Below are 65,772 nucleotides of genomic sequence, written 5' to 3'. Positions count from 1 at the left end.
TAAAATAAAATATTATTGAGGCATGAAAAAAAGGTAAGGATAATTCTTCCCGTGTTGGAACTTGCAGAAGACGACGAAGCGCCAGCCCAAGCGCGAGCGCGTGTCATCGAAGTTGACTTTTCCGCCCACGGTCATCAAGAAAGGCTTGATGACCGCGGACAAGATTCGTGCACGGCGAGTTGAGGGGAGGATATCGTGTTCGAGATTTTGCGACTACGGAGATTACCTAAAGTCACTGGAATGCATTACGTAACAAAATCTGGAGGCTGAACTACTTTGTCGCTAAATTAATTTTTTTTAGCAAATTAAGCGTTATTTCTCAATTGGTTTGACCGTTTCTGTCGGTGGCGTCATATGAAGATTCTCCCATAAAAGACTTCTCTGAGATCAAATACTGGCAACGATAGGTTGTCTAGCTTGACAATATCGTCAATAAAGAGAAATTACACGAAGATAAATTTTGACGTTCTCACAAAAAAAATCAGGAATAAAAAGACGCCGAGAACAAACAGGTCCATTTTGGCTTTCATTCAACAAACCATGGTTTATTCAATTGCTTCATTTGAAACAGTAGCCTTTCGCTCTTTTGTTTCTTTCTTTTTTATTTTAGATGTCACGGCAAGTTTCTTGTCTATTACGTTTGCAGATTTGGCACGTCCAAAGTTAAAACTCTAATCATGCCACTTTTAATTGCTATCAAACAAACAATTACCGGTAGTAATCTAGTGGTACTGGCAGGCGATCTTTTTGTGGTCAATACCACCAAACAGCTATAAAACAGCTTTTAGATGCCTGTTGCCGTTATTCATTTATCCAGAGCATCAAACCTTTTCCCCAGAAAACCTGTTTTGTGCCGCCACTTTGTACGTTTTATTTTCAAGATGCTCACCTTGATAAAAAAAATTACGATTAATCACAAAAATCCGGTGTTCGTGATATGCAGTTGGCTTCTGGGGTGCTCTAAATCAGGCTTATTTAAGAACAGGGCTTGTTACCTTGTTCATTCCTTTTCCGGTATATTGTTAATTATTCATAAATAACACACGTCAGCTGTCATCTCGCAACTTCATTTCTCGTCGCACGTGGCATGTGTGCTTGTATTTTGTCGTACCTGTGAGGGTGGTGGGAAATTTTTCTGGGCTCCAGGTGCAAGTTTAGCCAGCAACGTACTACTCTTAATTTCAGTAAGAAAAGGCCACAGGTGAATCATTGCTGCCAGATTTATTGTTCCAAAGCGCACACAGTAGTAAGCAATACAGCAGTGGAGAAAAATTCCTACCCACGCTTTTATTCAGCTGACGTGCACAAATCAACACAAGCAATTCAACAGACGTCTTGGTCTCTGCCTCAGCGACGCCGCGTTGACGGATGTCAGCGTCAGATTTTTGGGATCTTGCGGTACATTATATCGTTCGCCTCGGTGCACGCCAAAGGAACGCCGTCGTCCAACGCCAGCAACATGCGGCACCTCGAGTGTGCTTCACCTAGGTTCATATCTTGCGGTCGCCTGGGTGCCCTCCGACGGATTTCGGAGCTCCTTGGAGAGCTAGAGAACGAAACAAGAATCACTGCGATCAACTTCACCCACAATCGCTGGCATGCTTTGCGGTCGCCTGGGGCCCGGGTGCCCTCCGACGAAAAGGAATTGCGCGCGGCACCTCGACAAGACCAAAAAACAAAAACTAGAAGTACCGTAACCACACAATCTATTTTATTTTCTGCAAGTTTACATACCTTGAAATTGCTGGGGCACATTTTTTGCAGGGTCATAATTTAGATTGCCACAATCGATTTCACGTTCCGATGCAGCTGAAAAAGAATAAACGCCGAAAATGAGCCTCGCAGATTATAAAAGATTTTCTCCGACAAGTATACACACCTTGAAATTGATGAGCATTTTCTGCAGGATCTTAATTTCAATCCGACGGGCTGGGCGACGACAATGCCACAATGGATTTCACGTTCCGATGCAGCTGAAAAAAAGGATTAAAAGGATTATGATTTCATTTCGACGGTGACGACAAAATTTTTCCGTGGACGCGCCAAAAAAAGGAGCCAGCGATGCGCCGCAACCGCGAATTTCATTCCGACGGCGACGAGCGACGACAAAATTTTTCCGTGGACGCATACCTTGAAATTGATGAGCATTTTCTGCAGGATCGTAATTTCATTCCGACGGCGACGACAAAATTTTTCCGTGGACGCGCCAAAATCCGTGAACAATGGATTTCACGTTCCGATGCAGCTGAAAAAGAAAAAAAATGTCGAAAATGAGCAAAAAAAGGTTTTCTCCGACAAGTATACATACCTTGAAATTGATGAGCATTTTCTGCAGGATCCGACGGCGACGACAAAATTTTTCCGTGGACGCGCCAAAATCCGTGAACAATGGATTTCACGTTCCGATGCAGCTGAAAAAGAAAAAAAATGTCGAAAATGAGCAAAAAAAGGTTTTCTCCGACAAGTATACATACCTTGAAATTGATGAGCATTTTCTGCAGGATCCGACGGCGACGACAAAATTTTTCCGTGGACGCGCCAAAATCCGTGAACAATGGATTTCACGTTCCGATGCAGCTGAAAAAAAAAAAATGTCGAAAATGAGCAAAAAAAGGTTTTCTCCGACAAGTATACATACCTTGAAATTGATGAGCATTTTCTGCAGGATCATAATTTCATTCCGACGGCGACGACAAAATTTTTCCGTGGACGCGCCAAAATCCCTGAACGCGCCAAAAAAAAAAGGAGCCAGCGATGCGCCGCAACCGCGCGCCACGAGGAGCTCGCCGCAACCGCGCGGCACGAGCATCCGTGCCGAAATGAGCCACCAACGCCGCCGACGCCGTCGTCCAGGCCGGCAGGTAACTAGGGGCCTTTTCAGATCCCCAGATATCCTAGGGAGACACAGCGCGCCAAAATCCGTGAACAATGGATTTCACGTTCCGATGCAGCTGAAAAAGAAAAAAAATGTCGAAAATGAGCAAAAAAAGGTTTTCTCCGACAAGTATACATACCTTGAAATTGATGAGCATTTTCTGCAGGATCCGACGGCGACGACAAAATTTTTCCGTGGACGCGCCAAAATCCGTGAACAATGGATTTCACGTTCCGATGCAGCTGAAAAAAAAAAAATGTCGAAAATGAGCAAAAAAAGGTTTTCTCCGACAAGTATACATACCTTGAAATTGATGAGCATTTTCTGCAGGATCATAATTTCATTCCGACGGCGACGACAAAATTTTTCCGTGGACGCGCCAAAATCCCTGAACGCGCCAAAAAAAAAGGAGCCAGCGATGCGCCGCAACCGCGCGCCACGAGGAGCTCGCCGCAACCGCGCGGCACGAGCATCCGTGCCGAAATGAGCCACCAACGCCGCCGACGCCGTCGTCCAGGCCGGCAGGTAACTAGGGGCCTTTTCAGATCCCCAGATATCCTAGGGAGACACATCGTGGCGTCATTTCCGGTTTTGGGGGGGAAAAAAAGTTTCGAGCGACGATTTCTGGCAACCAATCAGCGCTTCCAGCCGTTACTCCCCTTATACGTAGTACTTCGGTCAACGCTGCCTCTTTCATTGCGGTGTGCTGCCACCTAGCGTGCCTAGCGGAAGTTGAAGCCGTAGGGTTTGCCGGCGTTTCCTCCGGCTGCGTTCTCGTTGTATGCACGGCAATCCCACATTACGGCGAGGAGCAGAAGTTTTTCTTCTGTATTGGTGTTATAACGCCTTAAGATGACAGCCCCTGGTCATCACATAATACCAGGCGGCTTCTTATCACTGAATGAGGGCTGGCAGAGAAATCTCGGACAGATCCGTGTGCCGTCCGAGCAGCAGAGCGAGCAGTACTTGGAGTCGTCTGGCATGAAGTGCGATCGCCAGCTCAACAAAGGCCGGCAGTTCGCAAAATGCCTGATGCGCGCATGAGATGCGTCGTCGGCGTCGCTCCGCCCACTGTTTTTGCTCCATGGTCAACTACGATGATCGCTGAGCTGAATTTGTAGATTCTGTGCGTTTGTTCGCAAGAAATGGATAAAGCAAGCAATCGTGAAGCGTTTTCTGCCCTCGGAAACAGTCCGCGCACACGCCGGCCGCGCCTGCCAGCTCGGCACACTCAGCGGCTCGAGCCGACGCAGACCACGGTAGCAACCGCGCTTTTCGCTGCTCTTCTGAATCAATCTGATCGCTAAAAAGTTCCACATGCGAGAAAGTATGTGTTAGTGTGGTGAAAAATTGTGCTAGGGATTGTTGTCAGGGCTTATTTTAAAAGCGGCGATCAGATATATCTGCCGCGATGCAAGCCGCCTACGCTGACCGGTCGCCGCGGCGCGCGGTGCGCCGAGCGGTCGAGAGATGGCGATACCTGCGCGGAAGCATCGAAACAGGCTACGCAGATGTCTTGGTCACCGATCGCTCAAACGGCAGTTATAACCATGGTTATAACTTAATAGAGTTCCACATGCGAGAAAGGGGATGATAGTGTAGTGAAAAGTTGTGTTGCGGATTGTCATTCGCAGTTGCACAGATAGCAGCCATCAAATATCCGCCAGGATGCTAAGCCTATAGTTCCCATCACCCGAGCCGACGCGAGCGACGCAAACCGCCGTAGCCGATCGCGTGCGGCCGACGGGAAGCGATAGAAGCCGACACCGCTCCCTTTTCGGCACTCCGAGTTACAGCGGAACGCAGCACAAGTTGTGGGCATTGTTCCGCGCACAACGAGCACACACCAAAAATCGAACGATGTAAATACAACCACGACCCCTTCCCGCTTGTGCGGGAGCTGTGGGGAATGTCGTCTGCTGCCCCTACTGGACTGCTTAGGGACTTGGCCGCTAGGGGATTGCGCATGCGCAGTGGGGTTGTGAAAGAGGCGGGAGAGCGTTGACCCGGCTTTTAGGCTCCGTTGGCTCTTTCTCCATGGTTTGCAGTGCTGTGGCTCGCCCCGTTCGACACTGATCACTGAGGGGGCGAGAAGGGTCTCCCTCTCTCCAAAAGAACCGCCGCTCACTTTTCAAAAGTGAGCGGCGGTTCTTCAAAAAGAGCGGCTCAAAAGAACCGGATCTTGGAGCCGAGGCAGAGAGAGGGTGGCGGACGGACGCATGCAGGCTTGAAGCACTGAAGTCGCTGAAGTTCCGTCCGTTCTTTCTTCTGTGCGCCGACACCAGCAGAGCCAGGTTGCGCGCGAGTGAGCTGCTCCAAGCAAAGGCAAGTCTAGGTGTTGCGTTCACGCGTGCTAAATTCCAAAAATGGTCGTTGTTACCTTTGTGAAATCCTTAAAAGAAATGAAAAAAAAAAAAAAAAAAAACGTTGTTTCGAGAAATGCGGCGGCGAATGGTTTGGTTTTGTTTAATTATTCTGCGTTCTCATGTCCATTTCTATGGAAGATTCTCTTCGTTAGCTGAATATATCTCACCGTACGTTGAGAAAAGCAGCGTATAGTATAGTTGAAAGCTTTTTTTCTTCTTTCAACTGCCCCATTTGTTCGCCATGGCTCCTTTTCTGCACCTCTGAGTAACACGAGGCTTGTGTCGTGTGTTTGTGCGCCGACTCGTCCGCGGCCCCGGAGCCGCCTTCGGGCTCCGGCCGGGCCCCGGGACCACGGTGTAGTGCGAACGGCTTTTCTGTCTTTTCCACTGTTTACTCTAGTGTGTTTTGTCTGAACTACCTTCCTTTCGTCAATAATTCCGCAAGTGCGCGTTTTCGAGTTCAGACTGTGTGTGTGTGTGTGTGTGTGTGTGTAATTGGTCCTCTGTTCGGCGGGAACATGGCTGATCGGTGTTAAGATGCGTCTCCCGGATTGGCGGCAAAAAGTGGGGACAGAATGCGTTTTTTTTAACTGCAGAGCACTTTATAATAGGGGCTCGCCTTGTCGTGGCTCGTTCACTGGACCCAGTATACGTAATTAACCGGCGGCGCCTGCGTTCATTTAGTTAGGAACGGTCGTAAAAATCTGCAAGCGAAATAAGCATGATTTGCGGGATGGCGGCCGGCTTGTCGGTGTGCTTGGCGGCGAGGTCCTGCAAGCAGTGGCGTAGCCACCCTAGTAGCACAGAATGTTGCCCGAACATTTCCACAACGTTTCCCCTTAACGTTGCCAAAACGTGGCTAATGTCCGCTTTTTTTAACGTTAGTGCAATGTTTCCCAGAAACATTGCGTCAACATGATATTAGCATTGCTCCAACATGGGGGCAACGTTTTAAGGGTGTTGTTTTAATGTTTGGATAACGTTGTTTCTGACGTTCGTCAACGTTGCTACACTCTTGGAGCAACCTTCCAGCCACGTGCGGGACACATTTGAACAACGTTATGAGACGTTTTCTGATGACATTGCAGCAACTTTTCAGCTACATTTTCGCAACGTGCATACCACATTTAAGCATATCCCTGTACCATTCGGACGTTGTGATAACATTGCTACAATCTTGCAGCAACTTTAGATCCACACTTTTAACATGAAGTTAGCATACAAAGAACGTTGCTGCAACGTTCAAGCAATGTTTTTATGAAGTTGCAATAACATTCCTACAATTTTGCGGTAACTTTCCAGCTATATTTTTCCAACGTGCGGGTAACATTTAGAAAACGTCGCTATCATGTTCAAGCGATGCTTCCTACAACGTTACCGCGACTTTACAGATACGTTTTTTCCCCACGAGGGCCGCATCCGCGCACTGTTGATATGACGTTCAAGCAATGTTTCTCTTACGAAGCGATGATATTGCAGCAATGTACAGGTAACTTACAGTTACATGTATCTAATATACATGCAACAATAACTAGATGAAAATATTATAGGTTAACTTTTTCCTAGACAGACGATTGTTGACTGCATGATAAGCGAGCACTTCACACCTCGTCCTCATAAACTCCTAAAAGGTATAAACTGGCATTTTAGACTGCATGTTCATACATTTGATCCCTACACTGACCAACACACACAATTAAGGCAGTCCGGCAAAATAACAAACTAAGAAATGGCGGAATTTTAAAGCAAGGAACATGCCAGCTAGCGTAAATAACAACACTGACACTCTTTAAGATGAAAGAACATGTGTGTTTTATTTTACCATTAACAATCGATCCGAATACGTATTGTGTTAATGCAATTGAATTTCGCAAGTACGCTGTTTCAGCCGTTGTCTTCGTTTTTCTCCTCCTGGGCTTGCTTGTTCTTCTGCCTTGACAAGTCAGTTTGATGACATACTTGACGGCCAATGAACCCAGTAACATGGGGTTGTTACTGCCACGCTTCTGCGAAATGAAAAAAAGCTGTAGTTTAGGAGAAGTTGCAAAGTTGTTACAGCATAGACAATGTCTCACCTCTCAGAACACCAGGACTTTTGGCATACAATATGGCCTCATCAATTTTCTTGTACTGGCACTTCAAATGAGGTTTGACTGCCATTCCTGGAAAACAAACAAAATGGCATTGCTCTAACACACAGGGTGCTCAGAAGCTCACCTGCAGTTTGGATGACGCTTGCTGCCAGATGAGCTTATTCGTGTGTCAATGTTGTGGTGCTGGTAAATCATAAGGTATTTCTGAAACAAAACAGAGTGTATAGAAGTGGTTCAGAAAACTGAAGTGAAGCAAATTTTAGCTAATAGAGAAAACCTTACCTTTAGGAAGGAATATTATAGCAAAACAGGCCTCTTCACTTTTCACTTTGTCTTGCTTGTTTAACTTTTTCTAATGCCCGTGCCAACTTTATGACGCACATCGCTTGAGTTGGTTTCTCAAGCATCCCTGGAAAACAGAAAAGGACAAAATACTGAATTATATAAAATACCTTACAGCTTTCTTTCCAGGCCATTGAGTAATTAAGTGAAAAGTCTTCGATCAGACAGCTTGCCAGAGAATTTTCAATTAACAAGAGAAGCCGACCAACTGATGACGACGTGGTACGTCGGCAATCATTGAAAGAGGACGATAATTACCTCAATGGCCATAAACATAAAAACGCAACGAACAAAAATTAGTAAACAGGCAAATGTAAAGAAGGGAAACATTACATGTACAACTAGATGAAATTACAACCGTGTATTTTCTTGGTTGCCTAATTTTACCTTTTGCTCTCGAAAAATGTGCTAAAAACTGGCTTGAGCTGTTTTATTTTCTTATTTTTATTTATTTTTGATCATTTTATTTATTTATTTTTATTTGTCATTTATTTTCTTTATAGTTATAAGCATCCGACGTAGACCAGCCTTTCACATGGAAAATATGTGAATACTACAAAGACGTCAGGCGTTGTTTTACATCGTAAGATGGTTCGCATAAGCAGCTGATAACATATGGCTTAACTGCAACGCTAAATTGTGTTCCGTTACAGCATGCCGCCGAAACTCGCGTGAAATTAAACATAACAAAGTTATATTTATTAGTTGTATTTTTCGCGTTCGTGAGCAGCTGCGGCGAGAAGTAAATTAAAAGCCAATCGTACATACCAAGGTTCTTGCAGAACATATATACATTCGATTTCAGCATCATAACAAAAAATCTACTACTGAGCGCCCACCTGATTTCTCATTATACTCTTTCCATAAAATTTGAGTGAATACGTGTTCCCCTTTTACAACCGTACGCATTCACAAAAGCAAGGATATGCTTAGAAGTTAGAAACGGGAGGACAATCTTGTTCCCGCTCTTTTACGAAGTAAACTGCATTCGAAAGAACGAGGTGAGCTCAGAAAATCGAGCGCTTACCTTCACTGGTCGGTTGCTATGAACTTTCCGGCCCGCAAATATTTGCCGTAACATGCGGCCACACAACAATATTTCGTATGACATGGTTCCTTCTCCATTCCGTTTGATTGTCACTATGGCTGCTCCTTTCTGAAAAAAGCGCGCGCATTTCGTCTACTCTTCCCAACCCACCGCCGGCTGCCAGTCGCAAAGGAGCATGAGGGGAGGACCCCTCTGCGAGGGGCGCGCACGTGTGCGCGTATGAGAGGAGGGTAGGACGCTGGCCAAGGACGAAAGCCTTTTCTTTCGGTCTTTTTTTTTTTTTTTCGGCCATCCCCCACTTCGCGCTCGGCTGCTGAAACTTCCTTCGCGACACACAGAAGGGACGGGACGGGACGGAGCGTCGACGAAAACAAAAAATAAGGCATGCAGGAAGAAAGGAATGCGCGAGACAGCGTGCCTGATTCCCAGCTGAAGTCTCGGAAAAAGGCGGGGTTCCGAGAACGCCTGGCGCCCTGCTGTATTTCGTTTCGCGCCAAGCAGAACGCGACAAGTGTTCGATGCATTGGAACCTCTTACGAATAAAAATTACACCAGGAAAAATCTGAAGATAGTGTGTGCAATGCTATTGGAAGGGAACAAGAGCAAAATTTTCAGGTTACTTGGAAGGTTCGTTTGTATAATGAGAAAAGATCCTTGAAATAGGCCAATGAGCTTTCGTACAGGCAGTATCTCCTGGAAAATGGGTGTCACACCAGGGTTAGGTCTTTATTTTGTTTTATTGTTTCATATATGTTACAATATCATGGTGCTCTGACTTTGGCGCTCGAGGTAGGTGAAATGTCTATGGGGAAGTTGAAATATAAAACAGCCCACTTCATGTTGTCTATTTCAAACAAAGGTGCAAGGTGTGGACTAGTTGGAACGTTCGCTGATCAGAGGGGCTATAACAGTGACTAAATGTCACAAGAAGGGGGCAATTTAAAGTACATGAACTTTGGGCTTTAATCTATTTCATAAATCAACCGTAATTACTGCGGCAATGTATATATGAAGGGAAAACACACGATTGTAATTAGCTGGCGACATGTATACGGCTCGCACACCCATATGATGCACAGAAATTTATATAGCTTGCATATAAAATTTCTCTAGTAAATTAATTTTTTCGAGCAATTATGAGGATCCAGCAACAAGGCAATGTTTGAGCCTTCTATCTAGATTATTTTTGTTTAAGGATATACAGGCGGCAACATAAAACAACCCGGCCATGCATGCTTTAAAGGGGCCATAAATAGGCTTCCGAAGGTCGCCATTGTATACCGCGCAATCGCTAGAATACCCATTCACGGCAACATTTACCAAATGTTACACCTATTACACCTAACGAATAAAAACATGAAGGAAAAATTTGGTGTCAGTACTCCTTTAAGAGAGAAAGTTAACAGTGCGAGTCGCTTGTGAAAACTTAGCAAAATGGAACTGGAAGTTTTCCTTGTCGATGCACGATTACCTTTTTATAATGCAACCGTTTACTACCAAAGGAAGGCGCGCAATGTTTTAACAATAGGAAAGGAAAGTTGGGAAGTCATTTCTGGATGCTGTTTTCAGGCAGTTATGAAAGAAATGTGCGCGAACTTCTTAAAGATACGGCCAACACGTAAAACACGGCGTATGCCCGATCACTTTGTCTTTCCATATGGTGCACGTTTCCCAAAAGAACACATCTCCATTGTAAAGAGGCCGCGTTAAATTTCGGTATGATGTCATGGTGAAGTGAGCGGCTATGGAACGTAAAGGAAGCCAAGTCGGAGTAGATACCATTTGACGATGGCATAAAAAGCTATTTTCTTGTTGAAATTCCAGTTTGTTTATTTATTCAGCAAATAATGATTGCAAAATAACACACGGCAATGAAACCCAAGTTCTCATTCGTGCCTCACGACGTCGAAATGCTGCGCCGTCCGTTTCACGCGCGCGTTGGGTTAATTAGCAGGCGCTGTGCATTTGGTCAGTTTCCTGGATATATGCGGCATGCACATGGACAAAAACGCACCCGAGTGGCATTTGTAAAAGACTCACGAAAACAGCCCGATAGTTGGCCATACGTGACAACGCACAGTTGAGGGTGAAAGCTGCGCGGCTTTATCGGTGCTCAGCAGCTGTGTTTTGCTCTTTAAGTTTAATGATGTGTTAAAATCGCCCTAAAATATCTGATTTGACTGATTATGAGGTTTCATGCGCCGACGCTACACAGGCGATGAGGCGCCCCGTAGTAGAGGGCTCCGGATTAATTTTGACTACCTGGGGATCTAATTAACGTGCATCGAAATCCCGAACACACGGGCATTTCCGCTTCTCGCCTCCACACACACACACACACACACAAAAAGCGGCTGCCGCGGCCTGCAATCGAGCCCGCGTCCTCGGGCTCAATCCTTGGACTCAGCGCTAGCACAACAGCCACTGTGGTGGGTTTCTAGAATAACTAAATCACACTATAAGATGAGACAATCGGTATACCAATTGCATGAGCGACACGGCCTGCAGGGGCTGGTGCGAACCGTTGAGCGCACGGATGTTCCAATAAGAGCGCATTCGCAAAATGGAAAAGTTGGTTTCGTACATCAGTGAAATTCTGCTTAAAACACGTCATTATTTGGGTGTCATTTACACGGATCTAAGTTGATTTACGCTGCAGGTATTGATTTTTCAGAGCGTGACTGTCGTACCTATATAATTTGATTGGCTTTTTACTAGATGTGGCACAGCGACGTTTCATTGCACACGTTCACAAATTTCGCGGGGACTGGACTTCACGGAAACGCGTCCATAGCCAACAAAAGCGGCCGCTTAGAGTTATTGTAAGTCCAATCTGTCCTCAAGAAACTCATGTGTCAGATGCACGCCGCCAAGAAATTTTTGCGTGTATACGTCGTATGCGTATATACCTTTAGGAAAAGTGAATGAAAAAAAAAAAAACGGGTATAGAAATAAGGTGCTTCGTTGTTGAGTCATATCTTCAAATTATTGTGGGCACCTCACCGTAAAAAAGTAAAAATTTGTTCATCAACTCCATAAGAAAAGTGCGACTAGCACGACGAGTATAGAAAAGTCATGATTGCTTTTGAAAGTGACTGTTTTTGAGCGATATTACGAAGGCTGAAGTTCAAATGGGACATATAAATGGAGCAGGAATAAGCAACAAGTAGGGGGCGAGGGGGAACACAAACTTCTTGTTATTGCATGTTTACTGATGAAAACAAATAACGCGCTGCAAAGATTGGCTTAAACTGAGCTTGCTATTCCGTAAAACTAAGAGGAAACATGTAGAATACAGATACAGTAATCCCTCGTTATAGCGAAGTCAGCAAGACGGCGAAAAATTTCGTTATAAGCGGTATATTGATATAAGCAACCACTCGAGAAAAGCTAAACCAGTTTAGCTTATTATACGCAACAGCTGCGAGGAATGAAACCAGAATGTATTCACTGAAGCAAAACGTTATTCAGAGTAAGCTGTGGTGGCTGTTTCATGTTCTTGCCGGGCGAGAGCAACCCCTGCTACAATTTGACCATTTGACCAAGCAATGCAGGAGGCTATGGTCGCCGCCCACAAAAATTGGCAGCGGCAGTGCCCCTTTTATAGGGGGGCGTGCGGGCGTCACGAAACGCTATACGAGAGTTTTGCGCTGAAAAGCGCCGCAGATGCCGTGGCTCGAGACGGAGGTTGTTTGTTGAGCTCAAAAAATAAATAAATAGTAATAATAAAAAGATTAACCGCTCATTGGGCGTACAAAGCACAATCATGAAAACTGATCGTTTTCGCATTAGGGGCATTGCATGATCACTGGGAATTGTTTTCCCGAGTTGTGCAGCCGTGAAGTTTGCAACACAAGAGTTCTTCGGCGCCTCGTTGTCGGCGACACTGCCAATTCTACGGTTCGATTGCCAGTGTTCGCGCACCGTCGTGTCCACGCCCTTGACCAATGTGTTGCGACGAAGTTCAATGACCCTACCACGCATTTGGACCGTTTGCCCAAAATGGGGATCACCCGAATCGAGCATGAGTCATGACCGGCTCGAGAAAACCGCCGGCGAAGTACCAGCTTGTGTTGACCTGCCATGTTGACAGCCTGACTCGCCACTGGGTCGCCGCGGCACGGCGACGCCTCCGTTCGCCACTTAATTCGCTCTAAGCGGGTCAAGCTCTTCTGGCGCTTCGAGTAATGCGGCCTAAAATGCATCCGTTTGGGTTGGGACCAGAATAAATTTCGAATGAAGCGATATTTCGAATAAAGCGATTTCATTATAACGAGTGACTACTGTATTTATATTTATTGGACGTAGTTTTTCGATGATTATAATAATTACGCCTGCGTGACTAATAATAGAAGTTCGATTTCTTACACGTGGAGGAAATCGCCGCGGGCCCATGTGCAACACAAAGAAATGCCACTGCCAACACGATCATTGCGGGGTAATTTGCGGATGACGCGAGCTCACGCACGACACTGATAACTTAGTGAGGCTAGAAAGTATTGGCTATGATCGGGAATCTGCCTGCCTGACCTGTTAAAATTCTGTTCTCCAACGTAAACGAAGCCTGTTAGTGTATTTTTTTAGCTTTACAAAATGATACAGCAATAAATGAGTGTTTTTGTAAGTTTTTCCTGAACAAAAAAATATTTTGTTCGCGCTCAACCTTCAATCGAAGGTGCCATATTTGTGGTATATTTTCATTAACACCAAGAACGGCGATGAGATTTACCCGCTTACTAAAAAAATGAAATAAAAACGAATTTCATTCATGGAACAGCCGGCGGCCATCTTGAAAAAAATGACCGTCTTAGAACGGTGCAGCACCTGGCTTGTAACGCACGATGCGCGGAATGGCGGTATTATTTTATTCGAGGCTGCATCCACTCTAAGATAATATTGTGTGATCATCCAACAAATGAGGGACTAAAATAAACGGATCTGCCGCCGCCGAGTTTGGCTACGCCATCCGTCGGACCGGCACCACGCGTTTCTTTCGTTTTGAGAAACGTTCAAACAGTAGAACTCGCCAGCATTATAAGAAAGAGGGTAGTTGAGAATTGCGGAACAGCTTTATCCCGATAGGTTACACGAACGTAACGTTGAAAAAAACGTTCACGGTTCCTTTAAGATTTCATGGGGGAATCTACATGCTCAGCGTGACACTTCTCCACATGCATTTCTGCAGTTTTTCGAGAGCTGTGTTTCTAAATGATCACACATCGATGTAGGGTTTTTGCGGTCTGCCTCTGAACCCAGCAAACCACGAAAGTCCATAGGATATCCACAAATGGTCACAATATCCAATGTCATTTCAGGACATTCATGTGATGTCCATACAATATGTTTCACCCAAGATCATCTGCTTGTGGACATCCATGCGATATCACTGCAAGTGTGTTATAACATCATTACGCGATATCACTAGGACGTCCACAAATTTACATTTTTCCTTGCACTGAGAATTCGCATTCATAGCGTGGTGTACATAAAGGGGCCCCAGCCACACAAAGTGTGTCTTAGTTCAAATCTCCCCTCATCCCCGTCTTTCCAGCTCCAAAATATTTTCTGGCCTGTTTGTAACTCATATTTTAAATGAAGAGCGGGTAGTTATTTGATTTGGAATTTGAGCGAAATCTGGTTTGCCTTTATGTTTGATTCGCGAATTGGATTCTATATTTTAGGCTGCTTGATTTATGTGGATGAAGAACAAGTGGGACTGTTGATTTTCTCATTCAGTTGTAGGTGAGCACTGGTACGGAGGCTGCAGTACGGAGCCAGTTACGGAGCCTGCTGAGTAGGCAGGATTCTTGTCACCCAAATTTGATGCTTGGGATGCGAGCGGGTGCATTGCATGATGCAACCCACGCGTATGGGTATTGCTTGTTTGGTTCTTGCGCGATGGAGTGGCGGGCCTCGTCCAGTCTTGTAACGTCGGGGGAGATGAGGGTGACGGCCGAGTAATTTTGCAGCGTTTTACTGCATCGTGAATAGCCTCGTGGCGTAAGCGGTCGAAGGCTTTGCGAATGTTCAAAAGGACGACAAAGGCCACGGTTTTTGGTAGCCTTCGCGTTTTCTAGTGCAGAGACAAGGTCGGCAATTGAATCCAATGGCACTGCGCTGGCGAGGAAAACCCGTCTGCGGCCCAGGGTTCAAGTTGCAGATTCGTGCATACTTGTAATTCGAGGTGTGCGAGCGCCATGGATTCGAGAATTTTGGAGGCAACGCTCGTGAATGAAATAGGACGAAAAGAGGAGAAAAGTTTGGGAGATTTGTTCTTTTTTAGGATGGGAGGGACAAGTAGGAGGCCAAATTGAGCAGGGAGGGTGCCGGAAGACAAGTGGAAGTTGCAAAGTCAAGAAGGCGCGAGTGCTGCCTCTCGGCTACGGGCGCACTTTTCCTTTTTGCATTTTGAATGACCCGCACGAGCTCGGCCGCCATGAAAGGAGCTTCAAAAGCCGTGCTCAGGGCGAAGGAGGGAGCCGGCGTGGGGGCGTCAGATTCTTCGTTTTGGGCTGCGGCAGGGTTTGCGCGAGAAGAGAAAGCTCGTCCACGTTTTTTCCCCTTGCGATGGAGCGGGCGAGGAGGGAGGGAGGGGGGGGGGGGGGAGGTTGTATGTCGGGGCAGGTCGGGGTCGCGGAGATGGCGCGAAGCAAGTGCCGTGCAAGGAGGAAAGAATACTTTTCTTTCCTGCATGGGTGAGGCCCTCGTCCTGCAGTAGACAGGCTGACGATGGGGATTTCATTTATGTGCGTGCGTGTGCGTGTAAGTGCCGTATTATATGCAGCTAAAGTACAGTAATTAAAGTACACGAGGCGATGGTACAGTGAACCAACATTTTCTAAACCAACCTAATCTAAAAACGTTGCAGTGAACTGTGGCTAAGACGTCCATTGGGCATAACCATTTGAACTTTTATAGGCGACGTAATTTCTCCAAAACATGGGTTAGTGTGGTGTTTCACATAATAAATAAATGGAAAGCTGCTATACATTCAACATTCCTCAATATTGCGACAACCTAGATAAACATGTACACAGACAATGTTAATTTGAAGGTTTTTCGTGAGCATTGCTAAATATGTAGAAACTGTACGTACGCGTTGATCACTTTTAACCACACTCCCGAAATTAACGTATCCTGTAACTATATCGCAAACATTCAAGTGTGCTGTACGGGATCATTTGAATTTTTAGGCAGCTTATGTAACTCCACGTGAAATCGTTTATCATCATAAATATGACATTTGCCAACATTCGGCAACATTGCTGCAACGCGAAAAAAGCGTGTAAATGGCAGTTTCTCATGCGTTGTTTTTAAACGTTACATGAATGTATCCAACGTTGGCCCACATTTGGCAACATTGCTGCAACGCAAGAAAATGTGCATGTGGGCAACATTGCCTATGCGTTAAACGTTGCGTGAATGTTGTTGGATGCGTCCAACACTGATTTTACGTTGGCCCACATTTGGCAACATTGCTGGAACGTGAAAAAACGTGCATACGGGCAACGTTGCCCATCCGTTGTTTGTAAACGTTGCATGAATGTTTTTGAATGGGTCCAACGTTGGCCCACATTTGGCAACATTGCTGAAACATGAAAAAATGTGCATACGGGCAACGTTGCGCATCCGTTGTTTGTAAACGTTGCGTGCATGTTGTTGAATGTCTCCAACGTTGGCCCACATTTGGCAACATTGCTGCAACGTGAAAAATGTGCATACGGGCAACGTTGCCTATACGTTGTTTGTAAACGTTGCGGGAATGTTGCTGAATGTGTCCAATGTTGGCCCACATTCGGCAACATTGTCACCACGTTGTGTAACGTTGCCTAACATTACACAACATTGGCAACACGGCAGAAACGTTGCGGCAACAATTTGTGCTACTAGGGCAGGGGGGGGCTGACCGGGCTTCAGCCCCCCCCGAAATTTTTCCGGCCGTCGCCGGGCTGCCTGTATGCCTGGTACGCCGCCTGTGAACAAAGCTGCATATCCTTTGAAAGTGCCACTAATAGAAGCATTCACGACTCAGTGTCTGCCCTACGCAAGGGTGTTTACACAAAACCACGGCCGGACTCGACTCTTTTTCCGCGCTGCGGAAAGGGAGTCGAGTCCGGCCGTGACAAAATGAAGCGCCTGAAGGGTGCGAACCGCTGAGGGATGATTGCGGAGGGGGGCAGCCCCGAAAGCCACGGCGCCTTCAGGTAAGCTCAGCACACGGGACGACAAAGGCATGCCTTGTGTCCCTTTGTGCGAGACATGTGGCAACACAGAGAAGTTGCCGTTCTGAGTCGTTCTCAGCAGAGGAGATTGACTCGGCTGGGAAAGCAAGGAGTGGTCCGCACCACGGTGTAAGAGGTATTTTACACCGTGGTCCGCACTAACTCGCGGCGAAAAAAAAGAGGGACCGCCGGTCATTGATGGTTGAAGACTGGTACGATGCAGGCTCGAAAGGGAACAGACGATCTTTGTATGTTAAGCAGAACAACGTGCAAGCGGCGGTGGCTGACCACGGCCGCTCCATCTCCTAGAAAAGGGGAGATCAAGCGGCCGTGGGCACACACTCAAGACTCGTGCAAGGTAACTGAAGAATGCGATGGGGCTACGTAATGGATGAAACATGCAGTTTAGCTGGATGAATGTCGCGCGCGCGCAGAGGGGCTTTGCGAATGAGACACACAGCAAGGTATGCCCCTCTTCCTCGCGTCAGCCCTTCATTCTTCCTTTTTCACGTTTCTGTCGAGCCCGGGAGGGTTTTGTTGGAGTGGGCTCAGATTGCGCGCACTGAGTGTCCCCTTCCGACGGCGATGTTGCGACAATCAATTTCACCCCTGCGATTAGGCAGCTTTGTTCGACGGTATTCTCCCCTAACCTAGGAAACTGGAAAACAGCGGGTCGACAAAAAAGGCGCGCTGCAGCTCCCCGAGCCAGTCCCAGACTTTATCCTAAATGTGAAGGCACAGCGGTCACCATGCCCTGCCACAGGCAGACGACGTCGCGACAGTAACAACGATCAGATGGCCATATTCTACCTCGATCACAACTAAAGCCCCTCCATTTCGTCCACGGCCGCTTTTTCTCTGGACGGCGGCTGCCCATAGCAGTGTATATTAAGGGCCTGAAACACAACGGCAATATGCCGCGAGAATAGAAGCGCCCCTGGTTTTGAGAAGCTCATGTTCCAAGTGCCAACACTCAAAAGAGGCCTCGAATTGTAAGTCATTTTCTTCCAGTGATTAATCCTTCCATGATCACTGATGTCTTTTGGTGATGGAGGTTGCATTGTACGTTAAGTTGTGCAGTGCAGATCAGTTATGCATTCTTTGATATTTAAATAATCATTTCTTTATATTTACACGATGCCCCAGTACCTTGCGTGTGCGAGCTAAAATTGGGTATTTCGTTTTATTTCGAATACCGTATTTGCGTTTGAATTGGTCGTTAAAAGCGCCCACGGTGGAGCGGATAGGTGATTTTTAATGAGGGAAAATGTAAATTCAACTCCTGTAAATGCCTAAATATTTTATTATGCACGAAGTTGGAGAGGGTTACTCAGAGTGTATCGGGACAGCGTTAGTATCAGTACATGAAGAGTGAAAAACATATTTGTTCTGGCTGCAGTTTTAATAGTTTGCTTTTACTGGGACGAAACTCCATGTGAGGTAGCCGCTGTCGCATTGTGTGCGCGTTATCGGGACTTTTGTTAGCGCGTTTCATATTTACGCGCGCATCGACTGCTACACCCAATTTTAAACCCATAGCAGCGTGCACAGCACAAGTGAAGGACCTTCGTATACTGGTGGCGAAGAAACGAACGTGCCTTTCTGGTAGAAGTTTCCTTTAACTCTTCCTGGCCTTCTTTGAAGTTCTGTAGACGCAGGAGTATCGTTCTTTCAAGGCTCAATCGGTCGTGCAAGACAACAGAATTTCCTAATTAAATAAGCGGGCTACAGACAGCAGGCCCTCTCAAGAGCACCAGCACACCTCCGCCCTCCTCCTCCCCTCACCTCCCCCCCCCCCCCCGCATACACACATACGGGTGCGCGCTGTTGTATTTCTTCCTGAATCCACAACTGCTACGTATACATTCTAAAATGTTGCATGAAGGACATTTTGAGCAATCGTCAGCATTTATTAAGTAACCGAAATGACCGAGGAATTATCACGGTAAACAACTTTGCAACTTTTAGCCAATCTATCCTGTCGTAGCCTGAAACCATGCTTCAGTTTCAACATCATGGTCGCTGTCAACCAAGGAAATATTTTAACTGTGTCATTACTGTCCGCTTCATGCTGAAGCATGGTAGTTTAGTCTTTCTGTATGCGGGGCCATGCCAATACGCATGGTTTCTTGGCGCACTCCGGAAAACGAAATGCTGACTTGTTTCGGGCATCGCACCACGCCCGAAGGTCATGCTGGCTCTGCACAGCTGCCCACTCCTCCGTTCTCTGGTGGACCAAGGAGATTCCGAACATAATTTCCATTTCCCGCGTCTCTAACAAAAACTACAAAACTCCTGTGCGCCCTATACATTCCAGAGCCGCCCATGCTTATGCACTGATATTTTTTTATCGTTTAGCTTTAAAACCGGCAGCGTGTACTCGACTGAAAAATGACAGTGCACGCGTCAGCTAAAAAAGTATGTCCTTTCATTAAAGTTTGAAATCAAAATGGTAGGACCGCATTATAACTCTTTCCTCAGATCTCACGACAAAATTCAAAACAGCAATATTTTGCTCAGATTGCACAGAACATGCCTAACCGCAAGAGTATGGTCAGACATCGCCGTCTGTGCGTTACTATTTTTTCTTGCTAAATATAAAGTTCGATACAGCATCGAATGGTGAACTTTGTAGTGACTTGCTCTACCTCATCTGGGAGTGGTAACTGAATGGGGTGGCTGCTTCAGGCAGACTATAGGGCATTTATGCCCGAAGCATTGAAAACTTGACAGGTAATAATGCAACTATTTGAGAACACCAAGCTCATTACAGCAGACTCTACATTTGGGCTGTGCCGAAATGTAAACCAGATCCATTATGTTACAAAGCACAAGCTTCTCATGTCCGCCCGGAGACCTGATAGAAGCTACGAAATGGACTGCGTTGAGACTCAAAACAGAAGCGCAAATTTAAACTGGCATGACTTAACAAATACCACTGGCTGAATTATTCCGCTTTGGTGTGGACTAATCCTGCCATGTTCATGTAATTTTCGCCCTTAACAGCGCTGTTATTGCGCATGATGTCTGTGTGTTTAGGGTTGATATTTGTTGAAATTATTGCTAGAAATATAACGCTTTTTGTATGTATAATTCATAGCCTCTCATTTTTTAAAGATCAGACCTGCGCTACACATAACGCAAGTGCATAGATTCGATGTATACTGCACAGAATGAGCTCCATTGGCCTGACACTGGCCGCTACTGTGCGGGCGTTGAATGCAAAACATTTTATTTTGCATTTTGGACAAGGACAACTAAATAAAAAAATCTAATTCTTAAGCACTAACCACATGGAGCGATTTTTCCAGCGACGCGACGAGCGACGCGACTAGGATCTGCAGTTGCCGAACCGAAGTCGCTCGCCGAGGCAACCACATGACAGCGACTGCTCGAGCGACTGAGGATGGCGATTTCAATGTTGCCGCACACACGCACTTGGTAAGCTGGTTGTTTGCAAACATTTTTTTGTTCATTTGTCATAAAAAGCATGACTAAAAAGTATTACGCATTTCTACCTTGCTTTTTGCACTTCATTGCATCTCTAAAACTGGTTCGGGTTAGCGATAGCGCACACTCTTCCTTATGCGCCGTGAAGAATTCGCTTTCTTGACGTCGTTTTTCCCACACGGGTCTCATCCAGTGTGTGCGGGAGCCTTCTTGCTCCTGCTTCAGCGTGTACACAAGCTTTGCCACGCGAAGCTTTCTTTGCTGCTGCACCGCAAACGCCGTCTGCGTGGATTTGCGAAGTCTTCCCCCCGTTCTCTTCCAAAACCGGAGGTTGCGTGCTTACGTAGGGGCTCTCGTATTGGCTAGTCGCTGAGGCCACTTCCGGGAGACGAGCGACTGTTTCTGGCGACTCAGAACCCAGCGATTCGATGAGCGACTTGGTCCGCGGCGAAAAGTAGTTCGTCGCTAGTCGCGTCGCTCCCCAAGTCGCTTGCAAAATCGCTCCATGTGGTTGGGGCTTTACGGCCTACGTCATTTTATCGCGGATGTCACACTCATCATTCTCCACACGTTGAAATAAAGCAAGTAATTGCATGAAACTATGGCCGTTTAATGCAATGCCTGCACAAGGTTCCCGTGCGTGCAATGTACGTCCCGTATCACGGGCAGAGATTTGTACCACGTGGTCTGCGGATTTCCGCCAAGTTTACAACTTCAGCTGGCACAAATACAATCATAATCAACACCAATATCATGAGAGAACGTTAAAGGGCCTTTTAAAGACAAATACAACCTTGTTCAATTGAATAGCAAATAGCCTTTGGTAACTCGCACAGCTCCATTCCAATCACAGGCGTTGTTTCAACTGAAGCAACGCAACAAATGTCAAAAAATTTTCTAATTTAGCACTGCAGTGAAGTGATATCGGCAGGAGTGGTATATATATAGGCTAGCACTAAAACGTATTTATGAGTGTGTTAACTGCACGTTAGAATTCAAATGATAAGATCAATGGAGGCCCCTCTACAATCGCGCAATCATGTTCCTTGGCGGTGACTTAAGTCGTTGGGCGCCAATCGTACCAACGAGATCCTGAACTGTCATAGTGAAATCGCCGCCGGAAAGTGGGCGGGGATTCGCCATTGCTTTAGACGTTTAATTTAACGTTTTGATTATTCCTTTGAAGTTTGCGATAAAACTGGTACCTATCATTGTTATCGGGACAAGGCAGACTGTTTAATGAACCAAACACGTATTTTATCCTCATAGCCTTTAAGGGCGCTTGCAAACTACCGCACTTTTTTTTTCTTCAGGGGGGGGGGGGGGTGGAGAACAACCTTAGCCCCCCCCGAACAAAAATCCTGGCTACGCGCCTGCCTGCAAGCGAGTCGTTTCGGGAAAAGTGCGACCACTTTGGTCCTGCTCCGTGGAGTGTACGGCAGACGGTTGCGTTGCGATGAGCTCTGCTTTTGGAACGCGAGAGGTAGAATTTGCAGCTTGAACCGTGCACGCGTTCCGCTTCCCGCTGACGCTTCTCTTCGCATCAAATCAGTGGGCCTTCGCGACATTCGCTCGTCGGCGTCGCTATGCGCCAACCGTCAGCGCTGGTTAGCGTCAGGATGCACTACTTCGCTTCACCTCTCCTAAATTGCAGCACTATCCGCGTTTCTCGCAGAGCTCTTCGATTAAGTAACTCTGGTTTCTCCTGTAGCTCCATTTCGAGTCAGTCGCTATTCCCTGCAACGTCTGCACCGGTGCATGGTGCACCGCTGCACCAAAGCGCTCGATTCGCCGCTGCAGGAATGGTGCCGTGCACCGCGTCGCTCGATTGCTCATGGTGCAGCAGCGTTGCCGCCGCGGTGCAGAGAACCGCTGCACCTGCTACGGAGGAGGTGCAGCGATTCGGTGCCGTGAGCGTTGGGGCGTTGCGGGTTGGCTGGCGGCTACCGGCAGTTGCGGCGACCGCGTGAAAATGTCCGTCGAGCTCGAAGATACGCGGGACGAACTTAGCGTCGCCGCTGATGCGTACGACGCAACCCAGATGGCCGTAAACATCCAGTTGTAGAGGACGACAGGCGAGGATGATTAGCAGACGACTATGCCTGCACCTCGCTCGATTGTAAACACGCAGGGGCGCTGCTGACGGTGCAGCCGTGATGCACGGCACCGCGGAACCACGCTGCTGCACTGCACCGGCACCACAGAAATTTCTCTGCAACGTTGCCGTGCACCCCTTCTGAATCGAATGGAGCTCATGTTGCAGCCGCGGTGCAGAGAACTGCACCTGCTACGGGGGGGGGCGGGGGTGCGCCATGAACAGCCATGAGCGCGCCGTAGTTGCGTTGCGAGTTTGCAACCGGCTACCGGCAGTTGCGGCGACCGCGTGAAAATGTATGCACGTCGAGGTTGAAGATACGCGGGACGAATTTCGCGTTGGCGCTGATGCGTACGGCGCGACATCCAGTTGTAAAGGACGTCAGGAGAGGATGATTAGCAGACGATATGCGTGCACCTCGCTCGATTGTAAACAATCAGGGGCGCTGCTGATGTTACAGCCGTGGTGCACGGCACCGCGGACCCACGCCGCTGCACTGCACCGGCCCCACAGAAATTTCTCTGCACCGTTGCCGTGCACCGCTTGTGAATCGAATGGAGCTTGTGTTCGTTGTCTTGGTGTCATTTTTGTGACGGATATGACGTCATCGAAATCTTATTCGCGTTAAAAAAGTGGCAGTGCAACGCTGATACGTGCGGGATGAAAAACAAGCGTAAAAAGAACAGAACTCCCGCTGGCGCAGTTTCAGGCAGGGGACGCACGAGCACTGTGAAGGCGGGAAATTTGAAATGCGTTGGACACACCTCCGTTGAATTCATCAGGAGAGGAATGAGACAGTGCGGCGAAGAGCGTAATGGGCAATAAGAGTGAGTGGATAACGGAGTGGATATGCTATTCAGCATAAGGGGAAATTAAATGCACAGATACACTCCCGATTCACGAAGGAAAAAGAGCAGGGGGCCATGATTTGGACCTTTGTATCCACGCCATGAAATCTGGCGGACGTCCAGGGCGCGGGCCGCAGGTGGCGATGTGCACAGCGCGTGGGCTTCGCAGAGCAGGCAACTCCACACCAGGTGCTCTGCGGTAGCCTGTTCAACTGGAGCAGGGCAAAAGGGGCACGTGGAGTTGAACGGGGCATGGTATTAGGGTGGTCAGGACCTCGTCACAGCTGGCGTGAGGGCGACGCCCGGGCGAAGACGTTTGAGCAGGACCTCATCTTGGCGAGGAGATCCGTACCGCGGAGGGGGGGGGGGTATGAGAGCGCGGGAGTTGCGCCGTAGATGTTCTTTTTCACTGGCAAGGCGAACACCGCTTGACGAAGGTGCAAGAGGAGCTGGATATTGCACACGCACGGGGTGTGTTCCGGCATCTGCAGCCTGCATTGCGGGGTGGCTGTTCTGTTGGTGCCATGACACGCATGTCGAGCGAAAACATGCAGAGGCAATTCTTTCCCGGAACATCCACGGGGTGATCCCCACCGAAAGGTGGAGCCTAAAACCGGTCACGGGCCCCTCGGGTCGAAAAGACAGGAATTCTCCATTGTGTGAATCCCGCTGTACGGTCGTAAGAGGTAGAGGGTGGGACGGAAGGAGGCAGAATTTTTTTTGGCCGGCGGAAAATCACGCCAGCACATTGCGGCACCAGCGATGAGGCGCAAGCTCCCGGACGAGGCGACACTTGCAGCAGCCTCCACAGGCGCTATCACCTTCTCCCTCTATACCTGTAAGAGCGTGAGGAGAAGGGAGGTGGATGTTGGTCTTGCACCTGCAGATCCCGCGAAAAACGCTGCTTGTGTAGGACCGGTGGTGTCAGTCTGTGCTCAGGCGTCTTGTTCAGGTGCTAGCCTTGTGAATCCCTGTCAGGCGTCTATGAGCTACAAACGTGGGACGACCTAAGAGCGTACAGGGAAGGGAGGGGGGGGGGGGGGGTTGCAGAACTTCCTTTGCAGCTCTTTCAAACGATCGTGTGATGATAACTGATGCTGTTTTTCTCGAGAGTGATAGAAGAGAAAGTAAGATTGGCAGAGTTGTTCTGACGCGCACTAAGGTTCATATAAGTTTGTGCTCTTCTTGAATCAACATAGCATTGTTCTGAAGCGCACTATGGTTCTCATAACTTTCTGCTCTTGAACGGACATATCATTCAATGCCAGGAGACCCATATAATCCAAGAAAGCACGCAGTTTGTCTTCGCTTTGTTAATGAATTGAAACTAAACGACAACTTTGCGAGAACTTTAAGGTATGTGCTAAAGTACCCTGCTCTTATTTAAAAGTTTGGCGACCTTTTCCTTGTCCAGTTCACATGGTTTGCTAGGACGCGAAGTACTCAAACGAATTTTTGGTCCACACATGCAGGTCAGCTGTTTCCGGCTAGAAAATACAATCCTTGCTCCACTGAAGGCCATGGCGACGGCTCGCTACTTATGCGGTTTCGGGACCATCGTGGACTGGAGGCTTCTGGAGTTCGTCGAACACCTTCCGGGCATCCGGATCTGCAATCTTTGCGGCGTGGTGTCGCGCATCAGCAAGCTGCTGCCCTGCTCACACGTCGTGTGCAAGAGCTGCTTTGGCCAGGTGACGCTGAAGGACAGCACCTGCCCTGTGGACAAGAAAGCCTTCGATGAGAAGCAAGTGCTGGAGTTGGAGCTCACCGAAGGCCAGCTGAATGACCGCATTGTCCTGTGCGTGAACTCCAGCCGCGGTTGCACCTTTATGGGAAAGCTGGCCGACTTCATGGTACGTTCAGCGCAGTGTTCGCCCTCTAAGCAATGAATCTAGTGCGCGGATTTGCCGGCAGGTACTGCGCCGGCCACGTAGTTAGGCGAGATGGCAGCCGGTGGACTTCCGGGGTGACAGAGTGGATACCGAGAGGTGGTTCTAGAAGAAGGGGAGGGCCGATTATTCGATGGAGGGAGGAAATAAGCAATGTATGAGGCAAAGAATGGACTACAGAGGCGCGGGACAAGAGCGGTTGGAGGTCGATGGGAGACACCTTCGTCCTGCGGTGGACATAGCAGGCTGTTGATGATGGTGGTGATTTGTGATACGCTATTGCAAAAATCAAGCAGCTGTGTGTTTTTAATCAAAATAACTATGTAAATGTTATTTATATATTGATGTCCTGCCTCAGATATGTTAAAAGGGACCCTGCAACACTCTTCGTGCAGTGCAAGTAAACCTGCGCGACGTTTAGATTAGACTTCCAGGAACACCCGAGCCAAATATTACACGTGCACGTGAAGCGGTAAGCGCGCAAATCGCCGTGAAAGACGCGGAAAAACCAACCGTTCTCTCTTCAATTCTCCTCATTATGCACCCCTGGCATGGCCTCTGCGACGTCAATCGGGCCATGGCTGTCCTGGCTGTCCTATTGGCTGTCGGTGGTAAACTTTGCGGCTAAATTGTGGCATTTCCTGTGACGATCAGCCGTCGTCGGCGCTGTGTATGAACCTCTTCTATGTCTGAACCTGTCCGCATGCTTTTGGTGTTTCTTTTGTTTTGAGTGCGCGCGGAGTTTGAGTGACGAACTAAATATTCCACTTTCAACGAACCCACTCGATAGCAAACGTTTATTGCTCCAAAAACGCCCTACCAGCCTGAGCGCTTGCATGGCTGCCTGCTCTTTTGTGGCACCAGACCGGAGATAGACCCGTCCACGTTGCGGGGAAAAGGACGAAACTCCCCGGCCTGTGACATATCGAAGGCCGCCGAACAGAACGCCGCGCGCCACCCCCCTCTCCGGGAGAGAGCGCACAGCTTTCGTCGCGTTGTCCGCGGTTGAGTTGAGAGGGAACATTTATGAGCGATTTTTCATCGCGCGTAGTTTCGGTGATAGTGAACGGATTTTCATAATTCTTGCGGGAGGAGATTGCTGGGACAGTAGACTTTCCCCCCAAAATACATTCCGAGTAGTCGATGGTAAGTGTTGCAGGGTCCCTTTAATGTTTTCTTTTTGCACAACAGTGTTGACAAGTATAAACATTGCCGCCAGATTTGGTAATTTATAAATTTGCCTATATAATTGTCTTGTTCAGGCGTTCTTTTAACTAGCTGCATGAGTGGTTGACATAGAGAGAGAGAGAGAGAGAGAGAAAGACTTTATTCAATGCCAGCAGAGGGGAGGTCCGGGCTACACAGAGCCGCTCCCTCCCCCCGACGCGTTTACGTCGCCCTCGGGACTAGGCCCCGCCGGCGTCGGCGAGAGCGGCGCGCGAACGGTACTCGGGAACTCGTCCCTTTCCCCCCCGTCGGCGCCTCTCTCCGCCTCTGCCTGGCGAGAGCAGCCTCGAGCTGCTGGACGACGAAGGTTTGTGATGTCAGGTCCGGTGAGTTCGCGGCACTGACGATGGTGTCCGGCAACCGGCCGTAGAGGTCCGCTGCTTCTACAGGATGCACTGCACAGTCCCACAGGATGTGGGCCAAAGTTGCGCCTGGCTCTCCTCGCTAGGCTATGGCCTCGCCATAAAGCTGCTACCACGTTACCACATTTCATCCCACAAAAGCCTCTACCAAGAACAGCGTCGCTGTTAACTATGTTAGTTTTAGTTTTAAGTAGAAAAAGAGAAGTGTAGTTGCGATTATTACTACATTTACTGGTATTTGAGTACTCCGTGTAGCCCAGTGTTAAATATAGAGGAGGAGGAGTTGTGTTCGGAAAAGTTTTTTAGGCTGCCAGGTCAATGTTGGATGGGAGCCGGTAACAGCTCCTCTCGGCGTTCTATGCAGGAGCATATCAAGCACGACTGCGACTACTTCGAAGTGACGTGCCCCAAGTGCGGTAGGGGTGTGCCTCAGATGAGCATCCTGGAGCACAGCCTGAGCTCGTGCATCGACGGGACGCTCATGGAGCGGCCCACGGAAACCGGCTCCGTGTTGGACGACCTGAAAAAGATCAAGGTGGTCGTCGAAGGAGCGATGACTGAGATGTCGGTCAAGAAAACGGCCATACAGGACAAAGTCAACGACCTCGTCGAGTCTTTCGATGGGTACGCAAAGGAAATGAAAGCACTGCAGGTACGGACATACTTGCATGAAAGAAAATGGTATGCTTGCCCGTCTGACTCGCGCGAACGAGGGAACTGCCGGACCTTGCATGTAGTAGCGTACCGTATTTGCACGATTGTGACGCGCCCGCGGTTTTAATGGCAGGTAAGTTTACTTAGAAAAATTCAAGAAAATAATTTGACGCCGATCCTATCACGCAGATGTAACGGACATGACACCACGTACCTGGAAGAAGACATTTTATTTGATGCACACAACTGTGGCAGCGAAATTTCTTGTTCTTATTAATCTTGTTCATCCAGCTCCTGCTGGCATTATAAGTAAAGCCGGCATTTTGAAAGCTTATTTCGGTTTTGAGCTCCATTGTAACATTCACGCAAATTTTAAGGCTGCTTTTAGTGAAAAAAAAGGCGCGCGTTACAACCGTACAAATACGTACGTTACAACCTATCAGTACGTGCCAGCCTGCGAGCTCAGAGGTTGGATGTCTTGTGACTAGACTGGGACGCGCGCGAGACTATTGGTAACTTTTGGTAGACAAGAGGTAGGCGAGGAAGGATGCAAAATGAGTGTATGCATATTTTTGAGCTTTAATCAGATTCAGCGGTGGATGTAGTGCCATCCTGCCTTGCATGTCTTTGTTTTCCCGTCTCTCTTAGCACCACTGGTAAACCACCGGCGCGGTTCGCTTAGTTTTCATAAAAGGCCTCATGTGCGCGGGTTTTTGCATCTAAACGCCATGATGTATACTCACTAAGAAACTCTATGCTAACCGTATACTCACTAAGAAACTCTATGCTAACCGCCATCAGAATTCCGATTACCGTGGCGCTAAATTTGAATTAAATACCTCTCGCCCATAGCAGAAGGCTGTAGCCAGCGGCCACTGAGCTTTTGGTTGTGGTGCGCGGGGCAGCCATTCGAGGTCAAATGCTGCCAAGCACACCCCTCAACCAGCGGCAATTATGCCAGCGGCTAGTATAGAAGATAGCGAAGAGCTTATCCTACATATATTTAATGAGCCCAGAATGAGGATAAATGAATTAGGAACTCTTAAGCAGGACAAAAAGGACGTGTTTGGGCGACCGGAGAATGCGCCTAACACTAACATGACTTCAGATTCCCGGCTTTAGGCATAAAAACAGACAGGCAAAATAGTGTGCGCTTTTGATGCAGTCCTTTCCTTGAGTTTACACCCGAATTTACCTTGAGTTTAATTTAGGCGTCATCTGAGATGCTCATTAGGGGCCATGCAAACAAAATACAAGTTTGCTTTATTCGCAAATTTAGTGTTTTATAGGGCCGAAGCTCTTGTTTGGCAGTAAACGATGCTTTATTCACTTACAAATTGAATATTTTAAGTCAAAATTTCAATTCTCCAGCCAAATCATGTGTTTTCATGATGTCGACAGTGAAATATCAACAGCAGGGCCTTAAAACTAAACGAAGCCTGCTGACCAGGGCTGCTCCGGTCTCACATGTGCCCGTTTTATTATCTTGTATCGCCCACTTTTACAGATGGCGCTGCAATACTGCAGAAGTGCCAGTGTTCACACTTTGCTTGTGGCCGGTCTTCTACACCTGCCGTATTATTATTACGGTTCAACGGTTCATAGTAATTGTTTCCTAAAACTTAAGCTATGACTCGGCAAACATGGTGACGCAAGCGAGCGTGCCCCTGGTGTCAGTTGGTCAGTATTGTTTCAGACAAGTCCAGCGCATCCGACGGCTGTGTTAGCAGTGTCAGCCAGCAAAGTGCCCCACTGCTTCGGTGTTTACGTGTTCGTTCGTAATTTTAATTGTTCACCCCACAATTCTTACTGCTATAAAAAAGAATGTGCCCTACATATAAACGCAAATAGCTCGTTCGGCAAGGATATAAGCCCTGTCTAATTTGCGTTTGCTTTTGCCGGCCTCAGCCAATCGCAGAGCTGTCTCACATGACATCATAGGTTCTGCTGCGGGAAATGAGCTAGTGGGACGCATGGCCATTCCATTTTTTTCCTAATTACAGTTGAACCACTTTATAAGAGACACGTACCGGGGAGCAGTTTCTGTCTCTTATATGAGATGTTCCTTGAAAGCAGGGAACCATGTTTTCACTAACTAATCAGACCCTAGTTCAATGTGGGCACCGTATGACTAAAATAAGCTCAAAAGAATGCTACAGCATGTTTTAAAAGATTCATTCTAATTTATGTTTGGCCCCCAGAATTTATGAAACAGTTCTGAATCCTTGTTTGCTTCATGACTGTTTTACACTGTTTTTTACAACCGATTCTACAAGCTTTTTTTCTTTTTTTTTGTGGAAGATGAATCGTAGATGTTGAGTTCACAAGCCTGATGAAGAGCCAGAGCGCACAGCTTCTTCCGCTGTGTGCTCAGGCTGTTCATTACGCTTGCAGGATTCAACAACTGCGATGCTTCTTGATTGGGAGCTACGCGAGTGGGAGAGCCCGCATGTGCGATCGCGCTCCATTCAATGGATGGCAGTAAGCTTCAACCTCTTCTGTAAGCTGCATTTCCATTGGCAAGGCTTCTCATCGTCATGTCATAGCTGACTGAACCACTTTGTGTTTGCTGAAGTTATAATAAATAGCGACTGCAGGCGTCTGTCGTCCACCTGTGTTTCCAGAATGGAAGCAACTGCAATTAGTGACTGGTGGCACTGCATCTGAAGTTAAAACGTCTCTTACAAGCGAGATTATTGATTAAAGTTCAAGGATGACTTGTCCCTTATAACCAATCTTTTACATCCGATGTCTGTTATAAAAGAGGTCAATTTAATGGGAAAGATAGGGCAGCCAACCACTGTGCGTGAATAGTGTCTCTTATACCCATTTGTCTCTTACATCAACGAGGTTCAACGGTATATAGCTTACATGATCGAAGTTTACGTAAAGTTGTGTCAGTATGATTCTAATGAGGCAATCTTTCGAATGAACCAAACTTTTGTTTTGTCTGCATGGCCTCTTTAAATACAAATGAGGTGGAGTACTGCTGGCGGTACTAATGCTCGGCACTATCGGGCTGCAGCTTAGCGCCTCTAATCTGTGCTTCCTATAGTAGAAACTATGGCGGATCCAGCAAAAAAAAAAAATAGTGGGACTTGCTTGGAGTCTCGTACGCATGTGTGTGCGAAAGAGAGAGGCGTCCGAGTCAGTGTCCCAAGACCAAGCAATCATGTGACACTCTAATGCAGGAGGCACTGAAAAAAGGCATGTCTATTAGTCAGCTCGCCAAGGTTCACATTCCGTCGGCTGTGCCTGGGAGATCCGCTGGAGGGGACCGAAACGTCGTCCACCGGGTGTACGTGTGCCTGGGCGGCATGTACAAGCGCGAGGCACTGCTGCGAGGCAACGCGTCTGCCGGTGAGCTCTCTGCGGCGTCCATCCTGGCGGGCTACACCTTCAAGCTGGAGAGCAAGTTAGTCATGAAGGACGACCTCATCTACCTGGAGCTGGGAGTGGTCTTCTGCGCCGGAAGCTGGGACAGCTTCGTAGCCTGGCCCTTCGGACTGCAGGTGACTCTACATAGAAGTGGTGCTCCACAGCTTGTGTCTTCCCCGTGGTGCATTCGTTCATGAGAACCGACCCCGAGTCCTATTCCTGTTCACGACGGTCATGGAGTTTCATACTAATATACACTGGAGAAAAAACTGGCACCACCGTCCAGGGGAGCTGCACTTCAGCGAGGGTTCCGTCATGTACAGGGCGGGCATGTTTCCTTGTTTTTGACATGGCTCATGAACAGGATGAAATGTTGTCTCTGGTTGGAGAAAAGCAACAATATTACTTTAAAATATTTCTTAAATTTGTTTTGTTATTATAAAATTGAAGCCTGAAAATGATTTAGTTGTCAGGGATTATTTAGAAGCTTCATGCAATATGAACAAGAAAAAAAATGTTGCCCTTTTTTGTTGACATTTGCTTCGAGACAAACACGGACTCGTGGCTAGCTAATCCAAGTAGACGAGGAATGTCGCTAGCTTCAATGGCGACGTCCATGACGGCCCGTGATTGCAGCGCCAGATTTCCCTCTAGTATATATGAAAGGGGGACGCGGCTTTCAACTTCGGAAAAATGACCGAAACATCGTTTTTTTTTTTGAGAGCCACGTGTACGGCGTCTGTTTTCTAATCTGTACGTTTGCAAAGTTTTTCTATTGAAAACAGCCACAAAGTGGCACATAGAAGTACCTTTGCCAGCCACGGTGACAAAATATGTGCGCAAAAGGGTGAAAAAAGGGCAATTTTGGAACGCTGTATCCCCGCATTGGTGCCACTGGGCGCGGCCTTTTTGGTACCATTAGTTCAGCCGAGCGATTCTCTTTCCGGATCAGGTAGTCTCTATTATCTTCGTTCATTCACAAACGCATGAACGACAGAAAAAGGACGATACCCCAACGAAGCCAGAGAGAGAGAGAGAGAGAGAAACTTTTATTGAGCGACTGGGGTTAGGGAAACGTGGTGGCCGCCGGTTGGAGGTCGGCGGCGACGATGGCAGCTCGTTCCACCAAGGCGATCTGAACGCCCGGGTCGGAGCTACCCAGCGCACCCTCCCATTGCTCGTCACGGGTGATTATAGGAAGGGATTGGAAGGACATGCCCACATAGAGTGGGCAAGTGTGGCGCGCTGGCCACATGCGGGGAAATGGGGTGAGGGGTAGAGGGAAGGGTGGATGTGATGGAGCACCGCCCTGCAGGGAAAGGAATGAACCTGAAGAAGTCGCCAGGTGCGCGCTTGCTCATTGCTGAGCTGGGGATGCGCCGGGGGGTATTTTCGGCGGGCGAGACGGTAATGTGTGAGTATGTCATGATACGCAATTAGGCGGTCTCTGGCGGATCGGGCCCCGTGGTAAGGAACTAGGCTGCCTCCCTCTCGGATTGTGAATCCTCGAGCCGCGTCATGGGCCGCCTCCCCCCCGAGTCCCGAGTGCGCCGGGGTCCATAGCAATTCTACCGGGGAAGTTGGAGGATTTTGAGCGATAATTTTGAGTGCCAGTGGCGAAATGAGACAACGGGCGAAATTTTGAACGGCCGTCTTTGAATCAGAGATTACGATCGTGGGGGTCGGCCTTTGTGACAGGGCGAGCGCAATTGCCGCCTCCTTCGCCGTGGCAGGGCAAGGGGTGCGAACTGTAAGGGAGCATAACGGGGGGTCGTCCGGCCGATTCACGATGGCCAGAGCATAAGCATCGTGGTGGCGGTATTCTGCCGCATCCACGTATAAAATATCTGGTCTTACAGGTAGGCGTCACTGAAGAGCCTGCGCTCGTTGCATTCTGCGACCCGCATGATACAGAGGGTGCATGTTGCGTGGTACAGGACGGACGACAAGTCGAGCGTGAATAGCGCGAGGAATGGGGGATTTATGAGCGGGAAAAGTAGGGGCACGAATCCCGAGTCGGTCTAGGATGTGCAGACCGGTTGAGGTAGTGGATAGGCGGGCTATTTGTCCTGTCAGGTGCGCCTCCATAAGCTCCTCGGCATTATTATGGATACCCAGATGGTCTAATCTGGCAGTGGAAGAGTACACGGGTATCTGAGGTGCCGCTTTGTAGGCTTTTCTGATAAGGCAATTGATTTTTTGAAACTCAGCAGCACTGGCATGAAGGTAGGGGAGGGAGTATGTTATTCTGCTGATCACGAAGGCCTGAATGAGTCGTGATCTCTCTCTCTCTCTCACACAGCCCATGCCGGCGGTTGGCAATCCTTTTTATGAGACCAATTTTTTGGACAACATGCTTAGTTAACTGGGTGACGAATTGTGTATTGGTTCGATTCCGTTGTATGAGGAGCCCGAGAACTTTTAGTGTTTGAACTTCCGGGACTGAATAACCGCTAATAGAGATGTCTGACGTTGTACGGGCTGCTCTTTTGGGTGGCAAAACGAGCAGCTCGGGTTTTTTAGGAGAACCTGTAAGGCCACTCTCGCTCAGCGTATGAAGCCGCACCCCAAGCAGTCATACATCACCGACTGGGATGAATTCAGGCATATTCGCACTCAAGATACTGTACTTGAAGACGAAGCCAGAAATAGATTCTGAAGCGCGATTGGCCCTCCGATCGGCGCGCGCTGGAACGGCCCTCCTATCGCCAGAAAGTGGCTGGAGAGTCACCACTAAATATATGTAGGGGTTCCAGGCGCCAGCGACGCTGCAAAGTCGAACGCGTGGGAAGCGGCGGTTCCGAGAAGTGGGAATGAATGACTTCATGGCAGCCAGCTCGTTAAGAGCAAGCGGTCTCTGGGTCATGCCGTTCGCGGAAGGACACATTGTCTGGGGTCGCAGCTGCGCTGTCGCGTTGTTTTGGCCGAAGTGCGTGGTGTAGCCGTGGAAAAACATTGGTAGCCTGGCGACTCAAATGAAACCCCGGGGGCATGGCGGCCGCTGGCTCGGGGCCCACCGCAGTTTCCATTAGCGGGTTGTAAAACCATTTGGTCCGTCCAGCGGCGGCAGACGGGATGCGTGGAGCTGTCAACTGGGGTTAGACAGTGGCCGATTTACGGCGATAGCTTTCCTTTTGTTGGCCAGTGCGCGCTCGGAGCGAGGCGGGCGAGGGAGCGCACGTTGCGGCCCGGGATGGGCGCGGCAGAGGCGACGCCTGAGCCGGCCGCCGCGTCCTTTTGTCCCTACGCGCTGTTTCTGGCCCACGGTCCAATTAACGGGGCATCGCCTGTCAACGCCGGAGAATCTTGGGACGCGCCGGGTCGTCAAGGCGGATGTTTATGGGTTTCAGCTGGCTTGAGTAGCTGTCCTGTCTCGGACAAGATGCGTGGGAACAGGCATGCAGACCACGTTCGTGGAATCGTGTCCTTGGCGCTTGCACCTGTTTTCGCGGGTTTTTGAGTGTTTGCTGTGTTTGTTTGGTTTGCTTTTGATATTTTCCTTCTTCCTGTTGTGAGAGAGGGTGGCCGATGTCTCAGGGTTACGGGGGGCGTTGCCCACCGCGGTTTAAACCCGGATGTGGTAACCCGCCCAATCAGATCGCCAAGGGATGCTGATTGGCCTGTGCATCGGGGGTGGGGCCTAAGTAACCCATTAAAACCACGAGACACGAGGTCTCGGGGTCGAATCCTCAGGGTTTAATGTGCTATGCACGGCCGGCGTATTGCCGGGCTAGCCAGGTCAGGCTAGGGAGGACCGCACCACTTGGGTAGTCTTAAGGTCAGGGTCCGTCGCTGACGGGGGTGCCGCGTGCACAAAGTTGTCGCTGACCTAGGAACCCATTTTATTGCTTACTTTGTTAACTCTATCTTCAGTTTGTCAATATTCTGTATATATCTTCTATGTAAATATACAGTTTTGAAAACCCTCCATCAACCATCGTCGTCGTGCCATCAAGTGCCGCCACCATCAGGCACCAACACAGATCATCATCATCAACAACAACAAGGAAGAACAACGAACCTACAACCTTTACTATATATTTTCTGGAATATGTGTTATTCCTTGAAGTTTGCAATACAATTGGTATCTATGTTACCGTGACAAAGCAATCTTTTCACCGAACCAAGGTAGTATTTTGTCTTCATGGCCAATTTAAAGCTGTTTTAAAAATTACACCCTAAACTTTCTCGCACCTTTTTTGGCCGAAAAGGGTGCAAGAATCTTGTCCCATGGCGAACACCTTTAAAAGGTGTTTTGGAGAAAAAGTGGTGTATGGATTAAAAAGGGGTGTTCGTGTAAACACCCAAAGGAAAGGGTATAAGGTCGCTCAACACCCTAAAACAAGGGTGAAGCCACGGCAGCAGCTACGCGTGGCAGTGTGAATCGGCGGAGCGCGCAGGATTCGACACAAACAGTCAATACACACAAGTTACACTTGGAACACAAATGCGTTGAGCAAGGAAACCAATAGGATGCAAGCGGTACAGGGAGTGCGTACTTAGTAATACACGTGCTCTTCTTGCTTTTATATCCAACAGAGGAAAGCCCCCCGATCGAGTCGGCGGGGTTGTCGCAAAAAAAAAAAACATATTTTGGCACTAATTTTGGAACTGGATTTTACTATGAGAATATACAAATCAATACGCAGATTTACAAGAACTTTTTAATCACGAGGTAGTTTTTATGTTTCATAACTTATAGAATTTTATTAAATACCAAACAAATATTTATTCCCCGCCACCTCAACACCCTTCAAAAATGGTGTTCATTATTTCAACACCCTTTTTCTCAGGAGGGTGTAAATCTACAAATTAGGGTGTTTGAAACTAAGAAAAAGGGTGTAAGAAAAGACCGCCAACTAAGAAAAAAAGGTGAAGAGACCTCCAACTTTGGAGGCATTTTGTACCTGTTTACACGGGTGGACTAAACATTTTTTACAAGCGTGGGCTGTTTTGTACCTTACGATGTTTAAAGAAATGTGAATTGGCATAATTTATTACCTGTGAAGCTGTTTAAGCTTGAGCTAGTTTTGGTGGCGTTAGCAAAAAATACGAGGAACTGCGGCACCTGCAAAGGGTGCACCACCGAATATAGGGTATTATAACAGTGAAGTCGGCTTTCGAGCTTGTTAGAGTGCGAGCACAAGGGGCGTATGCGTATGCGCACCTCTTGCTATACTATTTCAAATGTACTAGTCCTTTTTGGATTCTAAAAGGCAAAGTGGCGCAGCTTGCAATGGTGGTGCAGGGCTGGAGAAACAGCATAGCGGGGTGTCGACCTAGCTTGTTTCCCCTTTAGATCCCCTGGCAGGGGGGGGGGGGGGGGGGGGGGGCACACTGGAACAGCATTGTAAATCCTGTTAAACTTGGCCTCACCCCTCAGCGGTCATCCTAGCTTCGCAAGAACATTGCAGAGCTTAGCAAACATAACAAAACTTAGCAACACCGGAAGAAATTAGGTCGACCCCCAGCTCCGCTGTCCTCCTTTTGCAACTGAAGACCTATTTCACACCGTTTAAATAAACACCATACAAAAAGCGAAGAGTGTTGAAGTCGGGAAACACCCTTTTCGCCACACGAGTATAGTCTTTTTAATTTTGAAGGTTCAAATTGGTGTTTCACGTGCCAAAGCTAAACTTGGGGCTTGAGGTGCACTGCATCGAGCGATCATTGCATATGAGCAATTTTTTTTTTTTGCGTTTCAAAAATTCTTGCGAGTAGAGAAGTATATGAGGAGGATGTCTTGGTCTTTACGGTGCTATTATGCGTCCAAGCAAGGCCTTATTAAATGAATAGCTGAATACCTTTTCCACACCCTTTCTACACCGTACGAAAACAAGGGTGTTGAAGTTGATGAACACCATTTTTTTTCACACAAAAAGGGTGTAGAGCTAGGAAAAGGTGCTGAGATTCAAGAAAAAGGGTCTAAAGGCCTCCGAACACACTTTTTCCACTTATGCTCCAACCTTTTTGGTTAAAAGGGTGTAAAAAAGTTTACCGTGTACTCCAATCATTTTGGGGGTCTTCAGCGTCTCTGCATCACTGACCATTTATCTAATGCGCAGGTGACCCTGACGCTGGTGCACCCCGTGGACAAGCGCAAGAGCTTGACCCTGCCCGTGTCAGTGCCAGGTGACACTGATCGCTTCGAGTGCGTCAAGAAGCCGTCGCCCGACAACAGCAACCGGCCGATGCTCGCACGCCCAGTGGCCTGGAACCAGCTAGAGCTGACCGGCTTAATCGCCAACGACTCGCTCTGCATCGCGGTTGAGTTCGAGTGAGCAGACAAGAGTCCCTGAAGCAGTGATCACCCATTGCCTAAGTAAGGCATGCAGAAGTTTACTGTGAACGGTTTCATACATACACAATAATCCTCATAAGTACCTGAATTAATTCCAACTCAATGTTGTGTAACCTACAGTACGCTTACTGAAGTTACAGTTCTGTACATGTGAGAACACTTAAGTGTACCACCAATAAACGATTATTCAGCACCTTTTGCGTTTTGACACCTTACTGCTAAAAGTACCCATCACCGTGTGTAGGTTTGAGGATACAGACACGGCGCCTTACCGGAAAGAGCATCTGCCAGGAGTCTCTAGCATCACTCTGGAGGACAATCCTCGTGTCGTTTCGACCTTGAGGGAAGTGGGAGCACAACAAACGCGTTAAAGGGAACAGGTGCCCCTTTCTTCTAGTTCGTCCTGTTCCGGATGCTTTTTCCTGCGAAGCTCCCAACTATGACCGGGTGCTATTTGGACGAAATCGGGGCCGTACCCGAAGTGGATGCGGTGGGCACCCGCCGTGGCACTTTACCGAGTAATAACCGACGGGGCATATTGCTCGGCTTGGGCGGACTGCTTGTGATAAGTCAATTTAAATTCATTGGCAACAGGGACAAAATTCAATTCTGAGTTTGTTCATTGCACCATTTTGAGTTTGTCCGTTGTCCGTATCGAAAATGTCCATTTCAGTTGTGGCGTGGCTGCACTTGCAAGACCTTTGACCAATGGATGTGCAGCGTTGCACCTGATCGTCTTCTTTCAGCCATTAAAAGCTCGCTCGAAACGGACATAAAATGGACGTAACTGAAAATTGCGCCCCAGGTTCACACACGGAGCGGCTCCTTCCGTGAGCAGGGTACTGAACAGATCCCCCCGCAGTCCAAACAATGCGAACTTTGAGGTCTCTTATCATGATAAGGATGTTGTTTGCTGTATTTTTCGGCGAAAAGGACGATTTAACTCTCGGACAGCAACATGGGAATCCGTGATGATGCGAAATTTCTTCGTGCTAGATGGCTGGAAGGTCATAAATTTGCCGCGCGGCTCCCAGGATTTCTAGAACTTCTACCTCTTCTACGAAGCCGTATGTGTTGGAGGTGTGCCAGGAGTCCAGGAGGTGTGCCAGGAGTCCCCCCCCCAACCTCCCGAAATTTTCCCGGCCGGCGCCGTGCTGCCTGTTATGCCTGGTACGTCGTCTGTGAACAAAGGCGCATATCCTTCGGACGTGCCACTATTAAAAACATTCTCGACTCAATGCGTGTCCTGGCGCTTACAGGAAAGATAAAACGAAGCGACCGGGTCGGGATAATTGCGTCGGAGCGGCGCAGCTCCAAAACCGGTGGCAGCCCTCTGGTACGCTCAGCGCATGAGGCGCCAAAGGCGTGCGTTTAGTCCCTTTGAGTGTGGCATGTCGCCACACAGAGAATAACCGGCCGGCCGAGTCATTCCTAGCAAAGGAGATTGACTCGTCGCGGTAAGTCCGGGAAAGCAAGGGGTGGTCCGCACTGACTGGCGGCGTAACAAAAGAGAGACCGCCGGCCATTGATGGGCGAAGACTGGTACGATGAAGGGCCGAAAAGGAAAAGACGGTCTTATGTGTGTAAGCAGAACGACGTGCGAGCGGCGGTGTCACAGTCAAGTTAACTGAAGAAAGGGATGGGTCTGCGTATACATATTGGGCGAAACAAATGCTTTAGCTGGATTAATGTCGTTGGTGGCAGAGGGCCTTTGCTGGTGAGGCGCAAGTATGCCCCTCTTCCGCGCGTCACCCCTTAATTATTTTCCACGGTTCTGTGGAGCCCTGGCGTGGGATAATTGTATGGGCTCAGCTTGCGTGCACAGCGTGTCCCCTACCGAAAGCGATGTTGCAGACAGTCATTTTCTCATCCGCGATTAGGCAGATTCGTTCGGCGGTAGTTTTCGCTAACCTAGGAAACTGGGGAACAGCGAGTTGACAAAAAGGGCACGCTGCGGCTTGCCGTGCGAGTTCCAGACTAAACGTGAAGGCACGACGGTCACCAGCCCTGCCATAGGCAGGCGGCGATCGCGACAGTAACAAATACCGATGGCCATCTTCGACCTCGGTCACAACTAAAGCCCCTCTATTGCATCCACAGCCGCTTTTTCTCTGGGCGGCGGCTGTCCGGAGCAGTGTATATTCAGGGCCAGAGTCGCAACAACGGCGCAAGGATGCGCCCTGGCTTTGCGAAGCTCGCACTCGAAGTGCCAACACACAAGAGGCGTCAATTGTAAGTCATTTTCTTCCCCTGACCACTGATTTATCCTTGCGTGATCACTGATGACTTTTAATATTTAAATAATCCCTTCCTAATATTTACACGATGTCACGTACCTTTATGTCAGCGAGCCAAAAAAAAATATATATATCGTTTCATTTCCAATGCAATATTAGTGTTTGAATTGGTTTTTGAAAGGAGCGCCCACTAAGAAGAGAATAAGTAACTTTGAACGAGGGAAAACGTAAATTCAACTCGTATATAAATGCCTCAGTATCCTATGATGCACAAAGTTGGCGAGGTTTACTCAAAGCGTATCGGGACAGCGGTAACTCTCCGTGTACTTAACTCGTTATCGGGACAGCGTTAAGTACATGGAGAGTTACCGCTGTCCATTAGGTGCATGCACAGCTAAAGTACATGAAGAGTTAAAAATATATTTGTTTTCACTGCAGTTTTAGTAGTCTGCTTTATTTACAGGCGCGCAACTCCATGTGAGGTGCCCGCTGTCGCATGGTGTGCCCGTTATCGAGACTTTTGTTACCCCGTTTCATACCGACGCGTGCATCCGCTGCTACATCCAATTTTAAAACCACCATAGCAGTGTGCGCAATTGAAGTACCTTCGTTCGTGTGGCGAAGAATGAATGAATGAATGACCTTTGTTTAGGAAAAGGCCTCAGGCCCTGGAGGGGGTTGTGATGAAAAGGAAAGGGGAAGAAGCGTATTACAATGAATGTTCACATGACGTTGTAATCGTTTAGAGTTCCTCTTCCGGTTAGCTGCAGGCACGGTTTGAGTGTTAACATACGCACTGGTCGTTGGCATGTGGAGCACTGTCAGGAAACGAATGTGCCATTCTTGTAGAATATTCCTTTACCTCGTTCTAGCCTATTTTTTAAGTGTTGTGGGCTCAAGGGTATCGTTCTATCATTGCTCAGTCGATTTGGCATGAAGAACGAATGTCGTAATTAAGAAAACAGGCTACAGATCACAAGCCATCTCAAGAACACCAGCACCCCCCCCCCCCCCCCCCCGCATTTACATACGGGTGCGCGCTGATGTGATTCTGCCTGTATCTACTACTGTTATACGTCCTAAATGACTCCTGAAGGACCTTTTAAGCGATAGCCAGCCTTTCTTGGATAAAACCAGCGCGAACTCAGACAAAGACGAAGGAAGGGAAACACAAGGACAGCCGCTGGGAACAACAAAGCAAGCGCATGATGCTCTCTTTGTAAGTCGTGCTTTAGACTTTTTCGAGCTGTGGCTTTCGCGACTGATAAGCACAAAGACGCCAGTGTGACCTACTGCTTCCTATATCAAATTACTTGCACCTGTTTTCATAACAGGATATTCCTTTACATTATGTTGTTATGAGCATCACGGTCGCTGTCAACCAAGCGAGTACCTTAACTATGCCATTACTGTACGTTTCATGCTGAAGCACGGTAGTCTGTAGCATTTATGTACGCGGGGTCATGCCATTACGCATGTTTTCTTGGTGCACTGCGGGCAACAAAATGTCGACTCTTTTTAAGCTTCGACCCAAGCCTAAAGGTCACGTACACCTTCCCTGTACAACATGCCAGTGCTCCCTGTTTTCTGGTAGTCCAACGTAATTGTCATTTATCGAGTGTCCAACGAAAGCTACAAAACTCCTATGCGTCTTATACTCCGGCCCATGCTGCTTTATCATTTAGTTTTAAAACCGGCAATGCGTACTCGGTTGAACATTGGCAGCACACGCGTCCGATAAAAAGCATGTCCTTTCATTAATGTTTGAAACCGGAATGATAGGACCTCATTATAATTCTTTCCTCAGACCTCATGAAAAAATTGCAAACGCAGCAAGATTTTGCTCAACGTGAACACAGGATGCCTAACCGCAGGAGTATTGTCAGACATCGCCGTCTTTGCGTTATCATTTTTTCTTGCTAAATTTAAAGTTCGATACAGGATTGAATGGTGGACTTTGCAGTGACTTGCTCTACCTTATCCAGGAGTGGTACCTACACGTATACAGGGGGTGGCCGCCCCAGAAAAGATAGCACGCGCCTTCAGGCAGACTATAGGGGATTTATGCACGATGCAAGTATTTCAGCACACAAAGGGGGAGTTCATTACAGGAGAGTAGACATTTGGGCTGTACCGAAATGTTTACCAGGTTGACGTTGTTACAAAGCACCAGCTCATGTCCGCCCTGAGGCCTAGAAGCTACGAAATGGACTGCGTTACATACTCGAAATAGAAGCAGAAATTTCAGCTGGCATGGCTTGACAAATACGGACGGCTGAATTATTCCGCTTTGCGTGAGAGCTTATCCTGCCATGGTCGTGTAATTTTCGCCGTTAACCGCGCAGTTCTTTTGCTTAGGGCTTAGGCTTTGTGTTTAGGGTTGGTATTTGCTGAAATTAATGCTAGGGATGTAACGCTCCTTGTATGCATAATTCATAGCCTCTCGTTTATTTTGTAAGATAAGAACCGCACTACACATAACGCAAGTGAATAGATTCGATGTATACTGCCCAGAATGAGCTCCATTGGCCTTACACCGGAAGCTAATGTACTGGCGCAGTATGCTTATAAGCAAACAATTTTCTGCTGCATTTTGGACAACAGAAACTAAATAAAAAATCTAATACTTACGGCCTACATCATTTTAATTCGGAGGCCACACTCATCATACCGCACACCTTGAAATAGAGCAAGTAATCACATGAAACTATGGTCATTTAATGCAATGCCGACACAAGGTGCCCGTGCGTGCAGTATACGTCCCGTATCAAGGGTGCATATTTGCACCAAGCGGTCTGCGGACTTTTTCCCAGTTTACAACTTCATCTGGCCCTCAATACCATCATAATCGACACCAATATCATGAGAGAGACCTTAAAGGGCCCATTTAAAGACAAAATACAACTTCGTAGAATTTGAAAGAACTAGCCTTTCATAACTCACCCAGCTCCATTCCGATCACAAAAGACGTTTTTCAACCGAAGCAATGCAACAAATACCAAAAATTTCCAATTTCGCGCTACAGGGACGTAATACGGGCAGGAGTGGCACTAAAACGTAGCTCTGAATGTGTTAACTGCGCTTTAGAATTGAAATGGTATGATCAGTGGAAGTAGAGGCCCCTTTAGAATCGCGCGATCATGTTTTTATAGCGTGATCTACACTGGCCGAGGTTGAGCAGTTTCGTGTGGCTCCTGGAGAGCCGTGCTGCGCAGGCGCGAGGAGCAGTTACGTCACATGGCGCACAGAACGTTGCTCGCTGCCCGGCGTCTCTTGCACACCCCACGCGCCCAGCGTCTTCGCCGACCTCCGTTCCGTACGTGGCGGCCCGTTCCACTTGATGATCATGCGAGGGGGTGGCCGGGTGTGCAACCGATGGCTCGTGCGTCGTAGCAACGCCGGCGTGCGCCTTTGAAACCAGCTTAGCTCTGGGGTGATTGGTAACGCTGCGCCGGGGCCGCTTGATAAATATAGATGTGTCACATATGCGTATACCGCGTGTGCGTCATTGAAGGAGCAGTAAACATGATAGTCAAGCTAATTCTAGGCAACCAGGAAAGCTAAGAATAACCAGCTGATCCTTATCTCACGCTGCGTATATCCTGGAATAGCCGACCTAAGCCACTGGTAATATTTTTTGGCGGTGGCTTAGGTCGACGGGGCGCCAATCGTACAAACGAGATCCTGTGATGTCAGAGAAATCGCCCGAAAGTGGCTGGGTAGTCGCCACTGCTTCTTATGTTTTATTTATTCTCTCGACTATTCCTTTGAACTTGGCGATAAGACTGGTAACAGTGCTATCGGGACAATGTAGTATGTTTAATGAAGCAAACATGTCTTTTGTCTCCATAGCCTTTGAGGGTGCTTGCAAACTTCCGAAATTTTTTTCTTTCGGGTGGAACTTGAGAACAACCCCCCCCCCTTCCGAAAAAAAATTCTGCCTACGCGCGTGCTACTGCCTGGATCCATTCAATTCCAGCAGGTCCGCAGATGTCCAGGCAATGGCCACCGTCGTTCCATGCAGAGCCGCGTCGGTGTAGACATCAGCTTCGTCGCCTGCCTTGTCATTTGCGAGATTGCGAACGTATTGTTCGCGTACTTTTCTTTTATCCCGGCGTATCGGCGACGCTGAAGGCAACCGTATGGCACACAACGCCGCCAGGGAGAGGCTACAATCACTTGCCGCGGTGCCCGACGCCCATCCCCCTCTCCAAGCAGACTGGCAACTCCAGCTTCGCCAACTCCAAAAGGAAACAAGGTGAAGGTTTGGGCGAGTTGGTATGTCATACTTGAATATTCAAAGCGCAGACGACACGAGGACGAAGAAAGAAGACGAGACAATGCACAAGGAAAGCTGCAAGCGCTTACAGGCAGACACTCCTGTTGGCATTCTTGCCCCCATCAAGCGCTTCTCTCAAAGTAGACTTGCAACTCCAGCTTCGCCAACTCAAAGTGAGTGACAACATTTATTTGTCCATACATGGGAGTCAGGGAAGGAAACTTGCTGAGAGCCCCCCTCCCCCCTCAGTCGGCAGCCAGGAGTCCTTCCCTGGCGGCGGCCTCGGCCATCTGGACCACACGGACCTGCTCTCCCGTGTCCGAGCTGAGCAGCGTGGTCTCCCACTGCTCAGAGCTTCTAGTGCTTATCGCTAGTTTCTGACCTTTAATCCTTTTATTTCTGTATCCCTTGTTGGGGCAAGCCCCGACCATATATGTTGCAGGTCCGCCCTGTTTCCGCATTGCGCACTTGCGCTGGAGTATAGCGCCGGGTAGCAGCGGTTGTACAACACCGGGTTGGGGAAGGCGTTTGTTTGGAGAAGGCGCCAAGCCACTGCCTGCCGTCTGGACAGAGTTTTGTCTGCCGCAGGGTATTTTGCCCTTCCCAGCCTATAGTGATTTAAAGGGGCCTGAGATGGTTTTCAAAGTGGTTTTGTTTGCGTCAGAAATCTACTCTATAGATATTGTAGAAGCAAGTCCTGAAATAGTAAGCATATTCGCTCACGCTGACAAAAGTTATTACCCTGACGAGACAGAACTATTTGTTGGCTCGGCGGCTTGCGATGACGTAAAAGTCCGACCTCGTCCGAGGCGAAGCACTCATTTCAGCATCCGACTAAAACCTGACCACCACCGCCGCCAAATCGGCACAAACCAACACCACCTAGAGTGAAGGCCTCTCCACGACTTCTCCTCTGGAGCGTGACGTCACCACACTACGACGGAGGAGCCATAGAGTTTCTCAATATCAGCTAGTGAGACACTCTATGGGCGGGAGCAACAGGCGCGGAGCTAGAGTTCCTGTATATAGCTCCCCTAGGGGAGCATAGTTGCGCGTCCACCCGCCATTTGAGTTCCAGGTCATGCGGGAAAGCCACCCGTCTCGCATGTACACCCGCCCAATTTTTTACCAAATATCACGGGAGCGTCGACCGTTCGGTCGATCGGCGCCGCGTGATGGAGTGATACGGCGAACTCGGCTAGAGTAGCCGCATGTGCACTAAGCAAAGGCCGCTGCTGCTGTCGTCTGCTAGGCCAAGAGCAGAAGGCCGCTGCTGCTGTCGTCCTCTGCTCTGCTAGGCCAAGAGCAGAGGACCACCCCCGATTTTTGTTATTCGCTTATCACACTGCCTAGCCATACTCGAAATCTTTCTTCAAGACCAGTTTCGTGGCAAAGCAGTAAGGAGCATTGCCGAACGAACCTTGCGCTGGACGAACGTAGCGTTCAGCAACGCTGATAACAGTTGTCAATTGGCGCAACTTGCCTGGCTTGAAGAAAAATTTCGAGTGTGGCAGGCAGTGTGATAAGCGAATAACAAAAATCAGGGGTGGCCCTCTGCTTCTTGGAACAGCCTAGCAGACGACGGCAGCAGTGACGTTTGTGCGTATGCGGCTACTCTCCGTATCACTCCATCACGCACCGCTGATCAACCGAACGGTCCACGCTCCTGTGATATTGGTAAAAAATTGGGTCAGCTCTGCGATTGGCGGAGGTCGGAAATAAGCAAACGCAAATTAGGAAGATCTTGTAAGCTCGCCGAACGAGCTATTTGCGCTTAAATTTAGGGCACATTCTTTACAAAGCAATAAGAATGATGGGACAAACAGTGCAAGTTACGAAAGCACGCGTAAACAGAAGAACCCATGCGTACTGCTGTTGGTACTGCGCGAACTATGCTTGGTTTAGCTGCACAGGACTGCGGGGCTTTGGGGTAGTTTTAGACGACAGTGGCCGATTGACGCAGGCAATTACGCGACCATCGTTGTCGAGCGAGCACTCTGTTCCACGAAACGATTATTTTCTCCCAGAACAAAAACAAGCCAGGTTCAAATACGGTCAAAAACAAACCAGAGGCAGAAAACGGCTTGACTGACTGACTGAACAAACTTTTTTGAGGAATAGGAAAAGGAGGGAATGGGGTAGGGGATAGAGGGGAGTGGCATTCACGGGTGGAACCCTAGGTCCAGGGCCCCAGTGGCTAGTGCGCCTGTCTTCGCTCTCTCCAGCAGGTTGAGTTGGTCCTGTAGAGGTGAGCTTGCCAGGGCTGCCTCCCATGTATCCAGTGTAGTAGGCTGCGTTGAGGAGTTACTGGTGCCTGTTCCCCGTATGATTGGACGGGACCATGTGGCGTGGAACAGCGTGACTGTCTCGCCGCATTTCTTACAGTTTTCGTTAAGGTCTCGATCTGGATTTGTGTACGTACGTATTTATCTGGATGTTTCGCAGTATTTGAGCTTCCGAGGCCGTGAGGTCTTTATGCGGATTCGGGAATTGAACCCTCAGCTGCCAGAATATGCGCAGGGTTTCACCATAGGTGGGCGCTGTGTAAGGGCACTTGGCGGTCCCCTCGGCTGCATAGTATGTCACACGCAGCCGCATTGGCCGCCTCATTCTCTTCCAGTCCTTCATGTCCCATGGTCCAGGTGATGTTATGGAACGTTGACATTTTTTGTGGCAGTATGTATCTGAGCTGTTTGGGTATTCTGCCAGCGGTAATTAGTCGTGTCGCATCTTGGGAGTCCGTTACGATGTTAAGGCTTCTTTGCTCTTTTTCTCCTAGCCGAATAACCGAAAGTATTGCAGCCACTTCGGCTTGTTTGACTGTGGCGTTTCTCTGGGAGAGGCAGTCTAAAATTTCTCCCTCTTTGGTGCCGCGTCGACATACACTGTATTGTCGTGACTGTTAAATTTTCTCCGGATGAGGTCCGTCAGCCTTCCTCCTCTCCTTGTGAATTTCTGGGTGCATATTTCTAGGGAGGGTCTTTATTTCTAGGGTCTTTATATGTTTCCGCTGCTCTGGCGTTAGATCGTGCTCCCTATCTAGGATTTTCCTTCCCGGTGGGTCTCCGACCGCCCGCGGTATGGCTCGTCCTGTCCATTTTCGCCAGACGTTGTTTCTGAGCTGAAAGGGTGGCTTCCCTTATTTCTGCCAAGGTGTTATAAAGACCCAGTTTAACCATTTTCTCGGTGGCGGTGAAACGGGAAAGGTTCAGGGCTGCCTTGTAGGCGCTTCGTATGATGATGTTGACTTGTTCCTTGTCTGATTTGGTAAGGTTCTGGTATGGCAGGCTGTGAGCGATTCTGCTTATGGCCAGTGCCTCAACCAGGCGTAAAGTGTCCTCTTCTCTCATGCCGTTCCTCTTCTCCGTGAGCCTGCGAACAATGTTGGCGAGCTGTAGTGTCGTTTTCTTTAGTCTGGATATAGTCTCGTCTGCTCTGGCGTTGCTCTGAACTATCATTCCGAGAATTCGTATTTGTCGTTTTTCCAAGATTGGTTCCACTCCAACGGTGAGCTTTATTGTGGTTTCACGGGCTGCCTTGTCGTGGCAATGCACTCTAATTACTTCCGATTTTTCTGGTGCTCATTTCAGACCATTTCTTGCTGCAAGCTTGACTACTCAATTATGGCGTTTTGTAGGTTTTGGGTTTTGGTTTGGCGTGATCCAGCTGTTGCCCATATCGTGATGTCATCTGCGTAGATCACATGACCGATGTCTGGGAGTTTTCTGAGCTTGTGTGCTATTTTTAACATTGTGATGATGAAAAGAAGCGGTGATATGATGGAACCTTGGGGTGTTCCTTTGTTTGTTTGAGTGAATGGCTCTGATCTCAAGTCTTCTATGCCAACAGTAGCCGTTCGGTTCGTGAGGAAGGCCAGGACGAAATCGTATATGCGCTTCCCGCCCCCTATTCGATTTAGGGCTTCCAGTATGGCCGTTCACTAATGGCAAACAAGGCTTTCGGTAAACAAGGCTGCAGAGAGGTCGGTTCCTGTGATGTCATTGCAGACCACGAAAACACACGATTTAGCGGGAAAATAAAAATTTTGACATAAATTTATTAATTTATCAGTGAATAAAGCATCGTTTAAGTCCGGACAGGCGCTGGTGACACTATGAAACACGAAATATTTCGAATAAAACAAACTTGTATTTTGTCTTCATGGCTCCTTTAAGGATATTTAACTAGTCCGAGGAATTTATATTGGAAAGCAGTGTGACAAACGACCCATTCCCAACCTCCCTTGCCTACGCCCCTGGACACGTCGGGATGCTCTACCATGCATCGGCTAATCCCGCGAGCATGGGTTTACGGCTTTCTCAAAGACAAAAAGGAAGGCGAGAAAGCACGCACAACGCCCGTGCATCTCCCTCTCGCGCGCGTTCACCCTCATTTCTTCCGATCCCGACCGCGCTAGCCAATCGTACTCCGTGGGCGCACGCAAGGTCGTTCAAGTTTCGGTTCCTCGGAAGCCATAGCGGGAAGTGCGTTTGTGGAGTTGCCCGGCCTGTGTCTCCGGCACGTCAACGACTCCGATCCAACGAGCAACGAGCTGACAACGAGGAAGAAGCGGCTGTTTGGTCCACGCCCCTGGAACCAAGTGGTGAGTCCCTTGGAGTTTTTATTTACTGACTGTCAGACCTCAGGGAGGTGTGTTGCGACTGTGTTTATCTCGAAATCCTCCAGCTCTTATTATCACGTGCGCCGTCAGATGTTCTCTGACACTCTTTCAGCGTGTCCGCTGCCGTCCCGTCGGGCAGCTTGGTGGTATGAATATGAACAGCGGCTAGCGATTCATTAGCGCAGGAGGAGGAGGAATAAACGTCCCCATGGAGCAGTTAGTCTAGGGTCCGTATTCCAGGACCCCGTGAGACCGTCCGGCTTCTTGGGCGCTCTTCACGAGCCAAAGCTTGCCGTCAGGGACCGAGCTGAACAGTGCTCTCTCCCAGTGCTCAGGGAGGGGAAGGGCAGATTGGGGGGGGGGGGGGGGTCTTATCACAGCTCCACATGATATGGTAGAGGTTGCCCGGAGCCTCGCAGAAGCGGCATTGCGAGGAGTAAAGGGTGGGGGCCGGAATATGGGCTCTAGAGGGGTGGGGAAAGGTGTTCGTTTGGATGCCTCGAATGTGGCGTTCTTGTTCTTTTGTGAGGTTTTTTGTGTGGAGGAGGGTACATTGTTCGTCTTAGGCGGTAGTACTGCGTGATTTCTTCAAGGACAAGTAACCGTGTATGCGTATGATATCCCTGTTTCTGCCCGCGCCTCAAAGGCCAACTTTACTCAAAATTCCATCGTCCTGAAAACGTTTTTTTTTTTTCGTATAGTCTGCCTAAAATACAGCAAGATACAATACATGACAGCTGAAATACGAGTATCCACGGCGCAAACGACCACCCAAATTCCTCGGACTAGTTAAATATCCTTAAAGGAGCCATGAAGACAAAATACAAGTTTGTTTTATTCGAAATATTTCGTGTTTCATAGTGTCACCAGCGCCTGTCCGGACTTAAACGATGCTTTATTCACTGATAAATTAATAAATTTATGTCAAAGCGAAATTGAGGAGGGCGCTGCCATTACGGCCAGGATGAAGTGGCGTTCCAACCGGCCCAATCGGCGGGCGAGCGGCGGCCTGCGCGCAACGCTTCGCCCTCGCCGTAGTCCTAGGAAAAGCGCGCTCAGCGGGGCTCGACCGGTTCTCCAGGCTCCCCGGAGGAAAAAGCACAGGGCCGGCCGTGATGTCACTTCCGCTTCATGGCTGTTTGCGCGATCCTCCGGCAGGTGCAGCGTCGGCTGCGGCGGAGCTATTTTAAACGTTTATAACTCATAACGACGCATTTAATGGGGCTGTCGTTCATGTCCCAGTTGCTTCGGTGATACGCGCCCTACGTTCAAAGTAAATTTGTCTGAGGGGAAATTTGAGTGCAGTTGGCCTTTAATGGAATATTTGTGCGCGGTCACAGGTGTTTTCTTTTTCTGTTAGTGAGGTAGCAGCGTAGGTTTTGTGTTCCGGGACTCACTGAAAACAATTTTATGCGCTGGAGACACCCGGAGGGGGGAAGGGGATGTAAGATGTGTGGCGGTATACATTATTTATTGGTAGTGTCTATCATCACGGTAACCGTGAGAATTACCATCAGAAATTTCTTAGGCCAGTACGCTACCCGGAGGTTCTATGGAGTAAATATAACTAAGCCGTGTTTGTACTAAACTAAGCCGTGTTTGCAGCTGCCCTGTAGCTCTATGGCATAGTACTGGCTTTTGAAGGAGAAGGCTAAGGGTCGAGTCCGGCATTCCGACGTTTATTTTTTAGCTTTCGGAATTTTTCGGTCATCGTAATTTTGTTTATGCTTTCTTTACTCTGGTTTTTACTATATCAAGAAATCGACGCACAGGACTTCTGGAATGGGTTGAATTACGTTTAATATAGGTTGTGTTGTGTGTCGTTGCGCTGGGTTAGATTGGGTTTGTTGCAGTTGGGGTGGATTTTGGTAGGTCATGATGCGTTCAGTTAGGTTACGTAAGGTTCGGTGAGTTTATGTTATGTTAGCTTACGTTAGGACGTAATATTATTCAGCGAATGTTAGGCCGGCCAGCTTTTCTGGAAACTGCCGTGAGAATTTCCTGGAGGTAATTCTCACGGCTGCGGTGAGATTAGACGCGGCCTTTATTCGCCCTTGCAGTTGTGCACTGCCCCTAGGTGCCGTAGTGGAGGGCTCTGGATTAATTTTGGAACCTGGGGATCTATAACGTGCGGCGAAATATCGACGCACCTGACAAGCAGCTGCCGCCGCCGGGGTCGAACCAGCGTCCTCGGGCTCAGCAGCACAACGCCTTAGCCAATGAAGCGCCGCCAACTGAGCTTTCAGGTTGTGTCGCTTTTCCCTGGCTTAGTGCTTCACACTCTAAAATGACAACAGGAATACCGCACAAACCTAACAAGAATTCCTGTCGTACGACAAAAAGCTTTGTTGTTACAATTGAAGCGCTGTTGTTACGACAAAGCCATCTGTTGTTACGACACACATTTATGTTGTAACGACAAAGTCAATTTTCTCAGCGACACATTTCTGTAGTCACCATAGAAATTCCTGTCGCTACGACAGCCATCATGCTGTCGGGACATAGCCGGCTGCCAGAATCACGACACAAGAATACGACAAGACGACAGTGCGACACGAAAAATACGACAAAGTACAGGAATTCTTCTTGTCGTTATTTTCGACTGGGTTAATTGCCGCGCCTATTTCTGATCGCAACCTTTCGAAGTAATATTATGAAATATTACTTCGAACAAAAAAAAAAAAGTCAATTGGCCTCGACAACATACAGTGGCTGCTCTTGTGCTTGTGAAACCGTGCTTCGAGTTGCGGCCCCTGCGTGTGCTGCCCGCTTGATCTTAATGCACATGACAAGAGAAAGTCCAGACCACTGAACCAGCAAACGACCGCCCGGTACCCTCGGAAATAGAACTATGACCTGGCTGTTACGTCATGACCCGCAGCCGGCACTGACATGTCCATGGAGGACAATGAATGCGCTTTCGGGAAAGGTACGGGGCTAATCCGTTATGAGATACTTGCGAAGTGTGTCTCAAACTGTGTGCGCAGCTGATGTATAAGTGCTCTTGCAACATGAATGAATAAATGAGCACAAGTTTATTGGAAAAATGTAGGCCCTCTTGACATGGTCCGACGCCTTGTACAAGAGTTCGAAATTCGATAGATGTAATAAGTTGGAGAGAATAAAGTGGAAAAGAAAGGCAACTGAAAGCACTCCTCTATACTTGCTTCTCTAACAAAGATCTGCAGAGTGTCAAGCAGGTGCCGTCTGTGAGGTGGAGCTTCACGTGAATGGAGCAGCCAAAGATCGAAGTGTCCTTAGGCTGGCCAAGTGTCCTTAGGCAGCGTTCTCTGTGAACACTGAGCGCCGAACATTCCAATAAAAGCGTACCGCCGAATACTATAGCTCATTCCACAAGCTACGTACAGCACTTTGGAGGCTATATTGTTGTCAACAGTCCGGGCCCTGAGGGTGCCTAACTTACAACAGGTTCCAAGGCCTTCCGGTTCCACCTGCCGAGAGGGGAGCGGGAAATGTCCTTTCACGACCCCCTTCACGGTGAGTTAGGCGCCCTCAGTGGGCGAACTGTTGACAACAACGGTGCCTCCACAGTGTTGCACGTAGCCTGTGGAATGAGCTATAGTCTAACGGCGCTTGCAGCACACAGGCAGTGTAGGGAGTAATGGGAGCAGTGAGTGGATTGCATCGCACACATTCCTGGCACCTCTTCTAAGTGCGTCATTTCTAGGTGGACTTGACGAGGAAGCTCAGTCTGTAACGCTTGATGTGTCCCACTTTCACCGCCAAAGAAAGGGCCATTGATGAAAGGTACTAGAACTTTCAAAAGAACGCTCATAATGACCCTGCCTGAAAGAGCATTTCCTAGCAATGTATTTCTGTGTTTGGGTGAAGCCTCTATTAGAGAGGATGTTAGAGAAGTAGCGCTTAGTGTCTTATAAAGGTATGCAATAAAATGCTCTAGGACATTTATGCTTTGATACCAGGCTGATTATGTTGCCCATTGAAAACTGAAAACCCAGCAAGGCAATTATACATAGTAGTGCAGCCGACTCTAGGTGGTCGGTGATAGTGGCTTAAGGCCTCTTGGAGTATCTACGATTTTTTTAATCTAATCTTTGATGCCGTTAGCGATCACCGTTAACGGTGATTACGTTAGTTACAGGTGCCTGTATAAGTAACAAGTGCCTTTTTTAGGACGTCTCCATGGAGTTCCGCTCCCCATGTAGTTCCGCTCTGTTATACGCCATGAAGAGTTAAATAGAGCTAAGCTGCTTGTCCGGTTTGTCAGTGTCGTGGGGATGCGAATTCATCCTACGTTGTCTCTTGCGAAGAACGAAATATTTGCAACCATTCCACTCGCAATGGACGTCCACGGTAAATCCCTCTCTGACTTAAAATGGAGCGTACATAGGAACGGTGACGACGATGCGTTGAGACGTATACGAGCGTGCAGATTTTGGTTAGAAGAGGGGCTCGAAGGTTAGCCGTTCTTGTTTTGACCTGACTCCGCTGTTTTCGTGAACTGCCGGCCCGCGCAGGTCGCGGACTATCGGTTGCCGCATCACCGCTCCGTCTTCGAGGCGAGCGGCGTCCTGACCAGTGACAACCGGTGTTATAAGAAGCCTCGCCGGGGACTACAGTGCGTGTCGACATGGCGTCCCCGAGTAAGCTAATATCTCACGCCGTGTCTGCTGTGTACCGTAGATGGGGTTGTGTTGAGGAATCAAGTTTTGAGAGAGAGAATACGAACCGTTTAAAACCAGGGGTAGAATCGAAGAACAGCCCCTTCCTCTGTCTCCCTGACCACCCTCCTGCTTTTCCTGCCTATGATTCTTTAAAATATCTGTATTTAAAAGAGGGAGGGAAGTAGTTGACCGTTATAAGTCCACGATTCCACTGGTCTCCAATACTGCTGTGGCTTTCGGTACCAGCCATCGCTAGCAGGCAGGGAGACCACAGTGTGGGGCTGCCTCTCACTTCTCCCTTGACGTGTTTGTGATTGGGTGTATACTAGCTGGTGTGGACTGGAATGCCCATGTTGTGTGGTGCGCGTCCGCCCTCTCCTGGCTGTGCGGGCAAAGGGGGAATATACGTGGCGTACTAACAATGTAATTTAACCAGTGTGGGTAGTGTGTGTGTCCGTAGTTTTCTCAGAGTGCACTGTTCTTCTTTAGTGATAGTTTAGTCGGTGGCAGATACGTTATTCGATTGAGCATCAATATGCTTAAATATTCGGCGAAGGTTGCGCTCGCCATGTGCAAATGCTGGTATTGGTATCTTATGCCGTCTGCAAAGAGGCATCGCGTGCACACGTGATATTGCTATATTAGGGTTGAAGAGGTTGAGTGAAAGTGAAGGGGAAGGGGTGGAAGGATTGGAACGGGAAGAACTCGCGGGGACCGAAGGGGAGGTTAAAATGAAAGAGGGGCAAGATGAGTGGAAAGGGAGGAATGACATGAGGAATAATTGAAGAGGGAGTGGAAAGGAGGGGCGTTACTTGGTAAGGGAAGCAGGCAGAAGCGCTGCCGTCTTTAGGCGCCAAGCATTTCGGAGGCCAATTTCATTTTGGTCTTGTCATTTTTACTTTTACCACTGCTTTTGGTACACTAACACAGGAAGAGGTCACGATTTTGGTCTACGTATACAAGTGTACAGTTTCTGCCAAAATTTTCTACGCCACGAAAAGGATTCTGGGCGAGAAAGAATTCAAAGCATTAGCTTAACGCTTAATTGTGACCGAGACATTTTATGAGAGTTACAAAGAAAGGCTTTTTCTCTAGCTTGGCGGGACAAAGCGTTTCAGGCTCGCTCGAGAGGTAAGCTTGTACTTTTAATTTCTTGCGGCCTATCACTTTCGGCATGGCCTAAAAAATTTTGACGAAGACTGTACACATCTTCTCAGAGATTACTGAACCAGCGCGTTCGTGGTTTCTTTCTCCGCATGACAAGAGCGTCCTGCGGAGAAGCCGGCCACTTCGAGTTCGTCCGACAACGCGGCGTTCGCGGATGACGGCGGAATGGGCGAGGACGTCACCGCCAGCATAGCCGCCATTGGCGAGGAGCTGCGGCGGACAGCCCTCTCCAAGCACCAGCGGCCGGACGGAGACGGTTGCAGCGTGGCGGCGGACAGCGACCTCGGAGCCACGGCGGCTCCCCCGCGCAAGCCATGGGGAGGGCCCGTCGCGGGCCTGGGTTCGTTCAAGTGCTGCAACGACCCCAGTGGCTGTCCCTTCGCGGCACCCAAGCCGCTGTACACGCCGCTGTCGCTGGACAGCACGTGGAGCGGCGGTCCCTTCGGCACCGACTCGTTCCTGGGATCGTCGGTTGCTGGGCGGCCGCACTTCGCTCCCAGGGCTCCCTCCCGTCAGCCCACGACATCGACGGCACCTGATCGGGACCGGTGCGCCTCGCTCGGTGAGCCTGCCCTAGCGAAAATTCAAATAAAAATTTGTATTGGTCCAACAGAAATAATGTATTGGTCCTATAGGTCAGGCTATTGGTTCTATTTCAGTATATATAGGATCAATACAAAATCTATTTGCCTGATAGAGTGGCATGTATTGGTCCAATAGACTGCGAAGAAAAGTTTGACATTCACCTCAATGAAGCCCTACTGCTACAAATGGAAGCTATACAGCTTCCTATAGACCAGTTGGTCCAATAGACGAATTGAAATTGGTGCTTTGGTCTACTACACCAATAGCTATTGGTTGTATCAGACAAATAGGCCAATACATTGTCCGATGCTATTGGCTTACAGGCAATAATAAAAAAGCCGAGCGCTCTGCTGAGACGCCTATACCACAGCCTTCGGTTATCCCTACAGAGCGTTAACTGGGCCCGCGAAATTCCGCAGTCGGTCAACGCCCTCAACAGCCGCTGAGGACGAGCGGCGAATAAAGACGGCGTTGATCTCGCTGTCTCATCACCCTGTTACAAAGTGAATACAGTCAATCAATCAATCAATCAATCAATCAATCAATCAATCAATCAATCAATCAATCAATCAATCAATCAATCAATCAATCAATCAATCAATCAATCAATCAATCAATCAATACTCCAGTGACTTCATATATATATTGTCCATGCTGGAGCTGTTGAGCTTTTTTCCACCCCCTTTCCCAGAAGGTTAACTGGGTTAGCCGGGCGTGTTCCACTCAGTCTTTTCCCCGCTTTCATACCCGCTTTCCATGTCGCTTGGTTATTCGCTAGCAGACGGGAAACGCCGGCGATTACAAATACATTTGGTATGTTTACGTAAACCCGCAACGTATTACAGTAAGAGCTCGTTAATTCGAACTGCAAGGGGACGCCACCTCAGTGCGAATTAGTGAAAGTTCGAACTAACGAAAGTAAAGAACAAAAGCTGTACAATGCAACTGGGAGCAGTAGAGCAGGTCAGCAATTAATTGCTTGTGAAAGTCCGCGACTGAAGTCTGCCTTTTATCCTTGGATCGAAAGCCGGCACTTTTTTTCGCCAACAATCGAGCGTTGCGGAAGGCCTCATTTTCACGTATACTCCAGAACTGAAGGAAAGACGTGCGACATTCTATCCGGTCATTACTTCGGAGCGATGGCCGCACTGGTGTTTCGCCCGCCCTCTCCTCTTGGTCTATGGCAGCGACAGGTTCCGCGCGTCTAACCTCAGAAATGATTCCACCTGCTAGCATGCCCCACACCCTTAATTCGTGTTCACATCCACGTAGTCCGGAAATAAGCTACTTCTAAACGGTCCGCATGGGTGTTTTAGATTGCTTTTATCCAATCGAACTTTTCTCTCCATTTGCCTCTCATTTCCCTGGGCGACGCGGCATCGTGTGTTGACAGCGCATGCGTTTCTCTTGCAAGTGCGCCATGCACCAAGCTGCCGGCCGTATATAGGTGCGTAGTTCGCATTATACGTGGCTGAGGCTACTCGCGTTCGAATTAACGGGCTTCTTTATACATACACTTCTATGGAAGCTCGGCCGGACAAAATCGTTCAGTGGAATTGTCTACAAATTCGAATTATTTCAGTTCGAATGAACAAGTTTTTCACTATAGTCTTTAGTTCGTGCGTAGTCGTCGTTTCAGAGCGACAGCTGCTGTGGAACCTCTTGGCGGCTTCCCGTAGGCTACTGTTTCTTTCCCACTCCGCACCGTGTTGACGCATTTGTACACGTGGCTTCTTTGTGGCAGTAGAATATCGGGCCATATAAAGCCCCCAGAAGTAGGACGCGAATATGGCGTGATACGACGTAAAACGGCTGCAGCACTCCGTGGTCACCTGCACAGGAAACTGAACGAGACAGGAAACTTGGCTGCTGGCGCTCACTCTGTGCGGAACGGCTCTCGGGTTCTGAAGTACGTGAGGTCTTGGAACATTTCGTACCTTGGCGTGGAAGTGGTCCCTTGGCGGCGTCGAAGCGCGCCTCAGCTGTCGCTACCTTTCGCCTTGTGCGCAGGAACAAATACTTTGTTTCATAGCGGCAGCTAAAATAAATTGGGAATAGGAGGCCTGCAATTAAGCGTGCGGATCCAAAGAAGACAAGTGGAGGGAAAATCACGCACCCCTCCGTCTAGCGACGACGATGGTTGAATGGAAAGCTTTCTCCTGATGGATTGTTTGGTTGGCCACTCCAGCACTGCGAACATGTGCTGCTGTGGAGGTATACGAACCGGTTTTCTAGAATACCCACAACAACTCTCGGATGTGCATTACGTAGGCCTAGCGTTTGAGTTTGGTGTGTACGACGCAAATCGGTACATGCTGGTTGTCGTTGAGTGAGATAGATAGATAGAAGAAACTTTATTTAGTCGCCTGCAGAGCGACACCACCATTAAATGGCGCCGCGACGCGGGCCCTTACGTCTTCTCAGCGGGTGGTCTTTACTCGACTACGGTGCGTGGTACTCCCGCGTTCGGTTGCCCAAGGGGGCAACGTCCTGGCGGTTTCGCTTGTCCTTTGTCTTTCAAGAGCCGCCGAGACCTGCTGGAACGCCCAGGTTTGGATTTCTTGGTCGCAGCCATTCGCTAGCCGCGGGCCGCGGCGGAATCGTTGTACTTATCGACGCTTCGTCGGGGAACTTGGTGCAGTGCCATAGGATGTGCGTCAGGGTGGCCCCCTCCCGCTGGCACACGCGGCACACATCACTCACATACACTGCGGGTACACATACTTCAACACTTGGGTGGGTAAGGACCCAGTCTGCAGTTGTCTGAACAGAACCGCCTCCGCTCTGCTCAGCCCCGGGTGCGGGGGTGGGAGAGTCCTTCGAGCCAAGCGGTGGAACTGTGTAAGTTCGTTGAACGTCGTCATACGGTCCTTGGCGCTACACCACGGTGGACGGTCCGTTGCAGCGGCGGGGTTGGTTAGCGATCGCGCCACTGCGTGTGCCGTCTCGTTGTGGTTGTCGTGCTTGTCCGACGCATCGTTGCCCGCGTGAGCCGGGAACCACTTTATTTTAACACACCTGTTCTCTCGTTGGAGGTCGACCGAGCACGGAACGCGCACAGCCTCACCGCACACTTTTCCCTTGGCATAATTCCGCACTGCACTCCTCGAATCGCACAACACTGTCTGGCACCCGGGGTCGGCAATGGCCAGGGCAGTGGCCACCTCCTCTGCCTGGCGCGCCTCTCGGACCCAAACGCTCACCGCCGCCCTCGTCGCGCCTGACGACGCCTCGATGACGGTAGCCACGAATGCCTCGCTCTCTCCGTCCACGAACCTTGCTTGCTCGTCCTTGGCGTAAAAGTCGATGAGGGCCTTGGCCCTAACCGCTCTTCTCTCCTTGTTAAACTCCGAATTCATGTTCCCCAGGATGAGGTCTACCCGAATCCGGCGCCGGGTCTCGTCCGGGACAGGAGCGTCGCTGCTCGCCTTCCTCGCAGGCGTGAAGCAGGCGTGAAGGCCAAGTCTTTCAGTATGCGCCTACCGGTCTCGGTCGTAGAGAGCCGCTCCAGCTGGGCGGACCGTTGCGCTTCAGAAATTTCATCGAGGGTATTGTGTACCCCTAGGCTCAGGAGCTTGTACACTCGAACAGCCCGAGCGCCGCCTTGTACGCTCGGCGTATTAGGGAGTTCATCTTATTCTTTTCGCACTACATCCAATTGTGGAAGGCTGTTCAGTGAGCAATCGTTTGAGTGGATGCCGGCTTGAAGCGTTAAACCCCAAGATGTGACGTTAGGCCTAACGCCCTAAACCACAAATGGGAAGTTAGGCCTAACGTAATGTGGCTAGCAGCCTTACGGCACACAGATCAACGCCATCCTTCTCTTTACGGGTTCTTTATAGTTGCCGTCTAAGTTTCCCAAGCCGGTTACGCAATGTGGCTAGCAGCCTTACGGCACACATATCAACGCCATTCTTCTCGTGACGGATTCTTTATAGTTGCCGTCTGAGTTTTCCAAGCCGGTTTGACCATGTCGAAATGAAGCAATGGGATAGACACCGGCTTCATGACGTGAAGGACCCAGGTTTGATTCGGGCCACGGGAGGCGTTTGTTTACCTTCACTTCACCCACGATCATTCATCGTGATCGTCAGAGAAAGTTGGCCTTCGTGCAGGTCGTATTGGCGTACAGCGGCATCAGTGACGACACGAAAGCTTTGCTTTAAAAAAAAAGAAAGGACTAACGAACATGTTAACGAACATGCGGGCGCAGGCCACCGGTACCTGACGATCCGCAGGGGAGCGTACGTGTACCAGACGGAGGAGTGGCAGCCCATGAGCCTGTCCCTGTACAGCCCGCTGGAGCACGACATCATGATCAACACCCGCACCATCAGCCAGCTCAGCTACGAGGGGAACTACTTCTTCCTGGCCGACTCCTACGGGAAGTACCGCGGATCCAAGAGCGGTACGGCACGCGTATGCGACACTTCGCGAACCACGTTCCATGCGGACGGTATACGCGGCTTTCCTTTGAAGGGGCCACGAAAAGAGCACAAATTTAGTTTACCGAAAAGACTGGCCTATCCCGACAAGAATGACACCAGTTTTATCGCTAACTTCACAGGATTAATAACGATATCAAGGAAAACCGATAAGCGGTGGTGACTCTCCAACTATTTTCCGGCTATTTCTCTATGACGTCACATAATCTTGTTTGTGTGATTGGCAGCCGCAGAGCGAAGCTATATACCGCCAAGAGGCATACTTGGGTGATTGCACTGGGGCCTGTAGTCCCATTTGATCACATCACTTGAATTCTAACATGCACTTAAAACGCTGATAAAAAAATCCCGGGCCATCTTCACTGACGTGAAATCTGGGGGAGGGGTGAAGCATACGGTGTTCCAGTGTATTCAGTGATTGTAAGTCTCTTGCCACACGGCGGGCGCCGATTGGGCGCCGGAGATGCGCCGGTGGGAGGGGCAATCGTGCACTTGCTGAGGCGGTGGCGCCCTCTCTTGCGTGGAATCGGATTTAAGGAATTAAATGAGACAGACTGGCCGTAAGTTGTCTGCCTGTCACACGCAGCAGCGTGCTAAGAAGTATGCTTTACAGGAGAAAACCTGGCGTTTTAAGCCAATATTGCGACGGAATTCAACAAACTTCTGTTATTATTGCAATTAAAACCTGATTATTCCTGTAGTATATATTAGTTGAAATCATGTTTGTTTCTTTTGAACCGGTTTTATTATCCACTTGTTTTTTGACCATCGTGGGACAACTTTATTTACCGTGACGACATGAGACGATGACGAGAGGAGACGCCGACAGGCGGTACCCCTAAGGTGCTTCGCCTCTAAAACTGTCTATCGTGGCTAAAATACAACTGAGTGAGTTACCAAAGACTTGTTGTTTTAAAGTGAACAAAGTTGTATTTTGTCGCCACGGTCCCTTTAAGTCGTTACGGACGAACACCGAATTGCAGCGACATATGTTAGGCTGTTTTACGAAGTGTTGGAGTATATTAGGCTAGACTGCACATCACTGGGATACAAAAACATACTTTGCGAAGGCAACGGTATACAAAAAGACGAGACAGAGACGTGGATTTGAACCGATTAGCGCGGCCGAGACGACCGCTAGTTCTCTGTCTTTACCGATGTGGTTTTTCCGTTTTCTGGCTTCTGAACTCCGCAAAGCCGTAATTTATTCCTTCTCGCACAGTTGCCGACCACATTTCTCATTAAGAACTCAAGTTGAAGGAACAAAAAAAGATTGCTCCTCCTTGAACTCTGTAGAAAGATGTGGAGGAAGACGAAAGGACGCACCCATGTATTTTGCAGGCAGGAGTGAAAAAAGAAAACAACACGGTCAATGCACTCACCGTCTCTACTGCAGCACGTTTTATTATTACCTCACATCAGTACGAGGAAACCAATGCTCTTAGCTAATTGCCATGGTAGCAGCCATAGTCTCGGTAATACTTTAGAACGTTCGACGACGCTCTTAAGTGATAAGGGATTCAGCCGACACGGCTAGCTAAAAGCTTTGCTTTTTTCTAGGATGTCTACGTGCAGTCTAGTTCACACTGCTCCTTTATAAAAAGAAGTCATTTTACACCCCACGTGAGGTGTAAATGTCACTCGTGAAGCTCTGAAGTATGGCTGCACCTCTTCCCTGCTGCAGGAAACGCGGTCCACTTTTGGAGACACGACTACACCACCAGGAAGCTGTACATCGCCCAGTCCGTGTTGTTCCTCAGGGAGAAGGTGGGGAGGACGAAAAAACCTTACTGTTTCTCGTAACTTTAAGCTCAATTCTTGCTGTGACAAACGACACGAAGGGAGATAGTAGAAGCTTGCCTTGTACGCTTGTTAGCAATCAACTGCTGTGTACGTGTGTGCGTGCGTGTCTGTGTTGACGCGGCGCACAGGTTTCAGCCGTGCACAACGCAACGACGCGCCGTTGTATTTTCCCGCAAAGCCTAGTGATGCAAGGCGAAGTCCCCTTAGCCGGAACAACCCTGCAGGTTCGTACATGCCTCGCTCCGCGCAGGCGACTTCGAGATTGCGGCGCGGCTAAAACGCTCTTGCGCATGCTCGGGCTTGCCGCTGCGGCAGTGCGCGGCGTCTGGCTCATCGCCTCTCCGACTCGGCGAAAATGCTATTACGTCTGGGTGTTTGACTGCTTCGAACGTGTCGACGCTCGTTTTGACAGTTTGCAGTAGCGACTTAAGCGGCTCGCTTTTTGGCGAGCCAGCCAATGCGTCTTCGAGCTCCGTGGAGACCGTTTCTCTGCCCTTTCGAGTTGTCATGTTTTAAAGGAGCCATGCAGACAAAACACACGTTTGGTTCATCCGAAAGATTGCCTCGTTAAAACACTTTTAACGTAAACTTCACTCAAATAAGCTACATAATTAAGAAAAAAGGGAATGGCCATGCGACCCACTAGCTCATTTCCCGCAACAGAACTTATGATGTCATACGCACCAGCTCTGCGATTGGCTGAGGCCGGCAAAAGCAAACTCAAATTAGGCAGAGCTTAAAAGCTCGCCGAACGAGCTATTTGCGCTTAGATTTAGGGCACATTATTTTTATAGCAGTAAGAATGATGGGATAAACAGTGGAAGGTACGAAAGCATACGTAACATAGAATTACCGATGCGTACTGCTGTTGCTACTGCGCACACTATGCTTCCTTTAGATGCACAGCAGTGCGGCTTTTTGGGGTTGTCGCAGACGACACTGGCCGATTGGGGTAAGCGACGGCGTCTTACGGGACCATATTTGTAGAGTGAGCGCCATGTTTCACGAAATGATTATTTTCTTCCTGAACAAAAACGAGCCACGTACAAATACACTCAAAAACAAAACGAAGGCAAAAAACTACCTGCTGCAGTATGGTAGCACCATCTACGTTGACTAACGGTAAACAAGTTTCCGCTTCACACCAAGTTTAGCTTGAAGACCCGTTCTTATGATGTCATTGCAGACGTCGTTGAAACACACGATTTGGTGGGAGAATAAAAATTTTAAGTTGATTAATTTTGCAGTGAATAAAGCATCGTTTTCTCCCGGACAAGTGCTTGGGGTACTATGAAATACGAAATCTTTGGAATAAAACAAACTTCTATTTTGTCTGCATGGCCTCTTTAAGCTCGTCAGGGTGCTGCTACCTTTATTTTCGCTTTTCACTACTCGCCATGTATTCAACAAGTTACGTGTGGCCTTAGGCTTTTTGTAATCGAAACGGAGTCAACTGTCACGCAGCCCGCTGGCCAACCACGCTACCACGACGGAACGGCGGTCGTGCTCGTGCGCCTTCATCCTTGCAACAACGCCATTTCTTCCACGATAGCTAATCAATGCATACGTCAAAACACGTTCTGACGAGCCGATCTCCTCATCGGTCGCCTTTCTGCAGGCATACAACTTTTAGTGTCACCCAGCGCCTCGTTGGTTCATTCCATGGCCAGCAGTGCAACAAAGCATTGCTCGTGATTTAGGAGGAGCTCGAGCAAAACCTTGAAGGTGAAAAAGACAGGCATTGGTTACAAAATGACATGTTTCAAAGCAGTATACGACGAAAAGCAAAACGTACGACAATAAGCCCATGTAAAAAAAAGATGCATTGCATGGCCATCACTTGACGCGGGACGCAAAATGGCACCGCAGCTATAAGATAAAAGCGTCTCTGCCACTTGCTAGCATCGACAAGTTAGTTTATTGAGCTAGAGCAGTTTTACGGCCCTAAACCACTGGATCACCACAGTAACCGCGTTTGTCCATGAAAAAATTGGCCACGTATCTGCTCCCTTGAGTTGAAAATGTCGACGAAAGAATATCATCTTTCGTCGCCATTTGCCGATTAAATGCCTCCTTTCGCTTTCCCGCTCGCATATCATGCTGTTCTTCTCCCGTCGCGCTCCTCCCAAGATAAACACGCTAGAGGTTTGCTCAAGCCAAATTAAATTCTCGGTGCCAGCAGCATCGGAGCCGGCGGAGACGCGCGTGAATCGAGGCGCCCTGCTTTAACGTTTATAGAACCACGTTGCGGTACTCCACGTGCGTTCCAAGCGGAATGTGGAACCTATCTAGCGGAACCTTTCGTAACTGCGGCCGTTTGATTTCCTAAAATTCCGCCAGAAGCTATAGTGGCGCGGGCGACAAAGGGATGTTTTTTTTTTTCTGCAGTGGATGTTGAATTTGCTATCGCAAAGATCAAGCATCCATGAATTTTCTATAAAGAAAAACTGCAAAACTGCAAATATCACTTATGTATTGGTTTTTGCCTCATATTTGCGTAATGTTTCGTTCTGGTTCAACAATGTTGACAAGTATGGATATTGCCACCGGACTTAGACGTTTAGATTTGGCTGTGGGTATATAAACATATTGTGCAGCTTTCGTTTAAATTTGGTCGGCTGGCTAAATGTAGTCACACATACAGACATACAGATTAAAATTTCCGCGTTCAAGTAGCCCAAGAAAGAGTATCGTCTTTAAAACCCCGTTAATCTATTCCGGCTTTGCGCGACCACGTACATGTCCCCACACCCACTGTTGCGCTCAGAAACATCGTGATTTGGGGTTCCCGTCGCTTTGGCGCTGTGCTCACGTTCTGTACACCTTTACGAGTTAGGTAGCAGATTGGTGCCCTAACAATCCTACTGTGTGGTTGAAAGAAGTGCTGATGCTGAGTCGCTTTGCTCTTGCTCCTCTTTCTTGCGCGCACTTTTGTGTCATCACAATGTTTTGTCGTCTAGTTTTAGATGCGACTGCATCTCATTCACTCGCCTTGTCCCTCCATACGGCGTTGTTGTTGTCCGTCCACACCCCTCCCCCATTCTCCTCGCCGCGCGAGCTGCGCTCTCCGCCGCTCACCCCCTCTCCTCTCCGATAGCGAACACTCTGTCGCGAAGGTCATTGGATTGGATTCGATTGGCTTGGCTTGGCTTGGATTGGATTGGATTTGGATTGGATTTGATTAAACTGGATTGTGTTGGATTGTGTTGCGTCATAGCCGCGGCAGGGGGTTTACGGCACGTTTCACGCGATGGGAGAATCAACCTAACGGAAACAACAACGGAACCCCCTATGCGTCGCATCTACACAGGGGTTCCCGCGAGGGGAGGTGGGAGTAATTTTTCCGCATACCCTTGTGTATGTTTTGTTGCTCTTGCCCGCGGTTATGCCGACGACATGTTGGGCGCCATTTCTCCCTGACCGGAATTGGCCACCCGTGAGCCTCCGTCTCAACGCAGGACTTCAAGCACGTCCTGGAGCTGGTGAAGAGGCTTTGAGACGGGTCGACGTCGTCAGCGAGGCATGGACGGGCCAGCGGTCGCGTCCAACGGGGGGCGGCGCATCTTGGAAAGCCGTACCACCACCTAGAAGTCTCCCTCCCCCCTTTCACCCCCAGCGTGAAAGAATAAAAAAAAAAACGTGTGCGGGTTTTTTACTGCAGTTGTTTCATTATTAGAAAAGTGAAGCTCCAAAACAGCTATTTCCCACGAATTAAGAAGTTTCATGCAAGACGAACAAGAAGAAAAGGCTACCCTTTTTTCTATCAGCTACAGCGAAAAGAAGCCATGTGTGTAGTCAAGATTAGGACAGGAATGTTGCTAGCTGCTATGGGGACACACGCGATTTCAGCGGCAGGTTTCCAGTGTTTTGCACTAATACTAGAGTGCAAGTGCAAAACTCTGCGGTTGCCACCACTCTGTCCTGGTGGCGCCCGTGTGACCAGCGCTGTCACTATGGTAGGGGTGGCAGCGCGTGATACTAAACGGGTGGAGCGTTGTTGATGTAAGACCAGGTTCTGGGAAATAATTAAGAGAAAGAAAAACTCTCGACGGGGAAGTTTATTGCCCAAAACCACAAGAAGTACGAACAACGGAGAGATAATAAACAAACAATAAGGAATGATCTACGGTAAAGCGGGTGAGAGAATGGCAAGGCAAAAGTTCAAACGAAAGGTGGAGCGTAAGTCCAAGAGCAAAAGGAAATAGAAGCCCAGTAAGTGCTTTTGACGAGTCCGTACCACGTCTAGTCTTTCGATCGCAGTCGTGTTGTTGCAACGCGCTAGCTCCCGTCGCCGAGTCGCTAACGCAGATGTCTTGGAACGTCGCTGTCATTTATCGATGTCCGGCGGGACGACTTGCTTGCAGAGGAGAGGGCGTAAGGCTTTTCGTTGTGAAGAACCTCTTGGAAGTGGCCCCGGTCTGGGCGCCCGACCGCTAGCGTTCCGGTTTAACAACACACCGCCTCCCTTAGTCATAGCCGTTGGAAAGTGGGGTGAAAAGCGGCGTGCTGTCACCCGCCCCGGGGAAAGACTGGAAGCATTCAGGGCAGCCAGGACACTCTACCCGCCCCCTCACAAAAAACTAAACGCAATGGAAGCCACCTCCTGGAGACAGATTCAAACGAATACTTATCCAAACCTCCACAGGTATAGCCTTATTTACCCAGGAAAATACCGACCAGAATGTCCAACCTGCGGCAGCACTCCCACACTATACCACATCACCTGGGAGTGCAACAGCAACTGGCGTGAAGACACAACACCAGAGAAAAAACTTGAGCTATGGGACGCAGGCATGGCCAGCTCGAGCCTGGAAGACCAGCTCCATCTGGTCAACCTGG

General features: G+C 48.7%; 1 protein-coding gene and 2 long non-coding RNA genes across 9 annotated transcripts; 1 reads left to right on the top strand and 2 right to left on the bottom strand.

Annotated features, from left to right (window-relative positions):
* Positions 1-1,202: 1,202 nt before the first annotated feature.
* LOC144161860 (uncharacterized) lies at positions 1,203-3,526 on the bottom strand. 2 transcript variants are annotated; one of them, XR_013320508.1, is made up of 8 exons: positions 3,179-3,526; positions 3,015-3,117; positions 2,475-2,577; positions 2,309-2,411; positions 2,131-2,245; positions 1,880-1,973; positions 1,735-1,809; positions 1,203-1,546 (listed from the first exon to the last, which is right to left on the bottom strand). It is a non-coding gene; the product is annotated as an uncharacterized LOC144161860 (long non-coding RNA). The 2 variants fall into 2 exon arrangements; XR_013320507.1 differs by lacking the exons at positions 3,015-3,117; positions 3,179-3,526 and adding an exon at positions 2,639-2,760.
* A 1,514-nt stretch (positions 3,527-5,040) lies between these two features.
* LOC144162396 (uncharacterized) lies at positions 5,041-37,343 on the top strand. 3 transcript variants are annotated; one of them, XM_077692903.1, is made up of 5 exons: positions 5,041-5,200; positions 24,812-25,192; positions 27,182-27,469; positions 30,663-30,983; positions 36,915-37,343. In XM_077692903.1, exons 2-5 carry the CDS (start codon positions 24,860-24,862, stop codon positions 37,128-37,130), a joined length of 1,158 nt encoding a protein of 385 aa, XP_077549029.1. In that variant the 5' UTR covers positions 5,041-5,200; positions 24,812-24,859; the 3' UTR covers positions 37,131-37,343. The 3 variants fall into 3 exon arrangements, with proteins under 3 accessions (XP_077549029.1, XP_077549028.1, XP_077549027.1); XM_077692902.1 differs by lacking the exon at positions 5,041-5,200 and adding an exon at positions 5,539-5,596; XM_077692901.1 differs by lacking the exon at positions 5,041-5,200 and adding an exon at positions 5,750-5,805.
* On the bottom strand, positions 7,206-9,328 carry LOC144162395 (uncharacterized). Of its 4 annotated transcripts, none has more exons than XR_013320664.1 (4): positions 8,704-9,328; positions 7,617-7,743; positions 7,317-7,538; positions 7,206-7,247 (listed from the first exon to the last, which is right to left on the bottom strand). It is a non-coding gene; the product is annotated as an uncharacterized LOC144162395 (long non-coding RNA). The 4 variants fall into 4 exon arrangements; XR_013320665.1 differs by lacking the exon at positions 8,704-9,328 and having other exon boundaries at positions 7,317-7,403; positions 7,459-7,538; positions 7,617-8,434; XR_013320662.1 differs by lacking the exon at positions 8,704-9,328 and having other exon boundaries at positions 7,617-8,430.
* Positions 37,344-65,772: the final 28,429 nt, after the last annotated feature.

The sequence above is a fragment of the Haemaphysalis longicornis genome, unplaced genomic scaffold, assembly GCF_048455015.1.
Source record: "Haemaphysalis longicornis isolate Haplotype H1 unplaced genomic scaffold, Haemaphysalis longicornis Haplotype H1 scaffold_12, whole genome shotgun sequence".
Lineage (NCBI taxonomy): Eukaryota > Metazoa > Arthropoda > Arachnida > Ixodida > Ixodidae > Haemaphysalis > Haemaphysalis longicornis.
This window is presented reverse-complemented; position numbering and strand designations above follow the sequence as displayed.

Coding starts and splice junctions, on each gene's coding strand:
- LOC144162396 (XM_077692901.1), top strand. CDS start 5,779: ATGCGTCTCCCGGATTGGCGGCAAAAA. Junction 25,193..27,181: donor GAAAGCTGGCCGACTTCATG/GTACGTTCAGCG, acceptor CGTTCTATGCAG/GAGCATATCAAGCACGACTG. Junction 30,984..36,914: donor CCTGGCCCTTCGGACTGCAG/GTGACTCTACAT, acceptor TCTAATGCGCAG/GTGACCCTGACGCTGGTGCA.